At 37.4% G+C, this 72,089-nt stretch overlaps 1 protein-coding gene across 5 annotated transcripts; it reads right to left on the bottom strand.

Annotated features, from left to right (window-relative positions):
- Positions 1 to 10,160: 10,160 nt before the first annotated feature.
- TANK (TRAF family member associated NFKB activator) lies at positions 10,161 to 37,841 on the bottom strand. 5 transcript variants are annotated; one of them, XM_017838419.1, is made up of 11 exons: positions 37,629 to 37,735; positions 36,943 to 37,083; positions 35,158 to 35,257; positions 32,984 to 33,130; positions 29,674 to 29,782; positions 28,734 to 28,846; positions 21,790 to 21,969; positions 20,410 to 20,486; positions 18,176 to 18,294; positions 15,991 to 16,571; positions 10,161 to 11,658 (listed from the first exon to the last, which is right to left on the bottom strand). In XM_017838419.1, exons 4-11 carry the CDS (start codon positions 33,080 to 33,082, stop codon positions 11,491 to 11,493), a joined length of 1,446 nt encoding a protein of 481 aa, XP_017693908.1. In that variant the 5' UTR covers positions 33,083 to 33,130; positions 35,158 to 35,257; positions 36,943 to 37,083; positions 37,629 to 37,735; the 3' UTR covers positions 10,161 to 11,490. The 5 variants fall into 5 exon arrangements, with proteins under 5 accessions (XP_017693908.1, XP_017693909.1, XP_017693907.1 ...); XM_017838420.1 differs by having other exon boundaries at positions 35,158 to 35,260; XM_017838418.1 differs by lacking the exon at positions 35,158 to 35,257.
- Positions 37,842 to 72,089: the final 34,248 nt, after the last annotated feature.

Below are 72,089 nucleotides of genomic sequence, written 5' to 3' on the forward strand. Positions count from 1 at the left end.
TGCTGGGCTAAATAAAGCAAGCTGGTTTGCTGCGGCAGGCTGGGGAAAATATATAAACCTAATTCTTTCAATTACTTTGTCGGTGATTAGAGTATCCATAACAAACGCGCGGTCCTAAGAGTCCTATTTAGCACGGAACATCTTTTCAGGGAACAGAACAAGAGTCCTAAACAAAAACCAAAATGACCTAATTCTTTTACTTTTTTTTTTTTTTTCATTTTGTGGGGGGCGGAGGGAAGCGCGAATTGCCACGATTCCTTGCTTTCGAGAGTTGCAGCTACAAGGCATCCCCCTTTTTTTTTAAGTCCCCTGAAGTTAACTTTCATGATGGAGACAAACTCGGCAGGAAAACAAAGCTTTGATCTTTGTGTGAAGGAAGATAGTAATAGAGTGAAAGTCTCTCCAGAGGGTAATTATTCTTTGGCCGCTCAGACAAGAAGTTCCCTGTCACTGTTGAGGTTAATATTAAGGTAGATCTGCTATACTTTCCCATATTAAAAAAAAAAAAAAAAAACAAAAAAACCAAAACAAAACCAAAACCAAACCAACTAACCAAATAAAAAACCAAAACACAAAAAACCAAAACAAAACCCAAACCAAGGGGGAAAAAAAACACCAACCCCCCCCTCCCCAAAACCACCCAAACAAAACAAACAAATAAACAAAAAACCAAAACACACAAAAAAACCCAAAACAAAACCCAAATCAAGGGGGAAAAAAAAAAACAAAAAAACCAAAAAACAAACAAAAACCAAAAAAACCCTCCCCAGAATGTTATACTATTAATTGCCAATTTGCATATGTGTGCAGCTGCTGTTTTGGCTCCGATCTTCCATCCGATAAGCTTGCTGGAGGTATCACAGAGCACTTGGCAGCTTTCCTATTTGAAAAGAAAGCCTTCCTAACTACAGAACAGCTGATAGTCTATCAGTGATAGACCCTGATGGCGTGAATTACAATTACACTACTTTTCACACTAAATCTGGGTGATAGCTACTTGGAAAGAAGTTTCATCATTTTTTACCACAAACTGGAAAAAGAATTACATGGTCATGCTGTGCTTTTAAAGGCAGTTTGGTTCACTTTTGTCTATTTAACACCTAATTCCGAGGAGTCCATAGGCATCTGGAGATCTGAACGTCGCGTAATGAATTCACTGTTTAGATGGGAGATTTTTTAAAACTACCTCAAATTACATTTATTAACAAGGCGAGCAGGAAGTGTTAGAGTTGTTAGACGCTTCATTTATTAAATAATTTGTGGATATTTTCAGTTGTCATATCCAGAGTCATGGGGGTTTACTTATTTTTTAATTAGCAATTCCAAAACAATGCTACTGCAATTTAACAATTCATCACATAATCTGGGGCTGTTCAGTTCAGCCACTAATGCTAGATAATTCAGATTGTTATTTTGATCTGTTGATAACTCATTTTGTTGTGATAAGAGAACTGCTGCCTTGAAATTAAATGGCATGATTTCCTATGGACCTTGTTGCGACCTAGAAGCTAACTATATCGTCTTCGTCTACAACTTTATACCTGGTGTAGCAAAGCAATAGCAATTTTAAAATATCACTTATTTGTTTTCTCACTTCATGATTGGTCCTTATTTTGCATTAGTGTGTTTTGATACACCACTGCGGAGGAGGAGGTGGGGAGAAATGCAAGTGTCAAAGTAAATTTAATTGTACGAGTAAGTCACCCACATTGCTGCCGAGGTCACAATGTCTAAACTTTTTCCCTTATATGTCAGAAAGTTAATTTAGCGAGATGCTGCCCTGATAGTTAAATGTAGCTGCTTAAATATCTTAAAAAGGCATGGTGGAAAGCCTGACTCCTGACGTAGCTAACCTAACAGAAAATAGACTTTGTTTTCCTTTTTTAGTTGCTTGCTTTATTAGATTTCTCACTCTCGCAGATTATCCAAAAACTACCCATTGATTGATCGCCCGTAGAGCTGCATTTGGTGTAAAGAAAAACTTCACAGCTTTATTGGCTCCCAGGAGACAAAACAAACATAACAAGATATTCGTATTAATACAAACAATGCAACAAATGAGAAAACCATCACATTTAAATAAGATGGTAAAGTCAGTCCAGTGTACATCCCAGCCTCTGATATAGCAGACATGGCAGTTCAACTACTCACCAGCGCTCTCAGGCATGGGTCCCCATGGGAGTTGCATTATTGCTCACAGCATCTCATCATTGTGAACAGTTAACCTAAGGAAATGCCACCGAATAAAACTTTAAGAACGCAGTTTAACGGTATTTTACTGCAGCTTTGCAACTGCAAATGTAAAGGTTGAGATTAGTCTGTTTCTTAAAATATATTTTGAATGGGATTTTTTCGTGTGTGTGCATGCTTGGACCTGGAAGGTGTTGCTCATTTTTTCAGGGCATCACACATGTGATCTTAATAAGTTGTTTCTTTTGTGAAGAGAAAACGAGAAGATTTGAACTTTCTGCCATTTCTTCTGAATACAAAAAAGGAGACGTGTCCCCTTAGTCTTCGTTAAAAAAAATCCAAGGAACAGTTTTATTTTTAAAGAAAGAAACTTTCCCTCCCATCACAAACACACCCAGGCACTCCACGAACATTTTGTTTAAAAGAAAGCTAATGCCCTCTTATCTTCATCTCAGAAATGTCACAAAAACAAAGGTACTGGTTTTGAGGACAGCCAGCTAGCAAGTCCACTCTGTTATTTCTTACAAAGTCTTTAGCAGAAGACACAACCAACCTGTTACATAGTAACATTTTCTTCACCAGCATTTTCGTATGATAACCATTTTCTTCACTCTTTAATGGAAAAGTCACTTAGGCCCAGTGGGAAATACAGACCTTCTGAAATGCTGTGAGAGTCTTATAATCCATATAATCTTTCTACCCTCACGCAAATGGCTAGGTAATTGCTCTTCTGCCATTCTGATGATACCTTTTTCTGGTGATCTCTGTGATAGACTGACTAAATCAAAGTGAAGCTGGATTTGGTGGCCATATGATTCCCTTAAATCCCCTAAGAGATCTGACAAGTCTGAGAATTGCATCACCTTCTAGGTCTTGCATCCATTTTCCACCGGATGGCAAGGTCAAAAAAACACTGAAGGGACTGCCTTTTCTTTCTGTGTTTGTAGTGTCAGCGGGCATTTCTTGGCATCTCCGCTGTTCTACATGAAAGAAGGAGCAAGCACACAACTAAGTAGTAATAATTTAAAAAGTAAAACTAAACTAACTTTATAAGAATTTGTAAAGCATACAGCATTTTCTTCTCTTAGAAGAGGCATTCACAGGTTACTACATATCTTCAAAGAGTTGCTCTTGCAATCATGACATATAATGCCAAGTTATCACTACACAAAGTAAATTTTAAAATGACAACTCTTAATACCTTGCTAAGGTGTAGGAAGATATTTCATAACTAACTGATATAACATTTCATATTACTTTCCAGCTATGTATTCTTTGCAAATTTTCTTGCCTGAAATGCATGTGTGTGTACACAAAATTATATGGAATAAAAACTTTGGAGAAATTCAGGGCGTAGTGTGGTCAAGGAGATTTCGGAAGTCATATATAAGAATGGTGGAAGTAAACCTGCTGTTCCTCTTCCCTGGGCAGAAGGGGGCTAAACCTGGTGGCTTTATGCTGGAAGACTTCTATCATTCTTTGAATACTTAGGGACACTAAACTCCCTGAATAAAGAAATCAGATGAATCTGTTCTAATTAGGGATATTCCTGTTGCTACTGTCTTGTATCACTTGAGGCAACTGGGAATCTATAAGTAACAAGCTTATTTGATCTGTATTAACTGCAGTTAAATGGACACATGGATGAGAACTCTATTAAAAAATCAGTGTATGTGATTTTGGCTGCTGAGCCTCCGTGGGCTTTCACATCTCTGATGGCATGGAGCCCGAGGTTTCTCTCCAGTGATCCTATTGAGCTTGGACGTGGCTTTTACTACGCCCCCACCCTTATGTCCAGAGTTATGTACATGTTTCCACATATTAAAAATGTAGTCTACACTGCACGGATTTACAACACTATCAAAGCCTTTTCAGAGGTATCCATCACCAGGTCTATGCGAGCTCTGAACGGTATCACTCCAACCAGCTGGTTCCACTGGACCGGTTCCGTGCTGGCAGAGAACTTGCATAAGTCTACAGTGATTTTTTTTCCTGCTCACTTCGCATTCTGTACCTCCTCCTACAATTACTGTAATCCCTTTAACCCCATAGAAACCTCCAGCACTCGACTGTTGATAAATTGGTAGGTCGGATGGCCTTTCACCTGGTTGTCACCGCTGGAAAAAGTGCTAATGGACATTTGTAGATTGGATTGTCACCCGACCAGAGGCTCAGTTTCTGCTGTGCAGGCACGGGCTTGTCACACAATGGCTCGACTCCACACCCCGTCTGTCCGTATACACTTTTGCATGCGCACTGACCCCAGGAGCAGTTGCTGTGTTTTTTCAGGGCAACTGTTATAAGCAGATGTTCTAACAGTCTCACAGCCCGCAATCTCAAGGACTTGTTTCGTTCCATTATCCCGTGTGCGTGGAGTAACCCGTGCACAGGAGGCTTGTGATGGCGAGAAGGGCAGTTGATTTATTAAAACAAACAAGCAAACAAAAAACCCAACAAATCACCCTCCTCCCCAAACAGAAAAAAAAAAACCCAAAACATCAAACCCCAACCATTATTTGTCACTCCTTTGCTAGTGGTCAATTATAAAGAGAAAACTTTCAATGACTGCATGTCAGGAGGGGCGGCAGTGCAGCTGTACCGGCTGCCTTGTTTCATCCGTCATTACCTAGCAAATGAGCCGACTAGCTTGTGGGCAGGTACAGAAGCACTGGCAGGCAAGCAAGAGAAGAGATTATTTTTGCATATCTTCTGTGAATCCCCAGGGAATTCAGTGGCGTTCCTTATCTCAAGTGCTCGTAATTAAGAGGATGGCATCTTAGGGCTGGAGAATTCCGGAGAAAATCATTTTCACAGCACCTAGAGGGCTTGATGTCGCGCTTGATGACAGATGGGAAACCTTTATGAAGGCTCCGTAACCTTTTGCCCTGAGAGACTGTACTTTTGACACTGCAGAATTGGGAGGATATAGATGTTTTTACTCGGGCTATAGTAGGGTGATTTTTTAAAACAACGAGCCATTTATTAAAGTATTTTAATGAACTATACAAACAGCGAAAACCTAACAAAGCTTATGTCACTGCTGAAAGCGAAAACATAACTATTAACTGCAGAGTGTTTTGCTTATGGACACTTATATTGCACAGAAATAAGATATAGGAAAAGACTAGCAGATAAGATTTCATGTTTCATCTTTTCAACTCGTAACCTCACGAATGTCATGCCCCTTCCATTAATCCTTTTCTCAACTTAAAGATCCCTGTGAATATGAATAAAGTTGTATTTTAAAAACGAAAGAAAGAGAGAAAGAGAAAACAAGACTCATTCACATTCCGAGTCTGCTTTCTGTCTCACACGTATTACATTTCACAAAACAGATAGAAACAATAGAGCTTATTAAGAAAACTTGTTTTGAATGGCAAATTAAGCATAATGAAAATACACACGTTTTTACAAGTAGTTATTTTTTCACCAATTGAATATTTTAAACCTTTCTAAACTATATACTTGTCTCTGCAAAACGTTTTTCTTTTAGCTTGTTTTCACCATATCACCTTGCTATATGTGTCTATTTAAAATCTTTAATTTGGTCAGCTCAGAGACCTCTATAAGCACAGCACCTTTTCTGTGGCCGGGCAGTAACCAATAGGGGTGGTCTACCTGCCCCGGCTATTTATGAGCAATATCAGTGTTGGTTTCCAGGCTGAACAGGCTGATGCACAGATCAGTCCACACTAGGGCTTCTTGGGCAGGAAGAAAAGTTATTATATGCGAGAAGATATCTCGGCATTCATCTTTGATGGAAATACCTTTGCAGTGCAGCATAAATCATCAAAATAGATATAATACTTTGTGGTCAGTTTGGAAAATTATGTGAAAACAATAAATAATCCAAGAATCTTTTAATGAAAAGTAAACATGACCTAATGAAAACTCACTTCCTCCTTTCATCCTTATGTACAGTTAAAAAAAAATACAGATAACAGCAAATGCAAGTTTTTATCTCCTTTCCCCATCTCTCTGAATTCAGAAGCACATAAAAAGGGCACAGAGTTTTTCCTCGAATTTTGCTTTATACTGTAAATCCATTAAATCAGTCTTCCTGATATGCACCAACTTGTGTATCCAGTATATAAATCTCTTTAAACATAAAGCACTCAAATTTCAAGCATTAAGGTGGACTACATTTTTCTATTTCTTAGGTATTGCAGCGATCTGGGAATTTATTTTTACAGCCTGAGATGTCAGTATGCCACAGAAGCATGAAAATCTCACCATCTGTATGCTCATGGACAATCTCATCAAGTACACTCAACGACAGACTTAGAATAACAAAATTTAAATGCTATTACTACCGCCTAGCCGTACATGCACTCAAATCTATTTTAAATAACATTCAACCTGAGTTATCATGCTGCCTACCTCAGGCCTCAATCAGTTTATTTCCTTTCAGTTTGCTCATCCCTGTGAATCCTGCTATAAACCAGGCACATGCTATTTGAAATAACATTTGTTAAATTAAATGTGGGGTTACACACAGATGCATATAATTTAATTTGGCCCAGTGCTGATCCACAACCCAGTGAAGGTTCAAGAGCTGAGCAATGGCTTCACCTGGCACCTTACCTAATGTGCTGGGCAATGTCCTTCTGGATATGTGTTACTTGTCAGTGCCAGGAAACAAGGATATGTTTCAGTTGGAACTCTGTTATAGCAGACACTACATAGTTTAGATTAACTCCTTTCAGTACTACAGCATCAATGTGTTATTGCCTTAACATAAAACATACAGATTATGTAAATCTGTAATAAATACTATTTTGAAGTGTATAGTAATCAAAAATCTTTCAGGGCAGGATGGAATGGAAACTGAGAAATATTGGAGAGTAAACATTCCAACGCTCATTCCTCTGCTTCTTCCTGGTAGAGTGGAACACTCGCTGTAGCTGGGCTAATGCTCCAGCCCTAGGGTTTGCCCTGTGAGTCCTGCGAAGCATAGACTTTCTGGGAAAACTAGGGCCAAAATCATCCCACACAAAGCATTTCTACTGTCCCTGCAGACCTTGTTGCACTGTTTGTGAAAGGGAATGATTTTTCCTGGTCTGAGGGAAGGCTAGCCCTTTTTGTACCTCCTCACAAGGTGCACGCTGTGTACGTGAAGGCATTCGGGCTTACAAGGCCAAGCAATCCAAGAGGCAAAAGGCAGTGGCGGAAGAGAGGCCGTACCACTTGCTTACTACGTGTTTAGCATTTTGGACTCAAGTGCCTGTGCAGAGCTAAGACGGCAACGGAGCCCCTGGACTCCATCAGTAACTGGCACAGCTCTGCATTTCCCTCACCTTTGTGAGCCTGGTCTGGGGTGCGGCAATAGATTGTCTCTTACCGGGCAACCTGCTGCGCTGCCGGCTATCGTCTGTCCTCTGGCGGGGATCAGGGCGCCAGGAGGGCAGCCCGAAGAACCCGCAAGACTTGTACAAAATGCTCCTCGCATCTGCCCGTTGCGGGGACTCAAACTGACGGGCTCCTGGCAGCCTGGGCGCCGAGGGCGAGGTCGGAAATCTGCCACTGATACCCAGCAGCCTGCCAGGTCCCCCGGGTGCCGCCAGCCCCGCTGAGCGGTCCCGCTGGAACTCTCTCTGGGTTACCACCCATGCCGGGTGCGGTGCCGCCTGCTGCGGAGGGGCCGGATCGCGTAGGGCTTGCCACGCGGCCAGCGAGAAGGAGGGATCGCGGCAGGCAGGCAGGCGGAGGGAAGGAAGGAAGGAGGCCGGGCTGATTAGCATGCAGCAGCGCTCGCAAGCCCGGCTCCATTGTTTTAACACCTCCCCTCTCCTCCGCGCCAATCTGTCACCGTTCAGCAGGCGAACGCTGCTGCCTCGAATGCTGCTCTTCTCAAATGAGACGGATAATTAGCTGCCCCGCACGAATGGCGCACTCTTCTCACCCCTGATTGCTATCACCTTCTTGCTCCTGGCAGTTTTGACACCTCGTAATCAGCCTGCTGCTTTTTCTCTTTTCTTTCCCTATTTCTGATTTTTTCTCCCCCTTCCTTTTTTTTTTTTTTTTTTTTTTTTTTTTTTTTAAATGCAATCCCAGTTGCCATTTGGATTGAGACTCCTCTGTTGAGTTAACCTTGTATGATTGCGGGGGAAAGGGGAATGTACGGTAGGGAGGGAAAGAAATCGCCTCCTCTGAGTCTCATCTGCTGAGTGAACCATGGGTGGGGGGAGAAGCATCTCAGCTTGATCCTCCAGTGCTTTTGTTCGTAAGGGGGAACGGCCTCTCCTGAGCATCCTCTGAATTAATATTATCTCGGATGGGGAAAGACCGTGTGTTGAGCGACTCCTCCACTCAGGCTGGAGAAAAGACTGCATTTCTGTTATCTGGTTAAATACAGCCATATGAGGAAGAAGAGATTTTAGAAGTAGGTTCACAGGCCAGGAAGTTCCCTCTTCCTCCCGGTTAGGCAGGGAAGGAAGGTAACTTCTTGAGCCTCTTAGAGTGAATTCACTGTTTCATGGGAGTTGGAAGAGAGATCTGATTGGAGTGCGAGATGGCAGAGGGAACTTCTTCTCTTTTGATTCTAGAGAAATGAGAGATCTCAATTAATGCCCTGGTGATTTCTGCGAGATCTTACAAAACAGAGGACTCGTGGAATCTGTCATAGGAGCGTTTTCCTCTCCTCTAACAAGCACTGACAGTCTAATTACTGGAGCTACGAGCAGCTGTCGAGTTAGCCGGAGAGACAGAGGAGCTACATGTGTTCTACCCGGCCGCCGGCACTGAGCCCTCGCAGCAGGCTGAGGCAGCCGTACTGCCGCAGCATCCCTCAGAGACTTCCCGATAGGAAACGGGAGCGGTTTTTCCTCGCCAGCGCTCGCGCGAACGCTGGCTGTAAGCAGGGGGGGTTCACGCGTTGCGCACCGTCAGCGCGGGGCGGGGTGACAAGTCAACTCGTACGGGAGCCCTGAAACTGCTCCAGCCCCGGGGCTGCCCCGATAGGGGCTCCGCTGGTCCCGAGAGAGGAGGCATTCGGTAGTACACCTTGGCACGAGTTTCCTGCTCTTCCTTTCCTCTCAAGCTCCTTCCACCATATTTAATATTTTTAATGAAATTCTACTTTCCCTTTGGATTCAACCTCCTCTTGTGTGGAAGAGGGAGCGGAGGGGAGGAATACTGAGCCTCCTCTGGTGAACGTAATAAAGCAGATGTCCGTGCTGGCAGCAACAGCCTCCTCCAGGAAAGCTGTATAAATGGGGCCCACTCAGGGACGGCACTTGCCTCCCACTTCGAGTCGCTCACAACTGCTTAGCGTGAGATTTATTTATTTATTTATTTAAAAACTAGACTGGTGCCCCTCGCAGTGGTCTGATCGGTGAGCCTATCTGGATGCCCTCAGGCAGCAACAGTTTTACGCACGCAGGATTAAACAGCTTCCTAAGACGCCGCACTAGGCAGGAGCTCTCACAGTGGGAGATGGATTGAGTTCTGCTGGTTGTCGAGACTTTGGTCAACCGTGTTCCCCCCACTTCCTCCCGCCCTCTCCGCTCTGTCCCGGGCTGCAGGGGACCCCAGGCTGCCTCCAGCAACAAAAGCCGTGGCCCCACGCGGGGACTCGGGCTCGGCGCAGGGCTCTCTGCTCTGCCAGCACAAGGGCTCTTGGGGAAAACGCATCCACGCTTGGAGGGCGGGGGAGAAAAATAGATGACTTTATTTTCTTCAAAGGTGATTCGCAGTTTGATCATCTCTTAATAACGTGAGCTTCTGAGCTCGAATTTCACGGTTGAGAGGACGAGTCAGTGTTGTGTGTCGGGCTGGATGGAGATGTGCGAATCCCCTTCTCTCCTCCCAAGCCTGGAACTTCTGCCTCTCCCGGGAACCACCCCCAGCCGTGCTCTCTGGGGAGGAATTTCACACGCCGTGCGGCGAGTCCAGGTCCGAACATCGCCTCTTCACCGCTGGCGACCGGCGGGGGTGTACAGCTCTGAACAGTAACAAACTCTTTCTCCAGGTCATGTAGCAGGCATGCACTGTTTATTACAGCACACTCTGTTGACAGCCCATCACAAACATGACATGTTTAAAATAGAGAAAATAATTGCAGAAAAATCCATTTCTAAAAATTATGCAGGTGTTAATTCTTCCAGAAATTTGTCACCTGCGAACGAACCTTTAAAAAGAGAAAATGTTGTGCTTTGCTGCTAGGAAAATCCTAATGCTAATTATCAAATATCAGGACTAAACCCTATATTCAGTTCAAATGCAAAAAGCAAGCACCCTTTAATTTAAAATACTTAGTACTCCCCCTTCTTTTTAATTTGATATCAAGAAATCCAGAAAATGTGCAAACTTTATCAGACTGCAATGTTTCAACTAAACACAAATTTTAATTGCATTGAGAAAGCTGCTAAGCATATTCAGGTTAAAAATGAAGTAACTGAGATTTGGGTGATTAGGTTTTTGCCTTTGCTTTCTAGTCTGTACCAGACTTGAGCGATTCTTTGTAGCAGACCAGAAGAAAAGGCAAATAATCTTTGGTACTATTAATTTTAGGGAAAGTTTAACCTTTTCTATCCTTCATACTAATATAATCTTTTTCCTGAAAGCATTTTTAGTAATTATTAATGCTAGAAAGGTACACAAACAAGTATTTTTTTTAATAACATGTAACAGATATCCATAAAATCATTACTGTTACATTTTGGCAAAAGGATCATTTATGTGCTGTTTTTGATTACTCTCTCTAGTAAAGAGTTGTTCTGGGAAAGTCAACCATTCATTTAGGTTACCAGTGAACAAGCCTATTCTAATTTTGGCACACCTGGCATTAGGTTACCGTGATAATTTTATAAGAATCTGAATTAAGAAGTTTGCTATTTTAAGTTAAATTTGGAAATTTTATAATAGAAATGAAAAATGAGAGCCTGCTTCTCTTCCTGTTTACTTCAAGGAGAATATAATCACATCCTTGGATACTGTGAAAAAAATCCTAGCATTACATCAATTTTGCCAGTCATATTAAGGCATTAATCCTGCAAGTCTACACTCATAAATATAATCATGACTTTGGGCCTATCAGGCAAAGATTAATTGGGAAAAAAAAGTGTTTGACATCACTCTTGAAGTTAATGGTGAGGCGTAACAAGCAATAATGTGAATTACAGTACTGAGTGACTTAGTTTCATTTTACCTTGTCAAAAGACAACTAAAAATGTGCTTATCTGACAAACAATTTCAGTCATGAGTTCTTGTTACAAGAAGTCTTAATTCTTAAATTCTTAGCGTATCTATTGAATAAAAAAAAAAGTATGCAAAACCAGTGAACCATTGAATTCTCATACATTAAGACTGTACTTTAAAGTGGGAATTCAGATGACGAAGAAAATCTTCCTTAGATGTTGGAGATGGTGGGAAAACTTCTCGACAGAATTCACATATTCTACACTGATTCAGTTCAGAGTCTGCATATGCTTGTGCCAGCAAATCATTGTCTTGAGGCTGCCAAATGATCTAAAAGAAACAGAAAATTATTATTGCTGTAGTTTACAATGTGGTTTACAATATGCTGTAGCTTATATTTATATAAAAAAAAATACCTGTCTCTTTAAACTGGGTATTCTTTACACCTGCCTCACCAGAGACGTTTACTAGAGAGTTCTCATTTAAAAAAAACAAGGCAGAACTTAGGTTTTTTTAAGTTCTGTAAACACACTGTCCTTGCAAATACTTAAAATACCTTGGTATCTATTAATAATAAATACTGCTATAAGCAATAGTCTGTAATACCAGTTTGATACATATTAAAGCTTTTCTTTAACTCTGCATTTCAGTATTTTACTCTAGAAGTCATAGTACAAAATAGCCATTCAACAGAAATAAGAAAATACATTTTTTACCTTAGAATAAACTGTTTCTTGTACAGAGTTAATATCTCCATTCTTATTGGCACGTAACTAGCTTTCAGTTTACTTACAAAATTATTAGAGCAATGTCATGTGGCTTAAGGTACTTATTTGCTCTGACTGTCTCAAATAATCTGGTTTGGGATTCCTTCGGCCATGACAGCATCAAACTTGCTGGGACCATCTGAATACACACCCATGCATTCAGGCAATTCTGTGAACTATGCTGTATTGGGTTCAGCAGCTGCATTGCTCTTGGTCCTTGAGCTAGTTAGCTTAAAGCTAACTCTGTTTATCCGACATTGGAATTCAAGGCACTTAAGTCTGGAGACTACGTGTGCACTATTTAGAATCATACCAACTAGGAACCAAAAGTCTTCTATCAGTTTTCAAAGTAAAGTTAAAAATTCAGTTTCATTACTTTAATATTAGCAACACAAGATCAAATAAATAGTTCTGTTATATGGCCAGGACAATCAGGTTTTGAGTAAATTGAAAACCAAATGCATACTGCTGTGACTGCAAAGTAGACAGAATGGCAGCAAGCTGGTATGAGCTCTATGTGGGGATGGAATCTAGAAGAGAAGAGCACCCTACAGGGTTTTTTTTGGCTCAGTTTTCTTCCCTCTTGCTTCACTAGCACATGGAAAGGCAAGCAAGAATACTTTAGGAAGTAGTTTCTTTAGAAGTTTTAAATTTCTTGCTACTGATACTTACCCAAGATTTTTAATTTTCAGCTCTTCCAATTTCATCATGTCAAATAGTTAGAATCTATTGTTTATTCCTGCCATGGTAACCCACTGTACAACTAACGTGGCTTTCACTGCGGTTAAACCTTCTTTTTAAACAACCCTAAACTTCTTGGGAGTCAATTTCCTGCCTATTTGGTATTTAAACAGTGTTTAGCTTATCACATAGCAATAGCAGATTTACTGTCTTTCATTATGGTCAGCAATCCATATAATTAAATTGACTAATTAGTAATTAAGTGCAATCACACCACTTCTTTTCAGCTCGAAGAGTCTACTTATTGTATATTGCTGGTGTAAATTGCATATTAAATCTATCTAGACACTGACACACTTAAACATAAGTTAACACACTTAAGCACACCACATAAATGTGTTTAGAATTACTTGTTTCTGATACCTTATGATGTAAAGCATAATTTGAAAAAGAGATAAAATAATATTGTAAAAATACTATATCTCATCTTGGAAGCACAACAAGGGGAGGTACTCATCCAGCAACCCACAGATGCAGGCACTTAACTTCCATTTCTTTGAGTGCTAAGCATGTACTTAATATCGTTTTCAGAATAGGAGAACTATTTAAGCAGGTGTTCCATTTCAAAAACATCAGTATTCAGATTAAGATTAATAGACTGTTGATTTGCTTTTAAAATCATGAACATACTTAGAAATATTTTTGGTGGAAACAACCCCCTCAAACTGCAGATAAATACAGATAAACACGTGCATCTATATGAAAGTCTCAGTTAAATGTAGTCTGTAAAATCCTAGGTTCACTAATATCCATGTTTATTTTAATCTGCTGCTCTTTTCAGTCACGTTTTTTTTTTTTTAAATTACATCTAAAGAAAACAGTACTGAGTTTTAGATTTAGTATCCACATAGAAGGAAAGAGCTAAATTTATTACACCAACTGAGAGCAGTTCCAAGAACTTACTGTTGCCAAATCTACTGCATTTATGGGGTTTTCCATTTTATAAGTTAACATATGTAGTAAATACTTGAAAGTTTTAACTACGCTAGGGAAAAATTTGAGATATGTTATTCCTTCCTATTGGAGCTTCACCACTGGAAGGGATGATAGAAGCTGTATGCAGGATAACTACCCTTAGAAAGGTGGTAAAAATACTAAGAACAAGTTTTTACATAAATTTCCTAAGGTTAACACAACGGAAAGGGCATGTATACAACTAACTTCTAAAAAAACATAAGTGTTTTAATCTACATATATATTATCTGTGAATCAACTCATTAGCACAATTAACAGTCAGAAAAAATCTCTAGAGCTGAGTCCAATTCACTGGGAAAAATATTTAAAAACCTATTTTGAATGCTGCTGAATAAAGGTGATGGATCTTTAAAAACTGATATATACAGATGTACATTTAATGGATTCTAAAGTAATATTGGCTTGTTTCAAACAAGCTTGTAGATAAGATGTAACATTTTAATCAATGCAGTGCTATTGTAGATATGACTTAGAAATACTGAAACAGTTCACCATTAGCTTTCTTTTTCTCTGAGTGTTAGCATTAGTACATTTTTCTCCACAAAGTAGATCCTTCACATTTTAAATGATAGCTCCAAATTAATTTCCTAATTTTGCAGAAATACCAATGATCAAAGGCTTATTGCTATTCAACCACTGTTCTGTACTTTTTAAGCTGCACACTCTCCTATCAATTTATAACCACACACCAGCTGTTTCCCTTGCTGTAATGTACAATGCAGGGTGCCATCTATTGAAAAATGAATACACATACTAACTACTAAAAGAACAAACTGGAGAGGGAATACAGGAAAAGAGGATAGTAACAAGCAATGGAGTGAATGCTTCATAGCTCCACAGCAATTCTGCTGGCAATAAAATAAATGTTTTAATTTGTTTAGCTCAGTCGCAACTTGAACTGAGGACCCAAAGAAAAATAAAGAACAATAAAAGTTGTGATTAATAAGTTAGTATAGAATTGAGATCTCCTATATTACAAATAGATATTTAAAATACTTTTTGAAAAATCAGGCTTATAGTTTAAAATACAATGATGAAGAACAGCAAACTTTCCATGCTTTAAAATTTTCATGCAAAACTTGTTTATGATAGAAAATTAAACTAGACTGGGTAAATTTTAGGAGAAGAAAACATCAAAGCTATCACGTCCTACAGACACTTTCCACATGCTAGTTTTGCATGTCATGCAGTGGCCAAATGGAGATGTAAAGCTCTTCTGCTGCACGTACCTTGTCATTAGAAAAGAACACAAAACTACATCAATGTAAATAGTAAAAATATATGAAATTTAGGCTCAGAGAATTCCTAAATATCACTACTTGTTTATTCTTGAAAATCTGTTCTTTCACAAGGTGCGAGCAAAGCCACAGAAAAAACCAACCAACCAACCAACCAACCAGATCAGTCTATAAAGCTCCATAATTTTGCCATCTTTCAGATGAGACAGGATGTTACACAAAAGAAGCAAAGTATTCAAGAGTTGTGAGTGTCAGAACCTGCCAAAATACTTTTCTGCATTACAGCAACTGGGCCCTGTTTTCAGAAGCTCCCATGGACTTCAAGCTACAACTGAAATTCAAGCCACAACTGAAATTCAAGCCCAAATTACCTACATAAACCTAAAATAAAGTATTTTAGTGAACTTTCCTTCATTTGAAAAAATGCTTTCCTCCTACGATGAAATAATTTAAGTTTCCTTAGAGGGGAGGAATAGGGTGTTGTTTATACTTCAGATTGAGATAAAAAGTAGCATAGTGGAAGTATTTATCTGTTCAGTTTTTTAATTAGTCCATTTTTCATATTTTCTGCTGTACATGAAAAACAATTAAAACAAATTTGTGCCCTATTCAACTGAGATCAAGGGTAGAAGGAAAGCAATCTAGGGGGCAACTTACGATTAATGACAGCTTTGAAATAGATATAGAAGCAATTAATATCGAGATGAACTGAAATTTGTACAAGCATCCAGTGCCTGTGTCTGCTTAAATTCCTGCCCTTTCACTGGAAAAGTGACTTGTATACATGCACCAGTATTAGGAAGAAGAACTGACAAGAGATATTGTCTTAAAAAAAACACTGATGAATATAGAATATATTAATCCTGTCTCAAAGCTCTTTGCAAAGTTTGTGTCTGAATCATTACCATTTTTTGAAATGTACACTATTTATAGATAGATACCTGATGAGGACCTCTGACTGTTGTTCCAGCAGTTTCTAAAGAAAAAATTGCTTCAGGTACACCCTGGTTTGTGTGCTTAGGTACAAATGTGAAACCACTGTCTGCTGTTTTTAAACACGGTTTGTCATGGATATTTTCTATAGGCACGTTTGCATGATCTGAGGGGTTTGTTTTGTCAACAGTAGTTAAGCTTTGTAAAGCTGAGGTCATGAGATCAATGCCACGAGCTTCAAATGAGTTAGGTTCCAATTTACTGAGGTTAGCAGCACGGTCTCTGTGCTCCAGGTTAAAATGATGATCTTGAAGCATGTTTTCAGCTATACCGGTACAAGAAACTGTTGGTTTTTCCTGAGTGCTCTGCAAGAAAGCAGAGTCATTGTCTGTAGGTGGAAACTTGACATTAAATTTAGAAAGTGATTCTACAGAGTTGTTGTCCTCATCTTGGCCCACTCCTCTTGGTGTGATAGATGTGATGCATGATGCACCTCTATTTATATCCTTTATAACCCGAGGCTTAAAAAGCTCTTCTGCTTGTTCATCAGTTTTATCAGTACACTGTATCGGCATGGAAAACTGTATTTCTGTGAAGAAAGAATGAAGAAAACATTAAATAGTCCATTGAAGTACAATTATTAAAGATAATGGTGTTGGGAGTCTTTTTCCTGTGGGGTTTTTGATCTTCTTTCTTGGCTTTTTTTAATTGTTACTTTTTTCTCTTTAAAATCAGATTGAATTCTCTTTCACAAACATGAGATCTGACACAAAAACTATCAGAACAGAATAAAAGGAAATAATTATGTTCTAGTAATTCTATTTCTGTTTGATTTATGGCTATAAACATTTTCATTTTATTGAAAATTATGTTGTCCCATACTCTTAACACATACTTGCATATATTTACTGAAGTGGCAGAAATAGAAGCTGGAACCCAAACCATTTCACACAGTGCCAAGAACATGCTAGGCACCATGAGCACGATTTTAGAAGGTATTCAGGTACCAAACTCCCACTGGTTTCCAAATTAGTTAAATATTTAAACTGAATAACTGTTCAGAAATGGGACCATATTTTCACTTGTTTTGAGAATTCCCCCTTCATTTTCAGCACTTTATTAACAAAAATGATAATAATGTACACGGTTAATCCTAATCAGGTAAGATAATAACTTCAGTACACATTGATTGTACAGCACCCTTCTGACATCACTCAGATATTGGAATAAAGTGGAACACAGAAGCAACAGAAATCAAACAGATTAAATCTATATCATGTATAGCTTTTCACACCGTTGAGTTAGGCACTTCTTTAGGGAAACCAAAACCATTCTGAAGTAAGTTGCCAAACACACATCCTCCAAAATTTCCACCCTCAAATAAGAAAGTTATTAACATATATAGCAATACAGTTCAGACATAGCAATTTGAAACCACAAGATACACATTAGCACTTCAGTAATGGATGACCTAAATTAAAAGAAAGAGCTGAAATCAGCATATTTTGCATCAGCTGTGTGAGTTTGGCAGGTGTTTATTAAAATCACTTAAGAGTCTGATCCTACTATTTGAAAAACTAGTAGAGAATATCCACAGTAGCTTACGTTATATTAAACTTAAGCATTAGGAGAACTGGATATCCAGGATCTCTTACGGCTGCAACAAAATTCAAGCCTTTCTTTTGTTTTCAGGAAGTGTTCGATGAAGCTCTTGTCCCATATAACAAAACAGTATTCAAGAGTCTGCACAAGGAAGTCTAGAAAATAAGTTCTCTGACTGTCCTCAGTCCAGCAGTTTTCCTCTAACAGATATGGGGCCAGAGACATTCATAGCAGACATCTTTTGAACTGACAGCTAAATTAAAAGCAAGCAAGTGCTGTCATTCACACAGTATGATGGGATATCACATGTAGTAAGTGCCTGCCTCTCACTCCAAGGGGCAAAACAATTACAAGAGCCATTGATGTGATGACTGTCTTTTATAGCATGTGATTTGGAGCATTCCTCATAGAATGCCAAAACTGGCGGTGCTTTTTCTTGGTGAAATACTGAGCACCATGTGAACAGACTTGAAAAAGGCAGATGGTAAACAGTAGAAATACTTCTATGTATGTGTAATTTGCAGTATTTTCAAATATAAAGCAAAGCTTTCAAACAGTTGAATCACAATAAGAGCTTAAGTATGATATTACCAGTTTCAGGTTCTGGCTTTATCTTAAATTTAATCAGTTGGTCTGTTTGTTCTTCGGCTAGCATACATATTCGATGACACTCTTCTTTCATGTCCTGGAAAATAGTCTCCAGATTCTCTCTGGAAGATCAAATTGTAAATTAAAGAGTCAACCAATTCAGCTGGTTGTGACCTTTAATCTAGTCACACCCAGAAACCAGAGAAAAGCAATACTATAAGCCACTTTTCTTGGAGATCTTGTTCCTCAACATATGTATACATATTTTTGTTCTCCTCATAAAAGCAAGCAGAAAAAGGAAAAGAAAATGTTATCAAAGAGCTGTTTAGTCATATCATACACACATATATTTGAACTTAAGAACTGACTCTGCAAGGACTGCCCCCAGAAATCCAGCCTTTATATTTCTTTCAGTTCCCTCAGGTATTTTGTGGAACAGTTTATCTTTCCCATGGGTACTGTTTCCACTTCATTCTTGGGAAAATAAGATTCTGCCACTATGAACATTGTTTTCTGTTGTTGTCCGCGCATTTCAGGCTTTGCAGAAGAAGGAACACATAAGCCTTTGTTACTGTTCTTTCCATTTCTGTCTACTTCGCATTTTGGAGAGGGGCTTGTGAACTCATTCCCTCTCTGTTTCATACAACATCATATGAATTTTCCTTTTATTTCGAGGGATTTATTTTATTATACATGGGCATCTGATATTTAGTTACTACACCGAGAATGGTAAAAACAGTTCATGCTGGAGTGAGTTTATTTGCCCAAAGGCATTATGTTATTCAGTTATTGATGCATCCATAAAATTCCATTGTGAAATTTTGATAAACTTGCTGAGTAATTTACATTTCTAAGCAAAACATAATGGATTTTATAAAATTAACTTCAAGGATGAAAAAGTGAAGTTCGATTCGTGTTCTCTTTTGCATCTTTGTATCAAAAGACCTCAAAAGGGATTTTGCTTTAATCCACTGAATTGTTTTCCTTTTTTATTGCTTATTCGTATAGCAATCGGGCTGTGTTCCTACTTCTGCCGTGCTTCTCTTTTTGAAGAGAATGTCTTACAAATGTCTATTTGTATCTCTTTTGAAAAAAAGATTAGCAGAAGGAGTTAAAGTTGCTACTTTTAACATTCTCATTCTGACAATTTGTTCAGATGTTTTAATACATAACAAATTATAAAAGACTCAAGTCTGTAATCAGAGCTTTAAAATATACATAGTATTAGATGAAGCAATCTTAATTTGCTAGACATTTGTGATACTATAATCTTACTAGTGTAAGATTACCAGTAATCTTACCAATCACATACCTCTTTCCAAGAAAACAGTAAAGTAAGCGAGCTATTTGAGAGCAGGGAGACAGAAGACAAGTAAAGGTTTTTCATTTTTTAGATATAAATCAATAAAGACAAACAAGTCTTTCTCACATCACAGTCTTATTTCCTTTCCTACTTATTCTAAAGGAGTAGTGAGCCAGACTAAAGACCCATGCACTTCACCTAGCCTATGTCTGGGAGTGGTCAAGAGAATGTCGGGGCAAGAGAATAAGGAGACAGCAAGAATTCACCATACTTTCCCTTAACACTCCCCTAACCTCACCTTACAGAATCTTCTACCTAACTTCAGTAAAATTGTTAAAAGTGGCATTACTGCCTATCCTGTGAAAAATGCAAACCTAAGACTTTGGTCAATACTCTTCTGAAATCACTGGCAGAAGAGGGAATACTTGCTTAGGAAATCTACTGCTTTTGGTCCCTTGGTTATAGCAGGGGCTGACTGGCTTCACTTAACAGATAAACCTGGTTTCAATCTCTCTCATTTAGGATGGATCAGGCCATGAATTATTTCTTCATACTGACTATCAGACTCCCTCCTGATCAGTTAATCCATTATGGTTGTACATTCCTGTCCTGAAGAGAGTTAATGCAAGGGAGTCAATGCTTATCCAAACTCTAGCATTAACATCCACTGCTGATTCCCAGAGTTTAACCTCCTGCTGAACCAAGTGGCTATTTTTCTTCCTCCCAACTTACCCCTACATACTTGTAAAGCCCCAGTTATGATTCCACATAGTTGCTGGCTTTATTACCTTCCCACATGAGCTCTTTGACCTCTGATGCTCCCCACTTCCCACTTCTCCCCATCCTTTTGTTAAGGTACTGTGTAGAAAAGAGGGCCTTATTTAAAGACAGAAAAGACAAAAGCAAATTTTAGAAATGCTGCAAAAGTATTTACCTTTCAGCCATAGGTGAAATACCAGAGATCCCTAGAGATAATTCAGGGTTATCTGGAACAACTTTCCTACTTTTCACCTTGAAGTAAAATATGAAAATATTGAGCACATGTTAGCATATTAATTTTGCGCTTCACCTTGATATGAATAAAAATGTCATGGGGTCCTTCACCTAAGTCCTGCTGGAAGCTATCAAAATATTCACAAAATGACAAAACCAGTTTTTTAATGTTTGTGTGAAATTCCTAATTTTAGTTTAACAGTTTTTAGTTTAATGCAGTATAGCATTCCTCTGCTCATACTCCCTTGAAAGGGAACTCATCCTAAGAATATTGCTTGACTGTAATTCTTTTTCAGTCATGTATAAGGTAAGATTATGTATTTTGTATAAGCTTGTTAGTGAAGTGTCCAGCTATTTTAGCTCTTAAAAATCAATTTATTCACTGAACACATCACAAGCTAATATGTCAGAAGTTCTAGCAGGTTTTTAAATAAGTTATTAACTTTGACTACCACCGTGTGGTTCACTCCAGTATTACATAGTTTTAAATCTGCCAGGCATTAAGGAAAGTTTTTGTAACAACCAGTCATTAAGCTGGAGTTCCACTAGAGCTGCATTACCAGATGGCCTGGGTAGTTCATATGTGCTCCAAAACAGACATGAACTCGATCACACCTCCCAAATCAGCTGATTTCTAAACTGTATAAGATTAGAAATCTGTATAAGCTGATACAGTGCTTATAACCACAGATCCATGGCCTACAGGTGTGTCTCACCTTGCACTGAAGCAATTGCAGCTCCTGTAGACACATTTGAGCTGCCTTATACTTAGTAACATGTTTTACAAGTGCTTGCCATAGTAAGTTAAGCAATGCTTGGGAAGTCTAATAGCAACAACTTATGTGTTGCTGTGCTCCCACCCTTACCTGCATTCACTTTAAATTAGCTAGGTAAAATATGTATACATGGTTAGATTCACATCAATGACTGCACTCTAACTATCCCACAATACCACTCTGGATGCTATTCTGTTACAAAATTAGGGTGGCAAAAAAAATGAAAAAAATCAACTCGGTCTTGGTGAAAACTTCCTACTGAAATTTATAAACCAGAAATTATAATCTGGAGTTTCCACAAATATGAACATTTTAAAGACATAACATAAAATAATTAACATACAAACCAACTAATATGTATTTAATGGTATTCCCTGTGTGCTTTATATACTTTGACAATTTCCTAGTAATTATACAATGCTGAAATTTAAAATGTGCTTAGTAGAATAATTAGTATAAATTCCAAACATTTCCTGTTTGAAAGAAGTAATAATTTACAAATGTTTGTCTTTTTCATTTTATCTCTACTTGGTTTCTTATCTTACCTCCCTTTTATATATTGGCATCTGTATACTCTTTTGTGCTTCATTTAATTCTTTCAATTTGCTTTTCAGATTTCTTATTTTATCTTCTTGGTTGGAAATAACAGATAAAAGCTTCCTTTCCTTTTGATTGCTTTTGTCCTCAAGTTGCTTCAATTTCATGCTCTCACTTTCTAACTGTTCCTAAAAAATAATTTTAGAAACACCAGTACAATTAATAGAACTGAGACTTGTGGACTATCACTATTCAGCAGTCTGGAATAAGCTAAATTAAGGTTCTGCAATATAAGTAAGGATCAGTCTTATTTATTACATTATTACTTTGAAGGTAAAAACCTTCTACCACTACACATAGATGTAACTTATCATAGATTATTATTCAAAGAACTGTATCTTCTGGATTTCTGAAAGTCATATTAGTGTTTATAAAAAATAAAGACACTTTGTTCAATTACTGTATAATTTACATTAAAAAATTATATCTTTTGCATGTACAATACATAAAATAATGTTTCATGAATTTCAATCTTAAACCATTTTGAAGATGGTGATAATTCTGCAGCCACCTTAATTTTTGAGCAAACCCAAGAACTCAATAAGAGAATCACAGAATATCTCAAATTGGAAGGGACTCATAAGGATCAAGTCCAACTCCCAGCTCTTTGCAGGACTACCTAAAACTAAACCATATGACTAAGAGTGTTGTCCAGACACTCTTTGAACTTTGACAGGCTTGGTGCCATGACTGGCTTCCATGGAGAGCCTGTTCCAACAATCAACAATCCTCTCAGTGAAGAACCTTTTCCTGATGTCCAACCTGAACTTACCCTGATGTAACTTCATTCCGTTTCCTCGTGTCCTATTACTGGTCACCAGAAAGAGGAGATCAGCACCTCCCCCATCTGTGGAAGTTGTAGTCTGGGGTGAGGTCACCCCTCAGGTTCTCTTTTCCAAGCTCAACAAACAAGTGACATCAGCTGCTCCTTGTAAGTCTTGCCCTTTAAACCTTTCACCATCTTGGTCACCCTCCTCTGGACACACTCTGATAGTTTGATGTCCTTCTTGTTTTGTGGAGCCCAAAACTCACCACAGTGCTCAAGGTGAGGCCGCACCAGTGCAGAGCAGAGCAGGACAAACACCTCCCTTGACCAGCTGGCGATGCTTTGTCTGATGCACCCCAGGACACAGCTCACCCTTTTGGCTGCCAGGGCACATTGTTGACTCATATCAACCTGCCCTCAACCAAATCTCAGATCTCTTTCTGCATGGCTGCTCTCCAGCCTCTCATCCTTCACAAGGATTGTATTGCAAATATTTCAGTCCCATAAAGATTTGTGAAATAAAAAGCACTGGCTGTCCTGACTTTAATGATCCATCTAGTAATTAATGGAATTTTTATGTATGTGGGTTTTTTGGTCGAATAACAAAAAATTTTTTTAATATGCTCAATTTTTTAATATGCTTGAAAATTGCAAAAATTTTCAAGAGCAACCAACAGTTAAAAACTGCTGCTATGAACACCTTATAGTTGTCAGTTTATGAAATCTACAGAAACACTAATCTTGAGCTGTATCAAGTGTCACAAAAACTGTCCTAAAGCCCCATGATTGTCTCTGTGAGAGAAGTACGCCCAAAAGTTAACTTTTCCAGAAGAATGTCAGTGAAATGCAGTGAGATAGTCTGTAGGCAAGTTGGGCAAGGTTAAGAGGAAAGAAGCAGCTAAGTGCTTTTCCAAGACCATGTTTTATTTTCAAATGGAACCTAAATAGGGTGAGGTTGTGCTTTTGGAGATTAGGTAGGTAGGTAGGGCTACTCTACTTGACAATGACAGCCGTGCAAGGGTGGGTCCAGAGCTGCTTCACCAAGACACCAGCTTGTTAAGCATGGATGTGTGTACATGTAGCTGACACAAGTGTTTAGCCTCAAAAGGTAATACTATCTGGAATAAAGAAAAAACACACCACAAACAAAAACCTGCAGAAAAATAGCTTTGAATCATCGGTTTTTAGTCTCAATTGTGACTCTGAATAGTAAACCTACAGTAAGAGGTAGGTCTTACTGCAACTCCAGACTTGGGTGGTATCTCAGAGATCCAGATTAAGCCTCTTCTGCTCAGTGACTTCAAAACATTACCTAAAAATGGCATGTTTCTATCACAGCAAAACTCCTTAATTCTAGCCTTTCTTCCACCCTTTACATTTCTGGAAATTCCATTTCTCATTTAGAAAAAGCCAGGGGACACAGTTTCTCCTGTGTTTTCTTTTGATATTAATGTAAAATCCAAACATGTAGGAAAAAGCTTTCATCAAAGATAATGCCCTTGAAGAACAAATGTATCTTAAGGACAGTAAAAGATCTTTTTCACTGAGCATGTGATACAGCATAATTTATGTTTGAGACTATTACAGCTCTAATTCCCATGTGGGCTTTCAAAAGCCTTTGGATAACTGGAACCACTGCAGCAACGGTCAGTAGTTCTCTTCCATTTCTCCTGTATCTCCTGCAGGAAGTGAGGACAAGATTTAAGTAAGCAGAGAGAAAAGCCACACGAGAACCATTGCAACATGTTGCAATGAGGACATATCAGTACATACTGACGGAAATCATCCTTGTGCCCCATCAGGATACCAGGAAAAGCACTGGAGAAACCTTTTGGGATCTTTCAATAATACAACTGTTCATAGCTTGATAATGTTACAGTTTCCAATACTGAGTTTGGTGGTTTGCAATGATTTGGTAACACTTATAAACTGGCGGAAGTTTTATAAACTTTATAAGTATGTCACACAGGTCATACCTGCTCAGTTAAGTACTTTGCAACACATTGGATCTTTTAAGCATGCTAGTATTAGCTGCCAGCAAAGTAGTTACATATGTATTGTGAACAGATCAGTATATTTTCTTTTGGAGAGGCTTTATAGGATCGGAGGATAATTGAACTTGGAAGGGATCTCAAGGGTTCTCTAGCTTCTAATCAAATCAGGGTCAGTTACGATGTTTGATCGGGTTACTCAGTTTGGTCTTGAATTCCCCAAAGACGGAGACTGCACAACCTCTCTGGGCAACCTTTTCCATTGTCTGGCTGTCCTCATGGTGAAATATTTTCTCTTATGTCCAGTCTGAACCTTTACTGTTTTAACTACCCATTGTCTCTTATCCTCTTGCCATGCACCATTGTTAAGAGCCTGGGTCCATCTGCCTGCTAACCTCAATATAGGTATTGGAAAACTATTGGCTTTCCGTCTCTTCTCCAGGCTGGACAAGTTCAGTTTCCACAGCTTCTTCTCATGGGATATGTACTCAAGCCTCCAGTTATCTCAGTGGAGCCTCTGCTGAACTCTAGTTTGTCCATGTCTTTGTGGTACTAGAGGTCCCCAAACTGGATGTAGTGTTCTAGATGCAGTCCATGAACAATGAATAGAGGGAGGATACTCACTTCCCTGGGTGTGTTAGCTGTGCTCCTGTTAATACAACCCAGGAAGCTGCTGCCCTTTTCTGTCAGGTTATGCTGCTGGCTCATGCTCAGCTTGCTGTTTAACAAGATCCCAGCTCCTTTTCAGCAGAGCTGCTTCACAACCACTCAGTCACCAGTACTGCAGTAAAGGCAGGTCCTTTTATTTTTCCCTGAAGTGTGTTATAATGGCCTACTTCAGTGGCTTCCTACAACAAACAAATGGTCATACGGTTTCAAGGGAAACCACTATTCAACTGATGTGAACTGTAAGTGGTCTAAGGGAATATTAAGTGAAACTTTTAACAGTTTATCCACAAACTCTTTGTTATTATTGGGTAGAGATAGATTAAACAGATGAAGGAATAGTAGAAAAGGCTACCGATACCAGAATTTTTTATGTCTGGTCGTAGGCTGCTGATACCAGAATTTTTTATGTCTGGTCACAGGGCCTAATCCTACTGCATACATCATAGCAGCAGCAGACAACAGTTAAATGTATAAAATTATCAGCTAGCACAAAATCAAGTACAGCTTTCTTTGCATTAAAGATAGGAAACAAACTGACACCAGAGAAGCTGGTATTAGCTGGAACATGCAACTCTGCAAGACTGCTGCAATAGCTGCTCTTAGTTATGTAAGTCATTTTAGGACCCTAATTTAGAGCATAAAGATGACTACCATACATCTGCCATTCCTCTGTTTACGTCCCGCACAAAAAAGAAGACCTAAACATTTATTGCAGGACGAACAATTTTGTAAAACTATGCATTATTCATTCCTGACACACAGTTTCCTCCTCTTTTTCATGGCACAAAACACTCTGATGAACAAATTCCACACAGCATTTAATACTGAAATTCTTGAACCAGGAAAATGTGATCATGAGCATGTTGTCTTGTCACAGGTGTTGACTTCAGCTTCATGTTTTATTGAATTTATAAGAATTCTGATGTCTGACTGTTCTAAAAAGTAGAAGCTTGACATTGTCTCATCTCTAACGTTTTCTGTTTGCTGGGCAGCTTTGGCTCTGAGAGAGTAACTGGATCCAAATTCTTCCTGCTGAACAAAGTCTAGCCAGGGTCTCAAAACCAGGCAGCAATATAGGGCCCCTTAGTCTTCTCAGGCAGGTGACTGAAAAAATCTCTTAATCTTGTATATATTTGGTACTGACCAACAAGCTAATCTGGTCCACTCACCTCTTTCAGTGAAGAAAAATGTGAGCAAAAAAATCCTAAAACATTTTATGACATGCAGGCAACAGAACTTGACAACAGTATATAAAATACATAAGTATGACCAACTACTAGAAAACACAGAAAAGACAGCCCCTCCCTCATTTTAAACATCTGAAATTTAAGATCTAATCATGCACCTATTACAATCAATTCAGGATTCCTATTCATTTTACTGCAGGGCAGAATACAATCCACTGAAAAATCCCACTGAACTTAGCAAAAGACAGTTTCAGAAGGTATATATAAATCCAGGCACCTCCAGCCATGGGAGAGACTCTGAGGAGGCTGTAAAGGATTATGCTGTAGGCATAATTTATTTGGTTTAGAGCATAATGTGGATGGAGTATGACTAGAAAAATACAGACTTTCAAACAGAATATTTGAACTTCCAAATTTCAATACCTGAAAAAGCCAGTACTTTTTATTGAGTTAGGTATAAGACAACCATATTGGGCCAGTGAGAGCATGATGGATTTTTGAGCTAACAGACGTCAAAATACGATGTCTAGGGGAGAAAAAAGTACAACAAAACAGGAGACATTCATGATACATCCTTTAATAAATTCCCAAATCTTCTTAGTAATAGTGTCTTTGTATTTACTAACTCTCAAGAGATTTTTTGTGCATGAAGTTGTCCAATTTTCCCTTGAAGCACAAACTTCCACTGGCTGACTACCTGTTCTGTTTTTTTTACTTTTACTTCATTTATTGAGAAAGACAGAGAAATGGGAACTTTTGGGTTTTCCCCAACTTGTCTCACACATTCATTCCATGCAGTTTATCCATCATACATCAAAAGTTCTACATTTAAAAAGCACAAAAGTTGGCAGCTGCCACAAAGGCATATAAACAACACAATTAATTTTCCATCATCTTCAACAGGAAGTTGGGGTTATATGGTTCTTCTCCCCTGAGTTTATTCAATAAAATGAGAACTTGTGTAGAGAGACTGCTGTGTATCTTACTTGTAGCCAGTTCATGAATGGCATGGCCAAGACACAGCCAGAGCCAGTAAGTTACTTAAAACTACTGTTCTTTAGCAAGCATTCAGAAACAAGAGTATGAAATATTAGACTTGATCAGGTCTTCATGCGCAAGCATAAGGCATAACTTTTATCCAACTCAAGACAGCAAAATGCAAAAATATGCAAAGATGTTCCATCAAAGAATTAACCCTTCAGCTGTGTTCTAATCCAAATAAATGCAAAGATTAGGAAAGAAATGATTACAGAATCTGATTACAGATTCTAGTGCAGAAAAATGATATAGAGATTTTTTTAAATAGAAAAGGATTGTATATATAAATATTTTCTAACAGTACATTTAAAATGTTTGTAAAGGCTTAGTCTCAAATGAGATTCCTTCAGGATAATTAAGCAAGCATCAGCAATCCAATGAAATCATTTTTCAATTAACATTTCTGATAAAAAATGCATTTCTGTGAATTTAGCATAATTAATTGGTATCTAGCTCAGGTTTAGGAAATAAATCCTGAAATAGATTCTTTTTAAATATAATGCCTGATTTCACACAAGGGTCTTTTTACGACCCTTACAGGGTCCTGTTATGGAGCTATGGAGATTCATATTCAAAAATAAGAGATTTTATGCTACAAGACTGTTCCCAAAAATATGAGATGACAGGATAAGAACAACGCAACTTTGTGCATCTCTGTCACTGTCTTTTATTAATATATAAAATTAAGTCATATTCTGCACTATTGCTTTACTCTTATTTCTGTTACTCTCAATAGGCTGTAGTAAAAATCTCAGTGTTACTTCAGTGAAGAGAGGCAGAAGAGACATTGTCTTAAACCTGGCTATTTAGAAAATCCAAACAAATCAGCAGCATATCCAGAGCAATGTATAGTTCACTTTCTACTCCACCACTTTTTGAGTGCAGATTCTCCATTTCTTGCAAAAATACAAAGACTGGTTGCAATGTGAAATAATGTTGTAAGAAAGAAAAAGCCCTTTTCTGACCACTGATTTTGGCAAATTAAGAAATAAATAAGCAAGTAAGTTCCTACTTTATGATCAAAAGTATTCTAGGGAGCTTGATGGCCAAACAGAAATTTCATTGGGAAGGATCAAAGGTAGATGTTTAGTTCATCTAAACAGACCTCAGTGTCACAACACTCGTGCACTTCAGGTGTAGCTCAAATGAACCAGTAAAAATCTCACTTACCTCTTAGGGTCTCATAGTATAATCACAGCACAAATGTGAACTTATGTTAAATATACTGCAGGTGACTGTACCTTTAAGAGTTTTTCTCTTTGCTTTGCTATGTTCAGTTTTTCAGAGAGCTGGCTGAAAGGTAAGTTGAATGTTTCAATGTCTTCATGCATCATAATGTAGGGATGTGCACTACCTTAAATTAAAAAAAAAAGGCGACTATCACTGCATTTTTCACAGTCAGTTTATAAATACAAGCAAAATTACATGAAGCATTAACTCCTTTATTTTATTTCAGCAAGCTTTCATATTAAACAAGCAAGAGAAGGCAAATTCAGTGCTTGCAGACAATGCAAGACAAATCAGCAATAAAGGATGTACATGTACCCTAAAAATAAAAGTCAGCCACTTTGCTAGTATTTATGAAAACCAGGAGTGTTAGGCTAGTGTGAATAAATATTTAATGAGCATGGCAGATTAACACATGGTTACTTTGACTCTTTTCTCTTATTTGTGTAATACAGTCAAACAGTGAAAAATTATCCATCAATGACTATTTGATTTGAAAGAGAATTACCTGCTTATAAAATCTGGTTATCCAATAAGATTAGCATCACAAGAGCCATCTAACATAAAAGACATATAGACATAGCACTCACATCTAGAAGAACCTGAGATAAGCTTATTAACAGATAAGTGTAAAATTAATATGTAACATATTTTTGTAATTCTAGTGAATGATTTGAACCATATTTTCCTAACTTTTATTGGCTTCAGTGTAAGCAGGTTCTACCTCTAAAGAAAATCTCACCATTTCTTGAGGAGGATAAAGAGAGACCCCAGAAGTGTTGCATTTTATAAATAGATCTTGAAATGGCACATTTGTGTTAACTCTCACATTCACAGAAAAGTATGATACTCATTTGAGATATGTATATTGTAAAAACTGAAGAAACAAAGTCAGAACTATTCATCAGAGCAACACAGCATGAAAAGCAATAACGTGCAAACTGGAGTACATACCTCTATTAGCATTCAGAGCAGCCAACTGTGATTTCAGTTTTGCAATAATGCTGTTTTGAAGCTCTATCTTTTCCTGCTGTTCACGTATTTGCTGCATGTAGTTTTCTGTCTGCAAATACAATATAATTAGCATTAATCTTATACTGTTTTGACTAGGGGTCTCCTACTTGGCATATAAAAAGCAGCTCTGATTTTTAAAGATAAGTGTAGTTGTGGTCCTCTGCATGAGAACCTTTGGCAAGTCAATATTTTTTGGGACTGCACTGATTAGAAAAGGTATTATAGGAAATAAATCCTGAGCTTTAGTAACTGTTTCAACCGTGGTAGTGGTAAAGGGTACCTTTTAAGTTAGGATTCTTAAGTCAGGCTTAAAATTAAAATTTTAGTACGCTTCAGAATGCTGGTCAGTTAGTTTAACTATAGAACAGAGTAATTTTCTTCCTCCATATTTGCTAACAAATTAAACAAAAAAAAGGCTTTTAAAGGATAGATTTTAAATGCAAAACATCAACATTGCTTATTCCATACAACAGATATTCTGTAAATCATTTTGAATGTTAATGAACAGTTTTGTCCATTTCTTTAAAAATAGTGGACTTGTTTTTCTACCCTACATGAATGGGACAGGGAGAGAAGGCAAGCAAACAGTCCCATCCTGTATCTCCTATACTCCATCTCCTGCTATAAACAGGTCATACAGCCTCTAATAATACTGCTCATATTTCACCAAAGTGTATAAATATTGCTAGACAGTCCATTAATCGAACAACTGGCCAGGTAGTAGAAAGATGCTAATATTCAAAACTATTCTTTTATTAGCACATGCCTAATGCTGAAGTTAAAGCAATGCTAAAAACAAGCAAGAAAACTTGCAAAATCCCAACAAGAAAACACTCAGGAATGCACTGATTTTTTTCTGAAATTAAGAATGTGTCAATTACTGAACAGGTCAGCACCTGTCACCGCCTGGGAGAAGACGGGGCATTATTCTCATGTCTTTCATAGTTTATTCATATTGCTATCTAATTCTCAAATCTCAGCCACATTTAAATTCCATACTCTCCTACTGTCCAGTGTGTTTGTCTGTAAAGCAGGCAGGAAAAAAATCTAAAAGCAAAATTTATTTTAAAAGGCCAGGTAGTAGTTGTACTATGAGAGTTTATTAAAAGAAAAAAAAAAAGTGATCAAAGAGCAGTACACTCCAGCAGCTAGAAGAGACCTCATGAAGCAGAAAAATCACTGAGAACCAAATTGAAAATGTACAACAGCAATGTCTTGTCAACACTTCTGTACAGAGCACAGACATGACAGCTAAAACAGACAGAAGAGAAGATGCTTTTGACAGCCAGTGTGCACAAATTATTCCTTGAGTCAGATGGCAGCAACAAGTTACCAACTAGAAGATCTGCATGACAACCAACCATCCATCTGTATCAAACACCATCTGGCCGAGATGACTCTGGCTTCTGTGTGCTTGACATGGCTCCCAGCTCTAGAGACTGGCAAAACAAGTGGCCTATCGGTAACTTAAGTAGTAAACTGTTAACAACAGCATGGTGGACAATCCAACACTGTGTGGAGGCCACACAATGAACAGACGAAGTTGCTAGAGTAAAGCACTGTACAAAGGTCATTCAAAAGCCAGGAGTTTTGCTAAAAAAAACCCAAAACAACACAAACAAAAAAACCTCAAGTAATTACAGTACCAACTCTTCTTAAAAAAATACTTTTGTTCTTTTCTGAAGTCACAAAATTCATCTCTTGAAAGTTCGATTAGGACAAAGATTTAAACTGGTAGCAATCCTTTATCAAAGGCTTTAATTTTTAATTTGTGAATGAGCAAAAGTGCAGAGAGAAATCTTGCAAGCATTTAGTTCACTTAACACTTATGATCCCACACTTCTCTGGTTTTCTTGCAAAGACTTTAGAAGGGCTATCACATCTCGTACTCGATGTCTTGTTTCTCGAGCAGAAGTTTCTTTCATGTATTGTAGTTGACTCAGTCATCTACAGTTTTGGAGATAGTTAATTATCTTGAATAGTTTTAATTAATGGTTTTAATTAATAGTTTTTCTTAAAATAGTTAATTGTTCATCATATGAGACAGAACTTAAAAGATCCCTTAACATTCTAAAATGTCTTGCCTTTTGTTAAGTTAGTTTGCAATTTCAGCACAAAAATCACACTACTTGTGACTGTTATGTATAGAAATCTCTACAGATTTACAGCAGCACTGCTGCAAGACTATGAATAGAGACAGACTGCACAGTGGATGATTGCACACATGACTGACTTGTTATGTGTTCTGCAATGCCTTGGCTAGTTTATTTTGTCATGCAAGGAGATGGCAAGATTGGGCCCAGATATCAGAATATTCTCTAGCAGACCTTTCCCTGTTCCCAGTTCTACTACTGCTTCCATAACTTGACACTGAATATGGTTCATCTGCCCCTGAACAAAGTTCCAGCCTACCAGTTCTACAAAGTATCAGAAAGTCCTGTAGCACTAAAACAATTCAAGGCTCCCTGTAACAGAGGTTCCATTGCTGGGAAGAATATGAATGATAAAACTACTATGACAAAGCCAACCCCGATAGCTTTGCAATATGTTGTCCTACTTGATGAGAAGTTCAAGAGGAGTTTTGACTGAACTAATGTTTTCTGCAATAGACTAAGTAAAAATTCAAAAGGTGCTCCTTACTGGTCAGAATGCCTCCAGAATACGTTACTTCATAACTACAGAATAATTGTAGAGATTATTATTTTTAAAAAAAGAATACTTATTCTAGCAACTTTCAGATACGTTTGCTGTACACATTGCAACACAAAAACTCTGTTGTCCTAATAGCTTGCACAGTGCTTAAAATATTACAGTATTTGACCTTTACACCTAGTAATTCATATGGCCTATCTTCCTATTAACAAAAAGTGGTTTAATTTGAGCTATTTACATTAATAATTTAAAAATTAATTTTTAAGAATGCAAATTAAATTTCAAAAAGGTAGGTAAATTTTATATATATCTTTGCTGTTTACATTAGAAGACTTCATTAATCCTCCAAAACAGACAACAATTTTCCCACCTTTAAAAAAATTAAATTAATTCAAGGTCAAAACCCAGAACCCACCTACTAAATTCACAGCTTAATGAGTTACTCTGCAGTGTACTGGCCTGGTTTCATAATGGCAATTTCCAACTTTAACAGATGCACTAAAGTGTACATAGCTACAGTGAAACTGAAATCTACATGTACTACCATCCTCCGCGGGAAGGATGGCTGTAAAGATAGAATTCAGAAACCGACACATACTTTTTGCTGTAGTTCTTTCACAGCATGGTCCCTATCCATGCATGCTTGTCGATAGGCTTCATAAGCTTTGTTAAGCTGCTCTCCAATGTTTTTGTCCATAATTCCCAACGTTGTTTCATCACTGGAAAGATGGTGGAGTTAACAGACCTGAAAAGTAATCAGAAGGAAAAAGAGAGAATACTAAGAAACAGAAGTATATCACTAAAAACATAGATAGTGTGACTTGTACTAATATCATATTCAAGTAATATGCGCAGTATGTTTGACCATTAACTCACATAATAGCTTAAATTATAGCTCTGCTCACCTCAACAGTTAATTTTATGTCCACAGATAGTTTTAAACAAAAGCCAAACAAAAGCAGGTTAACTCTGGATCAAATTCTGGATGTACAGAATGTGGAAATATATGTGTAGTTACAGTGTTTAGGACTGAGATATAAAACTGGTGCAGATCACCAGTTACCTGATTTTATGTGATCTCCAAAAATTTAAGGCTTACATAATTGTGAAATAACAGACAGTATTGATAAACAAAACTAAACTCAGCTTTTGGCATTAAGCAATAGAATGATAAAAGCTCAGTAACATTAGATTACATAAACCTATCCTATTCTATGCAATATTTGAAAATGGCAACACAAGCTACACTACAAGGTGAATTAAAACATCTTTTATCTAAAAATCAGCTATACCAACCAGTAAGAATTAGCAAGACTTGGACCCTGTCACACAATATTATAAACTTTTTACACATTGTGTACAACTTTAGTAAAACTCCCGAAACTACAGCTCATGAACTTCAACACATAAGACTGCAACACTAGTGAACGTCACAGACTCCGATTTCAAGAACTTTGCAAACACAGGTCCTTTGCTTCTATAGTATTATATGACATTAATTTTAAGATCAAAATTTATCATAACATAAGCACAGTAGAGAATAAGTTAGTGAATTCTCAAAAAAACCCCCCCAAAAAAACAAGGTACTAGCATTAAGAAAAAAAAATTAATAATTTCATCCCTCCTGGTATTTAAAGCACGGTTATCTCATAGTAAATGGTGTGCCACTACCATCTCTCACTATCTTCTGGGATTATGCATAAACCACAGATACTGTTAAGGAAAGTGGTGCAGTCAGATGAGGATAAGCCAAGCAAGAAGGGTATGAGGATAATTTGTCTTGGACCCTGGTCTAAATTCTGAGGATTGCAGCTTGAAGATTTTGTTCATGTTTTCTGGCTTTGAATATCTTCCCTATCATAGGGCTTGAATACAGAAATGTGGTTTGACTTTCCTAGAAGGTGCAACAGATTACTGTAGAGATATTGCACTTTTTCATCCTGCAAATTTTAGTTTAATAGTGTACTGCAAAAGTAATTGTATCTCCACTCTGGCATGGCTGTCCTATAATAGTGGCAAAATGAATTCTTTAACAACTTGGAATCATTTAGGGATCCTTTGATGTAACAAGCCTTACTGAAATCCAAACTGGTAAGTTTCACTAAAACACCTACATTGTTTCATATGAAAGTTCTGTTTGTTTTGACTTGTTGGGTTTTTTCTTTGTTTGTTTTCCTGAACACTAGTACAGTAGTTTATAATCTTGGGTCCCTGCATACTGTCTCAGAGTGTTTTCAGTAACACAGGCTACTTCATCCACCCCCTTCCTCCCCCGAAGGGTATCCCTTCACTAAATAGAATATTCATTCTAATACCTGGGGTACATCTTTAACTAAATAGGTAGGCTTTCTTTCAATTTCAAATGAAGGACTGTTTTATGTAGTTCAGTGAATAAAATCAGATATTACATCTGCTTTCAAGGACAGGTGCTAACCTGCAGAGGGCATTGTTATGGCTGACAGTGACTGAAAGCGTGCTCTCACTTTCTTTAAAAGCTTGCAAAGTTTGCATCAACGTTGACTTTGTACTTTTCTGAAATTCTCCACTGACACTTGTAACAATTTACCTAGTAAATGGCATGTCTTGTACATATAAAACATAACTTCAAAAAATGAGTCCAATGGGATTGAAAACACTGTTCAGATACTAAGAGAGAGAACAGGGCTCAAAGTTCATAGAAAATGAAGGTATTAATTTCATTCATGCAAATTCAAATATTCATCTGAAAAACAGTATTTAAAATTTATACCTAATTTCCAGTCTTATACTTACTCACTGATTGAGAGTGGGAGCATTGACAAAGAATTCTGCTGTCAGCTGGACTGTTGGTAATTGATCCAACAGGCAGAATTGTAGCACTGCACCTGATTTTCTACTTGGTAGGGAAAAATAAGGAGAATGGTAGCTACTTTACTGGTAGCTCCCTAAAATTCAGACTCCATGCAGTAAGAAAGAGTCAATGAAAGTCATTACTAGCAACACTTTAAGACAGAACTGTAACTAGAAGAATTGGTCCAATATTTGCTCCATACCCCCTAGACACTCATTTCTGCTTCTACCTCACCCTTCCCTTTCTTCCAGCATAAGCAACCTTACAGGAAACCATATCAGCAAACCGATCCAGTTTAAAACTAAATACTAAAAGTGTTTCTGCTGTGTTAGTTTTAACCAGATCAGATCCACAGACCACTTCAAATGACATGATAACATAAGGAATCCTGCACAGGAGCAGAAAACATCAGCAAAAGGCAGACAGAACCCGTGTTCAGCAGCAGCATTGGCTTTGAAACTGTAACATGAGGTCACAGTTATGTAACAGTGATGTAAGTCTGTCCTGCCACAGAGAAGAATACCTGGACCTTACCCAATCTCTGGCCATGTATTTTTGCCACTTACTTGTACCAGTATTAGCACTTCTATGCTACACAGCTGAGTATGCCAAAGTAGCTCCCTACTTCCTCAAAAAAGCAACAACAACCCCCCTAAAAAAACCAACTTTGAAATTAAAACTGGAGCTAGCTCACTGCAAGGCTGCTGGAGCACTACTACCAGCACAAGAAGGCAGTGGGAACATGAGACTAGCCGTGGGCAGGACTGCCGCAGTCTAGATTTAGACTGGATTAAACTACTCTGTAGTCACACCCTGGATTGCCTGTTGCTGGAATAAATAACTGCTTCTTATGTTATATATCTCATATCCAGAACTCCTTGCAGTTAGAAAAGCTGGCTCCTTTTCCTGCTTCTCCTCCATAGGCATCAATATTTATCAGGGAATTTGCCAACTGTTCCTTGTCATTTACCCTTCTCCCTACATCCAACTAAGAGGAAAAAACCCCTCCCAACAACCCTAAAATAAAAAAAAACCAAAACAACCCCCAACCCAAATATCCCCCTATTTTAACCAGCCTTAGTTATGCTATGTTCCAGTCGCTATATTCCATACATAATTCAGCCCAAAACTGACAACCCTGATCTTTAGCAACTGACATTCTAGATATTCATTAGATCCTAAAGACTTCCACAATCATTAACAGCAATATGTAGTCAGTGGAGATGCAGCAATACAAATTGCTGAATTTATTCTAACAGGGTCAGAATTAGAGGAAGAGATTAGCTCCAAAGCTCAGCCTGCAAATGTGAATACCTGTGAGTGCTGTGTTGCTGAAGCTATGGCAATGAGAACTCAAATTTCGTATTTAAGTAAAGACTTGAACACCAGAAAACAACTGGGTATAGTAAACATTGTAAGGCAAACTTTTAAGTAAACAAACCAAATAAAACCTGCAGATTATCTTAAAATACTTGCCTCAAATGAGAAACATTTTGCTGATATAGGTGGGAAAAAAAAGAAACAGCAATATGAATATTCTGAGTCAAATGCCAAAAAAGCTCCAACACAAAGATTAGCAGCATATTGCTGCTGCAGTCTCAGCTCCACAGCTCACTAGAGAGGCATATGACTTTTCTTAGTACGTCAGAAAACACCTTTAATTCTGAAAAAATATTTTAGCTAATCATGTGTATATATACACATTAATTCGTAATACACATGCCTACCTCTCATAGGTTCATATGAGAGATGAGAACATAGGTGCCATCCAGCAACAAGTAATTCTTTACATAATTCTGCCTTCAAAACAGCTTTTACAATGGAAATATTTTGTAAGTTACACTGCCATCATCTTGGGAACTGGAAACCTGTTGAGGTAATCATCTGTGAGAGAATGCGAGCTCACTGCACTTTCGTTCGATTTTTTTTTCTTTTTATCCCCCTTTTTTTTTTTCTTAGTGGACACAGTTCCTGCTTTGCCCGACTGCGGAATGCGTCGGGAACACGACAGAAGCCCCTCCTGCCACACCAGCGCTACAGCTGGGCCGCCCCTCAGCGCTCAGGGAGCGGGACGGTGATTCCCGGAGCGCGGGGGTTCTCTCCCCCCGCCGCGCCGCCGCTGCCCGCGGGGACAGCGAGCGCCTCTTCCTGCTCCTGCCATCGCCGCCCGGGCCACGCCGCCCGACACTGATCCCGCTGACCCCGCTACCGCCGCTCCGGGAGCGCCTCCTCGCGCCAGCGCTGCGCCCCCGGCCCCGCTCTCTGAGCCGGGCCGAGGGGGACCCGGCGCCCCCGGGAGCGGGGGGCGGAAGCGCGGCCTGGGAGCGCCCGGCCCGCACCGCGTTCCCGGGCCGAGCGGCCGCCGCCCCCCGCGGGACAGCGAGCGGCGCTTCCCAAAGCGACTCAGACTTACGAGCGCCTCGCGGAGCCCGCGGCCGCTCCCGGCACAGGGCGCTCGCTCCTGCCCGAGCGCCTTAACCCAGGAACCAGAACCGACTTCCTGCCGTGCCTCTCCCCGCCCTGTGACGGGGCGCTGCCCGTCGGGTCGGGGCAGGGCAGCGGCTGCCGGAGTTCGCCACCGTGGGAGCGCTCAGCTGCCCTCACCTCAAAGATGGGAGTATTTCTGCTTCCCTCTGCCTTGCAGTGCCTCCTCTGCCTGGCCGCAGCCAAGCACCCGCCTCAAGCAGGGTCCGTGGTGCTCCCGACTTCCACAGTCCTTCCCTATTTCTGTCTTTCCGTGTTTCAGGGTGATTTGTAAATAACAATACTTAGGTTTGTAATATACTTTTCATGCTCAGAGCAGTTTCTGTCTGAAGTGGTTTTTTTTAGGTTACTACGCTGGCATTTTCCCCCTCTGCACTTATTTCATGCAGACTATGAATTTTATACATAAGAATATAATGGAAACATACAGTTTTAATTTTGTTACTGCTACAAGCCCTTCTCTCTTTAGGTCACATGTATAAGTACAACTTTTTTCCCAGAAGGTGTGTAGAAGGGTGGGAGCTGATGGGAAAACTTGAGGCGTTTGTTACATACTTGCCCGGGATAGTCACGGAGCCAGCAGCAGAGAAGCATTACAGATTTTGAATTAATCTCGGCCGGCTCTGAACCCCAGTGAACATATCCACGCAATTTCTTCTGCTAGAGCAGAAGTTTCCTCTTTGGCCCATCACAGATCAGAACCTGTGTTCCAGCTATTGCAACCTTACCTTCCCTGGGTGCATGCCCTTGGAAGCCTGAGGACTGAGTTCAAACATAGCCACAGGAAAAGTGGCCAGGTGTTCTTCTCTGTGCTCCTCTGAAGGCTGTTTCTATTGTAATTTACCTTTTCTGATAGATCTGTAATAACTCTTTTATTCTGTTTTGGCCTGTGCTAAAGCTAAAGAGACTTATAGGCAGATGGCTTAATAAGCCTATAAATATACTTCCTATTTGGCCACTTTTAGTAACTTCAGGTGAAGTTCTAATGAACTATTAAGGTGCAGAGAGGGTTTGCTCTGTTAACATATTTCTGGGAAATGGGAATGAAATCTCTTTCAGAGACAGTGTTGGAGATGTCCTAGTTAAGGTTTCTTTCAACCAGGTCTTAGGAAAAAAAAAAAAGTGGGTGGGTGGGCAAAAAAGATTATGTCTTTTTTTTTTTTTTTAATTTAATTTCTACATGTTAAATTTTTATTCAGTTTTGGCAAGTAGTTATACACTTAAAATTGTAATGGGTATCTTGGTAACTGAAATAAAACATGGAATTTTTAAATTCAGATCAATGTATGTAAATATAATTTCACAGACACTATATTTAAACAAGGATAATGTGCAGAAAAGTAAAAGTGGGTGTTATCTGATGATAAACATGTATCAACTAAGTTTATGACTACCTGAATTCAGATAGAACCATAACATATACACCATCATAGCATGTTAGTTGTTACAGGGAAAAAAATTGTAAATTCTAGAAATGTGCTTAATTTGTTGTGAAGGTCTCAAACTCAGCAAAGCAAAAGTGACAACCATCTACAAACATCACTTTTTGAATCACACGCATTAATCTCTTAGTTCTTTATCAGTAATATTCTTTCACAGTAAAGCACGAGAGAAGGTGGTCTTTCCTCTGTCTTCATTATTTAGTGTCTTCTTTCCTTACGTTTCCTCCCCAAATACAATAAGATGTATGTAACAAGCTTTACAGTAACCCATCTTGATACTCCTAGAGACTTCCAACATTTCAATAAATTGTTAAATAGAAGTAAAGAAAAATACCCATGAAAATAATACAGCACCTCTAATGCATAGCTAACTTGATCTCTAATTTTGATCTTTTAGTGATTTCTGCTTTACAGTCAACTAGTTTTTTCCTTTTCTTCCTCACCTTGCTTTCTTTGTTTTTCTGCTTCGTCCTCTTCTGTCTCTGTATTTCCTTCTCTACAGTTATTCCAGAAACAACTTTCTATATTTTTGTCCCACATCAATATTTCACACTTTTATGTCATTGTCAAGACAGAATTGCTTTCCTATATGTAGTCTTCACGAGATAGCTGGAAAGAACAAGCATATATCAGTGTATTTAAAAATGATTTAGGATTTTAGGAATCTACTAATCTTAAAACCAGTTGCAAAACACCCATCTGGAGTTCAGGAGTGGTGGTGAAGAAGTTCTTGTCTTTATTATTTTTGTCTTTGTCTTTAGACTCAGAGGAAGTAATATTTTGACTACTTACACTTAGAAACTTTTTTTATTTTTGGGAGGGGGGGGAAACAAGTTGATACTTTTTTCATAGTGAAAATTCGAATTTGCTCTGAGTGGGTCAAGCAGCCTATTTAAGTACCTCACATCATCTATATGCAGTTTGCTGTTTGACATTACTTCCGAAATGGTATTTTAGCAGGAATTTTACATAGTCTGTGCTGGTGTGTTAACAATGTTGGTTACACTGTGCTGAGGTCTTGGAAGGAACTGACTGCTCTCAGCAGAGGCTGGTGCTGCAGCAGCTGACAAAAGGCTGTAGTTCATCGAGGGTTTCATCTGATTGCTTTATACAACTCTATAAGCTTATAAATACAAATTGGCTACTACCAGAAAGAGGTTAAAATGTTTCTTGCAAGTTGTTAATGTAGCCATTTGTTCAGACACTAGATGGCTCACGTCAGATGTTAAACCTTTTCCAGAATTTATAAACTGTGGTCCCAAAGGAGTGTGCTGGGTGCTGAAGGAGTCTCTGCTACTCTATGGTGTTTCTCCATTCTTGCAATCGGTTGTTGTTGTTTTAACAAAATAAAAAGTGTGTTTTGAACTTGAAATGCCTTTCCTGGTCAGAAAAAGAGAATTGTGGCTTAATTTAGACCAAATGTTGTCGTATCATAGTATGATAGAAGATTGAGGCTGATTTTTTTTCCCCAGCATCAAAAGTTGATGAGCCTGTGGAAACCCTAGTATGTATTTTGCCAATAGGTGGTAACAGACAAAAGCCTGAGTTCCAGAAACTAACTAAATTATATTGGTCAAAGTGCAGACATACAGATTTGGTGAATTATAAGCAACATAAACATAATGCTTTATACTTTTTCTATGCATCCCAATACTGAAGTTGCTAAGTATAATTTACTCATTGTCTTTATGAAGTGTAGGAACCAAAGGTTTGCATTTTCTTTTCTAATCTCTTTGGTAAGAGTACAGAAAATTTTTATGTTGCCTAGGAGTGTCAGCAGGATTATGAAATGTGGTTTTGTACTTCAGTACTGCTTATGACTAATATTAGCTGGGAACTTCCACTGAGAAATACCCAACTGAAGAACTTCCTTAAACGTAACTGCAAGCAGTCATTCTCTAAAACGGAGACTTTAGCAGAAACAACCTGCAAACTGGCTTTGGATCCAGTGCAACATTCCTGATTTCCATAATTAAGGTCAGTGGGTTCTGGAGGCTCACTACCTTGGAATAAGTTTAGCCTTCATGAAAAGGGAACAGTGCATGAACAGGCAACTCTGCATGCGTGGGAACAGTTAACATACATAGCAACTGTTGTACCAAATATAATACATGTTTTTTAATGTATTGTGAAGAAAAAGCCAGTGATGATAATGACACCAAAAGAAAGTAGCAACAGCTTTGTAAGACAAATGCTATTCCTCTATACAGAATATTACCTGTGTTACAAATACAGAGAGTACAAGATGGAAAGTGAAATACTTCTCTGAGAAGACTAGCCAACGCACTGATTCTTAGTTAAGATCCAAAGAAACTTAATTACGTAAACCCTTGAGTTCTCTTTTAGTTTTATCATAGAATCATAGAATCAGCTGGATTGGAAGGGACCTCCGAGATCATCAAGTCCAACCCTTGATCCACTACCGCTGCGATTACTAGACCATGGCACTAAGTGCCACATCCAGTCTCTTCTTAAAAACCTCCAGGGATGGAGAATCCACCACTTCCCTGGGCAACCCATTCCAATGCCTGATTACCCTCTCTGTAAAGAAATTCTTTCTAATATCTAACCTAAACTTCCCCTGGCACAACTTGAGACCCTGCCCTCTTGTCTTGCTGATAGTTGCCTGGGAAAAGAGACCAAACCCCACCTGGCTACAACCTCCTGTCAGGGAGTTGTAGAGAGTGATGAGCTCTCCCCTGAGCCTCCTCCAGGCTGAACAGCTCCAGCTCCCTCAACCTCTCCCTCATAGGACTTGTGCTTGAGTCCCTTCACCAGCCTCTTTGCTCTCCTCCGGATCTGCTCCAGGACCTCAATATCCTTCCTGAACTGAGGGGCCCAGAACTGGACACAGCACTCCAGGTGTGGCCTCACCAGTGCTGAGTCCAGGGGAAGAATCACTTCCTTGGACCTGTTGGCCATGCTGTTCCTGATACAGGTCAGGATGCCATTGGCCTTCTTGGCCACCTGGGCACACTGCTGGCTCATGTTCAGCTTCTTGTCATAGTTGTGTCTTTCCTCCCCTTCCCCCTCGAACCACGGTACAGCGAAACTGAGTTCTGTAGAACAGTGTAGGGAAAACATTTAGCTTGGAAAATTTGTTTTCTCTAGCACGAGTGCCTTTTTGCCAGAGAAACAAATATTCAGAAAATTTAACATATAAACATTAATTCCTTAGGTCTGTCAATGTGAAAAAGTGAGATATTTTGATATCAACTACATTACATAGGCCTTCTCCCTCTGTTCCTTGTTAAAATTTCATAAATCTTGGTACCTGATTTAGATAGAACTACAGTATATTCAGTATCTAATTTAAGAAAATAGTTGATATATGGAGCCTTTGCACTATTTATTGAATGTTATTTGATCCCGAACCTCTGTTCAGGTTATCAGTGTGGAGTAAGAGTGGAAGAAGTCAAGGAAGATGTATTTGAAATACCACATTCCATTTCTGGAATCTCTTTTCCTCTTGCTGCAAAATGTCGTGCAGCAAGATCACAGATTCTATGGTATTATTTTTGTTTCTGTGGTGTCATAAAATTCCAAAGTTTGGGGAAAAGGAAGAGACAGGTGTTGATGCAAAGTCACTAAGTTAATGGACCTGCTTTAGTATACCTATGAAACTTCTTGTCAAAACTGTTCAGGATGTGAAAATTTTGGATGTGTTCAAGGGGAGATTGGACAAGTAAATTCTTGAGAGATTCACTGTGGGAAACTAAAGAGACAGGCAGCATCAGTCTCAGGAAGTTCTCTGACCTGAAAATAGCTGGCAGCTGGGAGAAGACTCTGAGGAAGTATTACATATGCTTGCCCTGTTCTTATTCTTCCCAGGGCATTGATTTCTAGCCACTGCTGAAGAGAAGATGGGTCTGAACCAATGTGACGTATGTTCTTATGTTAATGACTTCATGCCAATACAAATGTGTAGGAATTTCTCTACATTAAACAATCTCCTGTAAAAGATAGGATTCTCTAGAAGGATGGGGAACATTACAATTGCAGAAGCTCCAAGAGATATTGGAATCCATTCAGAATTATTTTTTATTATTATAAAATATCCATTTGAAATATAAAACCTTTGAGCAGGTTTATTAAAGATAACCAGTGAGGTTTATCTGGTTTCTCAAAGATGCTGTTTATAGTTTGACTACATTTCTAGTTCAATTGTGATGACCAACAGATCAAGTGCATAATATCATTCTAACTGCTCACAAAGCTTAACAGGAGGTACGCCTATGTAAATACACAGCAAGGTGACCTTCTTGATTGGTGGATTGAAAACAGATCTTGAGAAAAAGGCCTCACAAAGAGTAGTAGTTAGAGATATTTTTTCCCATTCTTTAAGTGGAGGCAGCGTCTAACCATTTAATGCAGTTTATTTAGTGCAGGGGGTTTGTGTCTCCATATACATCAGTTAATGTTGTCCTAGTTAAAACTGTACAATGGAATAAACTTCCCAGGTTTCCTCCTAAAGTAAAATTTATAGGAACAGGTAGTAAAATGGTTCAATCATGTTTAATCTTTTAACAAAACCACAAGTGCTCCTTAAGTATTTTTACAAGATAGAGCAACTGAAACTATATCTATAATATCCCTGATACATGGAACTGGTATAAATTTCCACATTTTTCTTTCAACATTATTTGATTGTATGTTATAGCAGCATTTGAAAATAAATAGTTCTGTTTATCTGCATAGCAAAAAAGTATTTTGGAATTATTCATCTATGTCTTGTAATACAGTTGTTCCAACTCCTCATGTTAATTTTTAAATAATTTTATAAATGAAAAGATGGTTTTGTGACTTCAATAAAGTGCTTTTCTTGATTTTTACTCCTAGTAAAAATCCTATGAGAGTTTGGTGGGTCTAAGCTTGACTAATTAGAGTGGGCAAGACAAAATAAGATGGTCAAATGAGTGTTTCTATAAATCTTAAAATGTATCATTGCAGTGAAGTTCTATAACCAAGTAAACCAAAAAGATCTGAGTAGTCAGGTTGCTCAGGTTTTAACGAAATTTCTTGATATCTGCATACACCAAAGATAAATCAGCAGCTGTGCCTGCTGAATTTTATGGTAAATCTTTCCCAACTTTAAGCAAAGAAAGCTTGAAGCCATGTGCTGTGTAGTGGCTCACCGTGTGTTGACACTGTCCTTGGTTGAATACAGCCTCACTGTCTGTGAAGATAAGTGGAGTAAATGACAATAAAAATTCAGACCAGCTTCTTGCAAATTACATTTGTTCTTACCATGCAGTAAACAGGAACATGTGCACAAAGCATAAAGAAAAAAAAAGGATGATTCATTGTATGTTCTCAGTTCTAATACAGAAAATGCATCACTGGTAATAACTCCGACTTTCTGAAAGAGCTGTCACACTTCAAGATTTATTCCTGGTGAAGTAGGGAGAGAAACACATGATCAATGGGTTTGGGCCTTTTTGCATAATTAGTGGCAAAACACGCGTGCACACACACACACATGCACACACACTCGCTTACTTCGTCTGGCACAGCTTCAGTCTTCTCATTCACCAGCTGCTAAGACATTTTCATATCTATGGCTGCTTCCTCTAAGTGAAAACACACCTGCTCTTCCAGCATTGTATCCATTTATTGTTGGCTTTCTGGAAGAAAAAGATGCAAGAGAATTTTGGCTTGTATCAGAGATCTGAATAAGAATGGGATAACTCAAAACAATCTTGTAAAAGCTATTATACATTAACTTCTCTGTATTAATTAGCAGTTTACATCAGCAGATACACACCCAGGGTCTAGAATGAAATGTTCTAAGTGACATTTTGCTCTTATTTTCTGCCTCTATGACATTTGGAAATAGTCTTATTTGACCAGGTTCTGACTATTGCTATAGTGTCATCATATAACTGCAATTAAGCGCTCCTTGATTGCACTGCATATGTATCAAATCAAATGGTAGAATTTTAGACAGAACCGAAAAATCATTCCCTGCAACAGTGAGTATCAACTGCATTTTAGATCACAAAAGGAGGTCAGGCAAAAAGAACATCAAAGAAAGGCAACTCTTAATATGAGGAGGAAAACCAGGAAAGATAAAGTCATAGATGTCAGGTTAGTTGGGAGTAAGCAAATGAAGTACCAAAGGCCCTCCTTCCCTAGTACTCGGCTTTACCTTTCCATTTGTACCCTGAAGTATGACTAAATTGACATCTGTCTCTAAACCCCTGTTTTAAAGTATTTGATCTAAACTATGGCCTGGAACTAACCGAGGTGATCTTAAATTTTTTCTCCAAATTCTTCAGAGGTAATAGACTAATAAAGTACTGTTCTATCAGTCCAATCCCTGACACACTTGTATCTTCCAGCCTTTCTCTTCCTACTTTGTTGACAGATGATAGAGTAGCTAAAGACAAGAATCACAAAAGGCATTTAGGGTTATGGTACCAGTGTCTTCATGGAGGCTGCTACAACCTCTGGTACAAAACTTTGCTGCACAGAGTAATGAGGCTTGCTGAAAAGCAATGTTTTAAGCATAGCTGCTGTCTCTGGGTAATACTCTCTAGTCCTCAATCCTTTCTAGTCACATCTCCTGGAGATGAAAATTAGATTTTACATGGACTGATTGGGGCAGATAACAGAGATTACAGTCCTCCAGTCTCATTGCTAATACAATCTTTGTGTTCCAGTCTCCTTCTAACAATATTTACATGTTTTGTGGCATGGTAGGCAGTAGGTCATTCCCACTTTGCTGCTTTTGACAATCAGTTTTACTGATTGGTTTTCTACTTTACTGGTGCCTAGAACAGCCCTCTGAAGATACCATCCTTGCCAAAGGCAGCATCAGCTTTACCTAAACCATTTCGAACATATGTTTGCCTGTTTTGAAGATCTATATTGGTGATAAAGATTTCACAGCCTCCCGAGGGACCTTCTGTTCTTTCTTACAGATTTTTTTTCTAAATCTCTAATTATTCTTCAGTTGAACCACATTTTCCACAAGGTATACTGAACAAACTGGACAATATGATCCAGCTGACACTTTCCACTGTAGTTTTCAACAAACACATGCCGGCTGTTTTATGTCCTTAAAACAGAACAAAAACTTAAGCTTTTAAGCAAACTTGTTCAATTATTTGCTCCAGTATTTTTTTCAGAATGAAAATAAAGAAGAACAGTATGTTATTTCCTGATTTCCTCTGTTCTCTGCTCTTAAAGATAAACATGACATCTGTCCTTTTTCTTTCTTATAGAAGCTCATCTGTTCTTGAAGATTGTTGCTAATGGCTCCAAAACATCTTTATTCTGTTCTCTAAGTACTCCGAGAGGAATTTTTTCAAGCTCATCTGGTTTGAAAGCATTTTATCTAAGACTATATTCTATCCCCTTGTCTCTGATACTAATGATTTTAGCCAGCTGATTGAGGCTGACCCTTCTAGTGAAGAAAAGTAAAAAAGGTATCAGCTTTTTTGATACCATCTCTAATCATACTTTTTCTCCACTGACTAGCAGATCTCTCTTTCCTTTGTCTTTGTCTTGCTACAGATGTATTACCAGAGTAGATATTTATCCCATTTTGACTTTTCTGATTTTGGCATCTTTTTTACATTGTTGCATTATTCTTTTACTCCTCAGTGACTTTGTTGAGCTTAAGGTAGCTAAAAAGGCCTTCCCACTGTTATTTAGCATTTTGGGATTTTTTAAAGCAAATTTCTTATTTTGTCACTAGCAGTGGGGTGGTTTGTGTTATCTCCTCTTTTTCTAAAGGAGATGAAAAATCTCAAAAACTCCATTTTTTTGAGGATCAAAATGATGCCTGCACACTGGATTTAGAACCTAAAATGTCTGTCTAGATCTAGTCCTGACTGACTCATCAGAAGTCAAACTGTATGTTTCTGTTAGAGATGGGTCTGAAGCATAGAAATGTCTTGCTTACATCAGTGGCTTCTGATTCCTGCTTAATTTTTGATCTGATTAAAGCAGGATTATTTGGTTACTATCTGATTGGTATTTTATGATAGCAAATTTCCTTACTTACCAGTTCTTCTTTGTGTGCCCTTCGTTGTCCCTGATTATTTCTGCATTGTCTTGTGGGAATAAAAAAAGAAGTAACAAATTAAAAAAAAGTTTCAGTATGTATTTTTCCCATCTGGTTAGTCCAGCACTCTTCTTAATTAGTAAAATGCCATCCTGTCAGATTCTCTCCTGCCAGGAAGTCATTCAGCTACGAAATCACTTCTTCACCTCCATTGTATATTTTAACATTTGAAAACAGCAAAACTCTAAGATATTGTATTCTTTCTTACAACAGAAAAAGCAAAATCAACTACAGCATTGCTAATTAAGTGTAGGTTAGGATTAATTTGTATTTAAACAAGGCCTCATGGGATTTCAGAACATGTACCCAGAGTGTCATAAAATGTGTAACAACACTTCTCAATTAATGTTCATTCATTTGGGAACAATGCAAAGCAGTCAAATAACTACAACCTCTTCCTTACTCTTTCCATGAAGTTTATGTGATGTCCAGATTGCTTTCCCAAGTCCAAAGGTCAGCTCCTTCTTATTTTTGGGCAATACCACTCTATTTCCTTTCTTGAGTATTAAGCCTCTTTTTCCACTATAAAGATACTTAAAGATGACGTATTGTCTTTTAAATCATAAGTCTACTTTTTGAATACATCAATTGTGTTGCAAAAACATAATTATTGTGTTTCTTTTCCATTGTGCCAAATGGAATGCCAGCCATTTAAAAATTAGTGTATGGTTTAACTATTTTATTTTTCAAATTGTCATATCAATAAAAATATTTAGATCAGTTCAATACCATCTTACTGATTACAGATAAGAAGCTTAATAAATATTAAAATTAAATGTTCTTTCAATAAAAAGAGGACAATCTCAAGGAGAAACCTAAACTACATTTGTATTCAGAAAAATTAAACATATAACTAATCATATTTGAACAGTTTGTAAGCAATTAGGACACATAGGAAAAACAGAGTTACAAACCTTCATGTACAATTTTACATAGAATTTACTGTAAAGGAATTAAATAGGAGAGAATTCTGTATATTCATTTACTTTCAAGGTAGGTTTTTTTCTTTCTTTGTTAATTTTTTGGTAACTGCTACAGAATATATAACAGAAATCTGTTTCTTTTAAGATCTGTAGGAATTTTTGCTTTTACATGGAAGTAGTCTGAAAATAATTATTATCAATAATTACACTAACTTTATATTTCTACCAAAATATTCTGACTCCTCTGTGGTGTGGGCTTTTTTCTATTTTCTGGATGGCTAGACGGTGTGCTGAGTGAGTTTTAAATAAAATGGAGCAGAAGTAGGAAAGGTGAAGTACACTACTGAGAGAATCTTCTGTACATAGAATTCACTTCCCTAGGCATCCATTCCTAGTTACTGTTGGGGTCTCTGAATCAATAAGGGCATTCTTATGCGGGAACTTGTACTTCCATGGAAGAAAACAAGGGAAGTCTGTATGACTGTGGCTTAATAAAAGGTACCATCGCTTCTCCAGATGTGACTGGTCCAAGGTGTGAGAAAGCTGGGTGGGATCCTTGTATAGACATATCAGGTTTTAGGTTTTAACACTAGTATCCCAGCAAAGAATGAGAGAAATTATGGTTTTTGTTCTGCAGTGTAGCTTGTGAAAAGTGGTGCTAATCAAATGATACAAATTCTCTTCGAGTAAAAGTCATGTCCATTGTGTGGAGCCAGTTGGCCTGGCTCCACACCATGTTATATGAACGAAATGCAAAATCTAATGCTAGTTCAACATAATGCTTATTTTTGCTTCAACCCCAGCTAAAGAAACTGAAGATGCCCAGGCACCACTTTAGTAACTAAGCAAATCTTTCTTCTTGTTTCCAGCAACAGAGCCATGTAAGATACTGGCATTTCAGCCAGTAGGCAGAGACCCAGTGATTATTCCTTGGTTTCCTGAAGCTCTCCCTAGCACACTTACACTGTTTCCTCATACTGGATTCACCCCAAAAAATAAGTATAGCAAAGCCAGTATTTTAGAACATGGAAACGATCCCCCCCAACAGGTCTTTATTAATCACTGCCTCTTTGGACAGCATTTTGCTTCCCTAAGTGTTTGTCAGATTTGTGCCCCAGGCATGCATACTCAAGAAATGGTGTTTTATTTGGGTACTAAATAACATAATACACCTCATTAGTAATAAGCTGCTTTTTTCTGACAGAACATAAGACTTATTAAACATGACTGTTGGGTTCATTCAATGTCTAAACAGGACCTTGCTGCAAATCCTAATCTACTTGAGTAGACATACAGTAAAACGCCAGGGGTAATATCATATCATTAGAAATAATGATAATAAACAGCGATAATGAATCTCTTGGCCTCTTTTATATTAAAAGAAATGAGTGTAATATCTCATACTACAGGAAAAAACCCAGCAGTTGATGAGAGGTTAAGATGGGTATACAGTATAATGAAAAAGGTTAATTATAGAGAGATGTCAGACAGCAATTATTTCATCTATAGTAGTAGTGTTCAGTTACATTATAAATATAGCTTTCACTCCTATTCCCACCTTAGGTGACCAACTAATGTTTAAAGCATCCTAGAAATTGTCCTCCATATTTGGAATTTTTTGCCAACAAAGCTGAGCAATGCTAGGTAAAGCTTCTTTTCTTTCAGTATGCATTGATATTTCTGTTTGGTCTTTTTTCATTCCTTCTAGGTCCTCCCGTCTTCATCTTCTGCTGCTTATGGGTAAGAGTTTCTCAGTTTTTGCTCTGCTTTTGCCCAGACTCCACCAACCCTCTCTAACTCAGCTACTCCTTCCTATTCTGCTTCTTATACCTTAGAAACCTCCTAGCCTTTTAATTCTGTGGCCACCACTACTTTTCCTGGCTAAATACTTCACAATGGCTTGTGTATGTTTCTAGCACATGTACTCTTTCATGACAAACACCAGCCCCATAGACTGGAAGCATTAAGAAACTTCCACGGTGCTTGAGATGAGGAGACAAGAAGATTTTCTTCTTTTGCTGACTGAATAGTTTAGTAGAAAAATACATGGAAAAAATACATGGTGGAAAAGTAATATGTAAAACAGGAATTTACCTGCCCTTAAAGAGATGACCAAAGAGGAAGAAAAATAATGAGATGAAGAAAACTTCATTGTAACAAGGGATTCACAGGTACAGACTGGAGTATATGTGGCAAGATCAACCTATATGATTATGCTGGTTTAAAGGTAAATCGGCAGGAGAAAAGAACCCAACTCAAAGGAGATTATAAGTCACAGTTACAATTTAATAAAAATAATACAATAATACAATTATATGGACAAACAATTGGTTTTAACCCACAAAACCCCAATGTATAACCCAGCACCCTGGGGCACGAACAGTTTGTTGGCCCCTGTGCTGAGCCCCACGTGGTCCCCCTGAGTCCAAAGTAAAGGGAAAGGAAAAACCTCTTGGTGAGAGTGCTGGTCACAGTCTGGTCGAGGTTCTGGTCCTCCTCTGGATCTGATAAGTGGGCCCAGAAGTCCCAAGACCCAAAGATTATATACACTCAGGTTCGAGTGGGAATGCCCAGTACTTCCCCCATGGCAGGGAGTTCCACAGTGGGTGATTGTGAGTTGTTAGATATTTTTGGAATCCTTGGTGGCCCTTAGCAAACATGACCCCTCAGGCTGGGTGTGGAGGTGCTAATGACTCCCTGGAGGGGAGTTATCACGCCTGAGTCACTGGTGTGAGGATAGGAACATCCTCCTATCTCACAGGCTCCTTAGCACCCATCTTATAGCCTGAGGGGTCAGGTGTGCTCTGGGCAGCTACTGCAAATGGTCTATTGTGAACAGTTCCTGGGAAATCACAAAGAGGATGTAGAATACACAGTTTGGATTACACCCACACAATAATGAACTGGTCCCAGCTGCTCTAACTAGGACAATAATGAATCTGATTTTTCAACCAGGAACCTGAAGGAGCCATGACTGTTGCCAGCTTTAAGTCCTTTCCAAAGAGTGGCTGCGGTTGTAAAAAGACAAATCCCATTTCCAAGATGCATGCTTGCTCTTGACTGCAAGAGTAACAAAGGACACCGAAATGCGGAAGATTAAAAACGAAGAGTCTTGAAGCAGATTTTAGCAGTGATAGAAGGTAAAGAAAGGACTTCTTGGGTTCTAAGCTGCATAGTGCTTGTTACCTCTCTGGCCATCCTTACCTTTCCCTGTCATGCAAATTTTTCACTATCCTGTTTCTTCCCCACCACAACATTCAGGGTAATGTTCAGACTAAATCTTTAAATCCACTCAGCATCTTGAATATATGAGATGGGTTTTTTAGCCAAATTATTGTTGTTTAAACCTGTAAGTTTTCAAAATAAATTGACTTGAAAGCAAACTTCTATTTACACTGTTTGGATGTCTGACAGCCCTAGAAATGTCAGCTTGGCAACCAGGGTAATGAATATACAATTACTATATTACCAGACTTATTTATTTTACCAGATTTATTTCTCTTCCTTATCTCTACCCCTATTTCATTCTGACTTCTAAATGTATTTGGCATTAGGGTAATGTTAAAAATAACCCTAAAACCACCTTGGCTAAGATTGATTGAACGGCTTCTGAGTAAACAAGATCTGACTTGAAGTTTGGGGGAGATTTTGATTTTAAAAAAATACCACTTACCTTAAGCTTATCCAGTTCTTTTGGGATTTTTCCTCTGTGCTGCAGGTCCCATTTCCCTATTATTTTTAACTTTTTCTTGCTAATGCTTGGAGATGAGCATGCACACATTGCTAGCAAGCATGTCTTAGCTTACGTCTACATGAATAATACAAAAGGTAAAAATAGGTTATTGGAAAATACAAAAGCACTAAAAGATTTGAAATGCTGTCAAATACAAAAGGTATTTTTGGAAATTATTAAAAATGCTGCCCTCTTATGACATTCATTTTCATATTTTTATATGTGTATAATAAAACAACATGATTCATTAGATACATAATTTGTCATTTGGGCTCACCATAAGTTTTTGAGTATCAAAAAGATAGAGGTACCACCTCAAAAGTTTTTTTAGAACATGCATTGAACAAAACATTACAGATGGTGCTTATTTATTGCTCACAATATTTCAGGTTTGTAGTTTTCACAATAATGCTCTTAAGTTATCTAATTGATTTCAAGACTTTGTAGGTCAATGGGCAGGGATTAAACCCAGAGTTATTTAAGTGTAAGGAATAATATAGAGCACTGTAAATTTCATATGTGGAAAATATTCTCAGGTTAATCAGATTTTGCATCAACACTGTCTTGTAACTTGGTCTGTCTCTTGCCCATTCATAATTTCCTAATTACCAATTGACAATCCCATAACTTCCTTTTGGCAACTCAAGCACAAAAAGACAGTGTATAGGAGACATAAGCATGGACAGGGTATCAAGGAGGAATATGGAAACATTGCTTGGGTTTGCAAGGATGGAATTAGGAAGACCAGAGCTAGATCTGGAGCTGAAACCAAAAGGAATATGAGCAGCAAAAAAAAAAAAAACAAACAAAAAAAACCAAACAAACTTGTGTGGGTACACTGGCAGCAGATGGAACACCCGGGAAGATGTTGCCACCTGAAGAACAGGGCAAACAATCTAATAATGAGGATGAAAGCTGACATCAATGATGTCTTTTTTTGTCTTCATTGACAAGGTCTGCCCTCAGGCCTTGCAAGTCTCTTTCCAGAAGCAAAGTTCATGGCAGAAAGTTACTATCCACGATAGGCAACTGAGTCAGAATCAGTTTGAGTAGACTGGGCATATGTAAATCCATGGAACAGATGGGATTTATCCGGTGTTGCTAATGGGCTTAGTTGTTGTCATCAGTGTGAGGCCTCCCAAAATCTTTTAAAAAGTTGTGATGATTAGGGAAAGTTCCTGCTAACTAGCAAAAGGACAAATACTACCTCTATCCTCTGAAAAGGCAAGGAGGAGAATCTGGTGAACTACAGACCTGTATTCCTATCCAAAATATAGGAACAAGGTATTTACAAACATGTAATTTCTAAAGCGATAGGATGGTATGTTCTAAACAATAAATGTTCGTAAGTCTTTCTTATTGCATTTGCATAAATAGATTTGGGCTCTTGATTTGCCTTCTGTCATAGTTCTTCCTGCAAAAATTCCTTTGAAAATATCTCCACATGACAGCTGGGTTTCACACTGAGTCTTTTCCACAGAATATTGATGGCCAAGGACTACAAACTGAAGACTCGTAGGTGGACATCAGCTTGGATATAACTTACCCTTGGAACTATGGATTCATCTCCTGGCATTGTTCAGTAATCACTTGCCTGGTCTAGAAGAAAGTCAAACAATTTAATTTTAGTGTTTGGCTTAATACTAACAAAGCAGTGCTAGCAAGGAGAGAGAGTGGGTTCTATTTCATTTTTAAATGAGCTACAGTTTACCTTCTGCTTAAGAGATGACAGGCTCTTGTCTCCTTTATCTCCTTTTCTGCATTCCTCTTTTTCAGCAATGATGGATGGATAGAGCAGCACTTGCAACCTCAGTTTATCTTTCCTTTCTTTTGGCAATAGTCTGTGTGGTTTTTCTTAAGAGCTAAGACAGCCTCAGGCTTGCTAGGGTGCTTTATGGTGAGCTTCACATTATTGAGCTTGATAGTGTCTTAAATTAACATTTTCTATTAAATTTCTTGTACTGGTATTCTAGACTTCTCAAAATCAGGTAGTTCTTACCAAAAGGCTATATACTATTGCTCCCTGACTGAAGTAGTGAGCCAGCATTTGAGACCTTGTGTGACTGGTTGTTACATGAAGGTATTAATTAATGTTTGAGAATGTTTTGGAGTTCTTTGTTTTGTTTTCTGGTCAGGTCTTTTTTTTAGTGAATATGAATAAACAAAAACAGACAGTTTGCTAACAGCTTCTGCATCTGACTTCTCAGTTACTCCTGCTCCCCTTTGAGTCTCTTCTAAGGTCTAGCACATGACTGTTCCACACTTTGCTGACCCTTTTTTTCCCTGTTTAAAAATTGTGACCAGTCCAAAGAGGAACCTTGGCTTATAGCATCACTGTTTATCTGACCTGTGTACGATCTAGTGCAATTTGTTTCCGTGATAGCTTCTAGCTGCCTCATTAAAATGCTTCTTCCAATTAGGATAACCAAGAAACACCTGACTCTAATTACGTTTCTGTTTGCTTGCAGATCAAACACAGGTTTGATGGCTTTATGATTTCCAGTATAAATATATGCTAAACATTTCTAGCTCCCAGAAATGTGCATAGATTCCACTTCCTCACAACTAAAACAGAATTTCTCGATTCCTCTTCACTTTTTCTGGCTTCTTTTTTTCTACTCCTGTAACTTAATATGCAACTTTAGATGGGTATAATCGCTGTTTCATACCAGACTCTCTCTTGATGCTTGCTACACTCTCTGGTCTCTTTGCCTATACCCAGTGTGCCAGTATTGATGATGATAACTTCTTTTCTTGGGCACACTGTGAAAGGAAGATCTGTAGTTTATTCACAAGGGAATAACAACATTCTGAACATTCTGTTCACTATGTGTCATGAAATTTTTGGTCATCTCAAAAATAGGTATTTTTGCCAAGTTCCCCCATCATCACCGTCATCTGACCTGCACCTTTTGTACTAGCAGGGAAACCTTCAGGCAGATCACCAAATCAGGCTATCTGATTTGCTCACATCTTTTCCCCCTGTACTGGTGAAGCTGCTCAAAAGGTTCCATCAGTCTCCAAGCTCGAATGATTGACTTCACAAGATATCTGAGAAATGTGTAGTAAATTTATTCTATGATAGGTTTGCCTGCTATGTGCAAACTCTTGGTAACTAAGGGGCCTTCTTTGAAAATCTTTCCTTTGCACTCATCAAGCCTCACATTCATCTATTAAATATGAATTTTACTGTAGAAAGAATTCTACATGTCAATTTATAATTTCCCCTCAGTACAGCAACTCATCATATAATTTTATATTTTGACATTTAGAGAACTGCTTTGTTTTTTGCAAATACCTTTCTATGTACATCACAATACAGGCTCTTACTGATACTCCATGACATACCCCTGGATACCGCTATTATTTCTGCTACTTACACTTGAAGCCAAATAAGTTATTTAGAAGCCATGGGATTCTAAATTAGTTAAAATATTTAACTTGTTCTGTCAAAGTGCTTGATCCTGTTATCTTTTCCAGGTAAGTAATTTTTATTTACATGGTTAAGCTAAATGTAAAAAAAGGATACTACCTTTACAAATCTGTGATCAATACACACGTATATTTCTTTTAAAAGAGAAAAACACATTGATCACAAAACATATGGTACTCTTTCCTCATCTGCTATTCACTAGATTGTGCTTGTAATGTTAAACATTTTGTACCAGTTTTTCTTCAGCTTCAATGAACTAGAGATTTTTAGGGTCCTCTGTATTAGAGTAGTCATGAAGCATGTGTTACAACTACCTTTGCGTGTTCTAACTCAGAGAACTCTGACGTGTATCAGTATTTGAAAGACTGAAGATCTCCTGTCTTGTTTGAAGTCACACTGTTTCCATGAATCTTACTTTTCTGAAGCTTCTGTCCAGCTGTAGCAATATCCATTTTTCAGGTGCGAAAGTGTTATTAGAAAATACTGTTGAGATTTGAGTTGTCTTTCTATATTATGGCCTGAAGTTGTGTCGGGGAGGTTTAGGTGAAATATTAGAAAATATTTAGGTTAAATCCTAAATCTTTGTTTGTGAAGCCTAGCCATGAATTTAGATTAAATATTAGAAAACCACTCAGAGGGTGGTTGGGCACTGGAACAAGCTACCCAGAGAAGTGGTCACAGCACCAAGCCTGACAGAGTTCAAGATGCATTTGAACAATACTCTTGGGCACATGGTGTGACTCTTGGGGACGGTCCTGTGCAGGTCTGAGGGTTGGAGTTGATCCTTTTGGGTCCCTCCCAGCTAGGCATATTCCGTGATTCTATGAACATCATTAGCATTGCAAAATTATCTTTTTTTCAGCACAAGTAACACAGAGGATGGGTGAGTACACTGGGAAGTCAGGGTTGAAGGTATATGCTGAAAAGAACTTCTGCAGGAAGAGATGTGATAGAAAGAAAGCCTATAATCCAAATGTATTTACAAAAAGTTAATAATTAATAGAGAAAGACTCTATTATGAACCATGGATTTTCATAAGAAGCTGACCTGTTCCTTTAGAAGTGACATGTCTCTAAGTGCCTTTGTTTCTAAACATTGAATGGAAAAAGAAAGCTAAATCTTGAATACATAAACCCCAAACAAACAAACAAACAAAAAACCAAACCAAACAAAAAACCCCAAAACAACAAAAAAACCCAACAAAAAAACCCCCAACCCAACAACCAACCAACTAAACAAACAAACAAAAAAAACCCAAAAAGCCTCAGAAAGAGCAAAAAGAACTGCAGTCTCATAAGATATAAGAAAGAAAAGAATCCATGTCTGACAAAAGGAGTGAAGAATAAAAAGTGATACATGCTTTGGTGAAAATCAAGTTTCATATGGTCAGGGTCCCTTTTTTCCCAGTGATGTGTTCAGGTCATGCCAAAATAGCTACATTTTCTGGCATTTCACTTGGGATAATAAAACATTACAGGTTCTCCCCCCATTTCTCCTATAGCACACTTACTAGATTAGTCAAAACTCCTTTACTCAAATCTGGTAGTTCTGGCATATGGGCTGCCAGCTGCCCATAAAACAGTGGTTATCTTCATTTTACAACAGGAAGAAAGACTTTTTAGTGAAGCATTATGCATATATATACATATATATATGTATATAATCAACGTGCCTATTTGTATTTGAGTTTCTGTCTTATTGCTCAAAATATCTAGATTTTAGATCATGAGTTTCGAATTGTTTTCAACTAAGCAAAATCAAAATATCTTTTCAGCAGTGTGCTTCAGCTTAAGATATCGTCTTCTGACCTATGAGAGACAAAGGAGAGCATCATACCTATCCCATAGCATTCATCTCAGGCAACCAAGGGATGTTTCTCAAATACTGAGTGAGGAGGGGTAAATTCAGGAAAAGCTGTCTGACCAGAAGTATTGTCAGAAGCTGAAGAATATTGGTTACTGCTACTATTTGCACAATGTTTTAAAGCCAGGTAGCCAGGAGAGATTTAAAATTCCAATGTTTTTGCTATTTCTGGCTAATGTGGTTCTTCTCTGACTTCTTCAGTAGACCATCCACGGAGTCACTCAGAAGACTGTAACATTTCTAGAATATACCAAAAATAATGAATAATTCTAATACATTTTCTTTCTTCTGCGACTGCAGAAATCACTGACTGTGGATATAAAACTGTAGAGCTTTGTTTTCTTTGGTACTGTGATGCTATCATTTGTGCTACTGGATATAAAACTTTTGTTACATTTCTTGTTCAGAGACTGTTAGAAGTTTCAGAATGGCAGATGGGTAGTTTTTTAGCCTACAATGAGAAGTAAAAAGCAGCAGTACAGCACTCACAGGTTTCTGTATTGTTTTACTGATATAGCAACTATTGAAATATCAGTATCTATTAATTAGATTTATTAATCTGTACCTCCACAGGTCATGGATGTCCTTGGCCTCTTTATTTTTTTTATCAGATGGCAGTCTCAACTGCTTTTTCATCTACTTGTTCTGTATTTATATATTTTAATCAGATTTTTAAATGGATGTCATGGCCTAGTGTGATCATTCAAAACATTTATATCAAAAACATTTTCCCCCCATATGTTAAGAAAGTAGAAATAAAAGATTCTTCCTTAGCTGTTGCATTCTTATTTTTTTTTCTCTGAAATTCTGTGAGATAGACTTTGCAGGAAATTATTCTCTGGATATCATATCTTTAGAGATACATGGTTTGAAAATCAAGAACAGAAATGAGCAAATTAACTCTCAGGCTCATATTTTCTTCCCTGGGGGTGGGAATATTAACAAAGCAGACCTAGGCAAAAAGATGAGATATGATGAAGAAAAACTATGCACCTCTGTAGCATTATACTTACGGTCACAGAATTTTTTTAAGTTGGAAGAGACCTCTGAAGGTCATTTAGCACAACCTCACACTGAAAACTGAGTCAACTTCGAAGTTAGATTGAGTTTGCAAGGAACTCATCCATTTGAGTTTCAAATGTGTCTAAGAAGTGGCAATTCCACAGCTTCTTCCAGCAGACTACACTACTTTTTTTTCTTCCAGTGCTACACTACTTTTCTAAATGTCCTAGCTATGCCCTTGCTAACACAGGCTTTGTCACCACAAATGCACAACTGATGATTCATGTTGAACTTGCTCAGCAGGATCCCAGGTCCTTTTCTGCATGGATGCTGTCTAGCCGATTGTCTCCCATCCTTTTCTCCCCTGCACTCCTGACTTCTCCCTTCCTTTCCCAACAACATTTCACTCATTTGCTTTGTTTTTGCTGTTGTTGTTTTTGTTTTGGTAAGGTCTACTGGTTCTGTAAATATAAACTTATCATGCGTGCCTTTTTTTGTTATAAAACTTCCTGTTCAGCCTGCGGGGTTGTGAAGGATTGTAAGGGCTACGCATTTAGTTTTCTCTTTGTGAATCTTCCAAAAGCTGCTGATCTGAAGGATCTCAACCACCTCCCTGGAGATGAAATGAAGGCCTCATGTCCTCATGAAGAAATACATAAAAGTTCTGCAGGTGTAAAAATTATTTTTGATTTGAGATGCAAAAACTAATTAATTAGATTCTAGAAATAGTCCTTGGTTTCATCTTGCACAATTCATCATGTATGTATTTTGTATAGTCAACTTCTAGAGGTGTTTAGGCGATTCATCTTAGAAACTATGCAGGAAATACATTCAGTATAACCACTAAAACTTTCAAAATAGATTTACTTATGGATAGTATAATGTGGACAGTGAAAACATTATAGGAATAAGAACGTTTCATGTGCAGTAGTAGCAAAGGAGCAGAAAAGCTATTGAACTAATTGTATAATAAGTTATTAAAAGAACTGCTATGGTGACAGATGGAAATAAACACTGCTGCATGAATAATAATCATGTTTTTTCCTAACCAAAGATCAACTCTAGACATTCTGTCTGAATTAATTTTGCTTTAAATTAAGAGAAAAAAACAAACAGAAAACAAAAGAATGAATTAAATCCCTGCATATGTCTCCTCTGTAATACAGTGTATTAACTATGCTTCAAAAACGGAAGCTACCCTTGTGGACAAGATATTTAGAAATATACATGTATATGACATGAAAAGCAGTGAGCAATAACATATCTCATTACGTCAATAAGAATTCAGACAATAATTGCAGCTAAAAACCCCCAAACTGTAGCAAAACCACCCAAACAAAAAACAACCCCAAAACTGGTCCAAAAAGTATATTAAACACAAGAAATAATTACAAGAAACAGAAGTACACTCTGTATAGAAATTATGGTCATAGGAAAATAGAGGACCCATACCTTTATGTATACTAGTACTTCCCCTCTCTCTGTATAAATAAATGACCCTCACCTTCTTATTCTCTTCCTCTCTTCATATTTTCTTTAAATCAAATTAAATGTTTTATGACACTCAGTATTGTTTTCTGTGTATTTGTACTGTATATGAACTCTCAAAGTCTGAGACCTCTAGTGTGCTGTCATAACAGAGATAAGAATTGAAGTAGTAATCATGTAACAGAGCAGGGGGATAATTATGTAATTTTTATGTAAGTGTAATTCACATTGAATTTGAAATAAGTTCTGCCAAAACATTACGAATACAGGATTAGATGAGTGGTACTTCAAATCTTTTCTGTGTGAGTTCTGTTTTCCAGCAGCCAAGGTTTATGTGTTACCTGTTTCAAAGTAGGAATTCTTTTATTTTCCATTTTGTAAATCACTAAGCATATTCTTTGGCATAAATAAATAATGAGTCCTAAAATAGATATGTCCCCCAGACCCTGGCTCTCAGAAGTATGTACTGGTCTTGCTTTTACTGTCAGATGGTTCAACTCTGATTTGTTGTATTGTTAGGTCTTTAAGTGTCTGGGGTTAAACACCTGAAACTGTTTTAGTTTCTGAATCTTGCAAAGCTAGTCCTATTGCAAAGAACAGGTATTTTTTTATACCTAGAGGTCTGAAAAAATTCTATGTCTTTGCAAAGTAATTAGCACGATTTTCCCTAAATGTAGCATATGGCAGGTGTACTTGTAAACATAACTTAAGATGCCCTTTTTATTGCTGAATTCTGAACTGAGCTGTTATTCCTTATACTTATATTATTTTTATATGATAGTCATTACAATTACATTAATATTTTAATATTACTTATGACAACACCAGCTCTTTTCTCTAAAAGTTTTGTCACAACTATAACTTGCATTCAGCTGTAGGTTCTGAAAGCATAGCAAGTACAAGGCTTCCCTGGTCGGTCTGTCCTGGGGTAAAGATTCACATGGGCTCCACTTTCAGGGTCAGTATAGAAAGTGAGTGAGGATCTTTCAGAGATATGGCTGAATAACAGTCATGTATTAAAGCATGAGAATAGCTCTGGGGACAGACTAAATGAGAACTGAATCCAGTATGTGTAACTGACCCTCAGGAGAAATTTAGCGCTGTGCTGAATCCCAGCTGGGACCAGGGCATGAAACTGTGTAAATTAGGTACTGAATAAATATAAGTTGCTTACTCATCTTGCACAAGTCTCCCTCTCTAATGCATGTTTCACTCAGAAAGCAGTAGAGAAGTCTCATACTGCTTTTTTTCGTTGCAGGGTTCAAATGCTGTGTTTGTTCCTTGGTAGCTCTTACTTCAGTGAGATTTTTGGAAGAAAAAAGCGGGCTGTCTGTAACAAGATTCAGTTAGGTAGTCCAACAGAGTTTTATTTAGACATGCTAGAGATATAATTTTGAGAAACCAAGAATTTAGATAGTCATACTGTCACCACAGGCTATAAATTATCTCCTTTTTTTTTAATAGGAAAAGTCTTCATTGCTGTCTAACACCAGAATAAACTTTTCACATGACCCTGTAAAAACTCTTTTTTTCCTCTTGATATTCTCCTTCTCCTGGTTTTCCTCTGGCTGATGCTTCATGCTTAAGCTCTTAATTTAATTTAGATAGACAATTCTTCAGTACTAAAGAATTGACTCTGTACTGTAATGTTCTTTATACATTTACAGCACATAAAAATGATGAATAATACCATAATCTTTCAATGAATATCAGACTTCTAGTTTGTACACATAGAACAATTAAGCTTTTATCTAGATTTTATGTTAAAATCAAAGGGGAGAAATAGACTTTTACATACCTACTTTATACAGTAAAGAGAGAAACCTCTTGCACCTGCATTAACTCTAATACAGAAAATGTTCTGGCTTGGCTCCAACTACTGTAAGCAAACCCTTGACTACAACTTTGAATGATGGGAGACTAGTTTACTTCAGAACTGATGTACTTTGTCTCTCCCTTTGGAAAACCTCAAATCACAATCTTCCTTCAAAATATAATTTAAGAAAAGCGTGTATTTCAAACGTAGTTCTGATAATCTCCAGACACATAGAAACTCAAGAGAAGGTTGAACTTAAAGCAACTAGTCAATTTGTTGGGGTTATTTTGTTTGTTTTATTTTAAGTGTCTGTGAGAGTAAACTCCGTGGGGGAAGAAATCCAGCAGAACAGAACAATTTAATGACCACCATGATTTCTGTTAAAAAATTATAATCCCTTGTCATCATGTAGACACACTTGACACCCACCCATTTTAGGATTATCCCACATTTAGCACTGCTAGCTTCTGCAGTTTCTTAAGCCTCCAATTGCTATTTTCTGCACAATAAAAAATTGTGTATCTGTAAAGGCACCGTGACTTGAATGATCCATTTGCAATTAAAGTAGAACTATAATGCAATTTCCCCACCTCCCACATACCTATTTTTACCACTTTCCTTGTTCTGACTCACAGAAGATGTGAAGAGAAGTGCTGAGGCCTTGCCTAACATTCAGTGTCCCAGGAAACCACTGCCCTCCCACTCTGTTTGCCTCTGCACAGGAGGTACTGTGAGAGCAAGCTACTGCCATCGCGTGCTGAGTGCCAGAGTGTGTCTTCACCCAGCATCCAGCTCCTAATAGCAATATTGAGTTCTCAGGACTCAGTATATTACTACTAATTCAGAAATTTATGCTAGTGTATAGTATCTACTAGGTACCTCAATTCTTAGAGAACTCTAGGAATTGGAAACTGGGAGAAACTGTTTTTACTGTATACAGATCCCACAATTGCAATCACAATAGATGGGACACTGTATATTTAGTGAGTAAAATAATGAAGAAAGGGTCAGTACATCCACATCAGTGTTAAAGGAGAAAGGTTTTTAAAAATTTGCATGTCTTTACATTTGAGGTGTTTCCCTCCCACACCATGTTAGAAGTTTAGATACTCAAAATTCCTAAATTTCAAAGTTTCTCAGAGAAATCTTTCTTTCTACCATTCCTTGCCCATCCCAAGAACTTATGCTCTATTTCGGTGTTTTACTGTGCAAACAATGAAAACAGAAGCAGTCCTGTAGATTAGGGACCTATATGCATGTCTCCCTTCTCTGAGAGAAATACTCTTGTCCCTAGTCTCAAGTCAGGTTCCTGCTCATAAGTTTCTTTCCTGGCTCCTAGAAACCAGCAGTCAGCAGGAACCGTGCAGTACCTCCAGTGTCTGTGCTCAAACCTCACAGCTATTCAGTGGAAATGAAAGTGGTCTGAAGAAAAACTCCTGGAGAGGAAGACTCACCATATTGGTCCATTTCTGGCTTTATATTTGTCCTTAACCATTCTTGGCTTTGAATCGTTGTGTGTGGTTTGTGTCTACATATCAAATCCAGCCCAGCCCTAACCATGGATATATTCTGAGACTCCACAGCCTGTAACAGGCTAAGCAGACAGGTTATATAGTGCTGAAGTAGTTCTGTGGACATGGGCAAAAAGTGTTTTGTATTCACATACCAAGATAGCAAAGACATATGTTCAGGTATATATTTTTGTAACATTGTTATTGAGTCTTACAAATGCATAAGTCGCTCTTATCAAGCCAATATATAGTCACATTACAATAATTTCAGCCAACTTGAAAAGCATATAAAAAAAATATTAACCACTTCAAGCTCATAACACTTTTGAAAACCAACTTCATGGAAATGGAGTGAACTATATCCAAAATATGATTTAAATTGAACCATGAAATAAAAATTGCCATTTCTTTAGCTTAACAGTTAATGTACTGACCTTTCTTTCTAACTGTGATATATCATTAATTCTAATTTAAGTATTTCTTCTCATTTACTGATGTTCATATATAACGTATGACTATTGACGTGATTTTGGACAAGAGAATTTAACTGATTTTCAGATGAGGTGAAGAAGACCACAATGTTGCTTGCATATTAAATGTAATATATGCAAAATACAAAAAACCCCAAACCTAAGAATGTCCTGTATTAGACAATGTCTTTGATCAGCTAAACTATATTATATTTATAATGTGGAAATTTTTTATAAAAATAATTGAAATTAAATGTATTTGCTGATATGTTGCATAAATACTGAACTTCAGTGTATTTATTTTTTTAGCTTTTCTTAATTTTTCAATTAAATCTCTTTGATGAAATGTCCATCTTCTGTACTTACAGAGCATAAAATGTACCAAGTATGCAATGTTTTTATCTCACTGAATGACAAATACTATCACCCGCATTAAGGTGCAAATCTATTCTGCTACTCGACAAAGTAAACCAGGATCACTGTGTCCCAGTAGTTTCCACTGAAGACTGGAAAAGTCCATATTTTTGCAAGTTGAAGCTGGAAAATGATGTGCACTTTTTGGCATAAGGGAATAATATCCTGGAAATAGCTGGTGCAGTAGAGGACTATGTCAACTTATCAGGGCAGATTTTGAAATATATAATTGAGATGTGAAATGAATTATGAATTAGGGCAAGGACTGAGAATTTGACTGAAACTATACTTTTTGGCATAGATTTTGCCATCCCTCTGAAATTTCTTCTGATTCTGGTTTGGTTGTAAGCATTCTGGCAGGTTTAAATATTTGAATACACCTTAATCTAGAAATTAAATTGGTTAATTTAGAAATTGTGCTGGTTTAAAGGTAAACTGGCAGGGGAAATGAACCCAACTGAAAAAGAGAGATTATAAGTCAGAATAACAATTTAATAAAATAATACAATAAGTACGATTATACAGACAACAATTGGTTTTAACCCACAAAACCCAAATGTATAACCCAGCACCCTGGGGCATGAACAGAGTGGTGTTCTTTGGGCCCCCTGAGTCCAAAGTAAAGGAAGAAGGGAAAACCTGTTGGTGAGAGTGCTGGTGCAGTCTGGTCAAGAGTGGTGACTGCAGTCCGGTCGAGAGTGATGGTTGCAGTCTGGTTGAAAAGTGGTGGTTGCAGTCCAGTCGAGAGTCGTAGTTGAAGTAGTGATCTGCAGTCTTCCTCTGGATACCACGAGTGGTTAAAAAAGTTCCAAGACTCCAAGATTATATATTCTCCAGTTCAGACAGGAATGCTCAGTACCTCCCTCAGGGCAGGGAGTTCCACAATGGGTGTGAGGACGAGAGCACCCTTCTATCTCACAGGCCTCTTAACACCCAGTTTATAGCCTGAAGAGTCAGGCTGCTCTGGGCAGAGGGTGTAAATGATCTATTAACAACAGTTTCTGGGAAATGGCATGGAAGGCTATAGAATACACAGTTTTGGGTTATACCCATACGTTGATGAACTGGTCCCAGCTGTTCTAACTAGGACAGAAATCAACTAAATCAACTGATTCTGGCATGATGTCTCTTTGTGATGACTGGGCTACCGTCCCACACAAAATGACTGTTTATGTTGTAACCCAGTGCACTCAGCCTGCGATGAGCCCGCTTTGTTTGTATTTAGTGCAGTCATCTTCCTCTTATGATGTTTTTGGTTCAGATATAACACCTACTATCCTTGTGAATATTAGGGAAGAAAATACTGGATGAAAAATTGAATGAAAAAGGAAGCAACAGCTGGAGTAAGTGGGAGAATTGTGGACTGGAGAAGGAAATTTAATGATATTAGCAGAAAAGGAAAGCTGAGAGTACTGGATGGGGTGGGAAGTGATTCACAGCAAAGTTGTACACTCAATACTGTGTTTCTTAATGGATATAATGTTCTGTCAAAATTTTTAATCGCAAATCACTTGATTTTCTTCTTTGGGTTTACTTGAGGGGTGAAGGTAACACTGCTTCCACTTTCTGGTTTTGATGTTCACATGCATTGATCAAATTCTGTATGAAGTGTTGAAGAGAAGTTCAGAGCTTCCTTATAGTAAATGCAAGTGGCTGTCTTGTTATGGTGATTGTATAGTTATTGATATCATACGTTCCTTGAAATTTTTGAGATTGCTGAGGTTCAAATAAACTTTTCTTCTCTGGAATATCAAAGAAATTGGACTGAAATGCTGTTCTAACTTACAAGATTGAAATCCTAATTATTAGTGGACATTTAATTTGTGTAAATTACAACATACACATTAAAAATGAAATATTTCAAATAATGCAATTTGCTTATATCTGTCAGGAATTCATGTCCCATGTGCTCATCCCTAGAATTAATGATTCGAGAGCTTTATGTACAGTAAAGCACAAAGAGAAATACAATCATACTTGCACATATTCCTGGCCATTAGAGCCTAAACTTCTTAAAGTTAGTTTTATATTAAGAACATGAATCTTATCTTTCCTCAAGGACTTGTTCAGAATTGGAGAACTGTTGAAATGTATATATCACAGGAGAGTGATGTTAGAACATTAAATGAAAGAATTTTAGTTACATGTTCTTTTTGACCAGAAGGAAAGGATGTCATTTGAATAGTGTAGAGAGTAAGCAGATTTTCTAAGAATTCTTCCAGCAAAATCAAAAACCAGAAGGTAGAAACACAAGAATTTTTTTTCTCCATGTTTTGTCTTTGACACACACACACACACACAAAAAAAAAAAAAAGAAAGAAAGAAAAGAGAAAGGGAAAAGAACAAGAATAATTTAAAATGGAGATTATAGTTAGAAAAAATCTGTTCTTGTTTTGTATATTAACAGCCTTTTAAGACTTAGCAAGAGTGACCCTGAGCTTTGAAGTCAGGTTTTAGCAGAAAAATAAATAAATGTAAAATATCCACAAGCACCTAATTTTTCAAAACAGTATGAGGGATATAGCTTTAACATTTCAATACTTTAAATTGCTTCAATCTGAAATGGTTCAAATCCATGACTTCCAAGTCAATACAAGAAATTACAGAGTGCCTTTCTCTTAATTCCCCTCAATTTTGAAGTCTAGTTGTCTAGCTTTATCAATGTAAAGTACATAAGGCAAGGAGAATTTACTGCTCATACTGAAAAAAATTATAAGCACAGAGCCCATCTCTTCATTTGCCAACAGACTGACCTGAGTTTTGCAAAGCTGTCCTACTTGCCTCTGGAATTCAACAAAAATAACTGCATATAATATTTTTTCTGCCATATGCCATCTTACAGTAGCAGACTATTTTATTATTACCTTGTTTAAAATTAGGTTTTTCAATTGATGAACTTTTATAAAATAAAAGCATTGTTCATGGCTGGCAGGAGGTGTATAAACAAATGTATGAAGACCAGTTGCATTCAATTTTAAGACTTGGTAAATCATATAATTATGCAGAACTAATTAATTCAAAATCTGTTTATCAACAGTAGTCTGTAGCTGCAGCATTTCATCCCAGAGGCATTAACAAAGGCTTGTCACCTGTTTTCTTGATGCATTTTATCTCAAAGGCAAATCAATAGGCAGAGTATGGAAAAAATGCCATTCCCACAACTAACAGTTTACAAAACTTGCAAGAACTTTTAATATCTGTTACCAATTAGTTTTCTAAGCTTAAATTAAGATAAATTCTAAATGGAAATGGGATGTGCTAAAATAACATTTCTGCTTCTAATACATAGAAAAGATATGTGAAAATGAAATTTGAAATACAAAGAAATATTTAAAGAATTTAAAGAATTGTTTAAGTATTAGTCAATTGCTCTTGGCAAAATATTCACCATGCACTTTTAAATGTTGCAAGTGAATTAAATATACCCATTGAAGAACTGTGTTGATTCTATTGGGTTTATGACTGTCATTTTTGCTTCACTTCTCTCATTTCACACAACGTTTTTTTTATATTGTGCTTTGTGGCCCAGGTTACATTCACTATTACTTGTACTCATGTAGAAACGTTAAACAACAAAAGTAGAGGTATACAAAGTGCTTCCCATGGGTGTTGTTTCACATTTTTGTCCAAATTTGTTGTATATCTTAATATGAAAATAATTTGATGTCTAGTATTTAGTGTGTGAGGTCTCAAACATTCATCTAAGAAAATGTAGTTCTGAAGTTGAGGTTTGTATTTCTGTTCATCAGTATATCTAAAGCATTCTGAAAAAAATACATAAATCCATATTTTTATAGATCTAAGCTGCAGAATAGCAAAGTAAGCTGGCTTCAAGGCCTGCTCATGGAGTCTCTTCAGCAAACTCGGTTTCCAGTGTCTTCCTAAATACTGAAGTCTGATTGACCCAATAGCTATGGTTACATAAATACCGTAGTTTCTTATAGAATCCATAGAAGAAATCCTGTTCCCAGTGAAATCAGTTACATAAAGTGGTTCCAGCATGACTCAGATACCTACTAAAGGTGACTCATGATTCTGCAGATACTCACATGCTCTATTTACATACATGTAAAATTAGTCATATACATAAATGTTGACAAAGTTTCAATCACTTTCAAAAGGCTATTGTGATAATGATTTTGTTTTAATAATCAAGTCTTTCTCTACTTTTTACACCTGTTGGTTACTATTTGTTAATAACGTCCCCCTTTTTGGAATATACCTCCATTCTAGAGAGATCAGGGCTTATACATGTTTATTAGCAAAATTGTCGGCTGAGGTACATTTTTATTAATATTGCCAAATCATATCTAAACAAAGTTTTGGAGTAAAATGTAGTTGTTTCATCAGTGTATTCTAGCCATTGATTAGTAGTGGAGAAGAAAGTCTGGTTCAGGAGACATAAATACATACTAACGGGATTTTACTGCAGGTGTGAAGCACATTCCCTTTTTCACATAAGCCATGTTTATTTATATAAGCTATATTTACTTATATACTAGTCAAAGCTCTAAGATTTATGGAACAAAGCATAGCAAGAACTATGCACTCTGCTCAGTGTAAGATAACATATAATAAATTCAGCAACAAAGAAATGAGACACTTCCAAAAGTACATTGTACTGCCTGCTCACAAGAAATTATAGGTAAAGAGAAGTGACAGTCAAGGGTTAAATTACGAAATTTTGCAATTTATTTCTCATAATTTATGAGATTGTTAAATGTCAGAAAGTGGACTTTTTTTTTACTATCAGTATAAAATTGAACATACTGTGAGACATAAGGTAGCAGGTGTCTTGGCTCTAAACTATCAAGTCTGTGGGCATTCTGTTATAACAGGTGCTCCAAAAATTTGAACAGATTTTAACAAGAGCTGTATGGGCTTTTTAATTAGCCTGGTTACTCAGCATGTGGAGAAAGCACTAGGTATGTGCTTAAAACACCATTGTATCTTGCAAACAAATGTTTCTCATACCCATAGTCATTCTTTTGGCTATCTTAAAATTCCTTTCTTTCTGAGCCTAGCATTTGATCCTTGTATTCATTTTGCTTATAATATATTTTACCTGAAAAGAATCATCATACCAAAAAAAAATATGTTGAACAGCATATAGTCTCCTCTTTGGAAGAAAGAATTTAGAAACTTGGATTTACCTGATACTTAGCTGTGATTTTACTTGGCATTATAGACCTATGAGAAGGCACACTGAAAAGGAATTCAGTGCTCTGAATCTCTTGGCTTTAACTACAAAATGTCTTCACTTGCAGTTAGGCTTTTCCCATTATTATTAAGTACATCACAAGATTTTTTACAAGAGATAATGCTACGAATCTTAAAATAAACACAATATAGTAAAAAATCTTTTGATTTTACAATCAATATGATTGATTAGATGTGATTTTATAGACACGATTTGAGAAATTACTATAAATGCATGACTATAACATGTAACATAAAAATAATGTCAGATAAATTAAATTATGCTATAATGTTGGTTTAAAAAGAATAAGCCAAAGAGTGTCACATTGCAGGGAGGAGAAAAAAGAAAAAAAGTGATGGCTTACACAACATTTTTGTGCAAACTGTCCTGTGGTGAAAATTAAGATTTTAGTCTATAGTTTTATTTTCATATAAAAATGATTTTAATAATTTTGTCTGTAATACTGACATTAGTGTCTGTTGCTTGTATTTATCTAGAGATCTTTACATCTTTTGTTGTTATAAAGTTTAGTATTGCATATCTTAAATTACAGAAATCAGGGGGTTTTTTTAACTCAAAAGAGATTGTTGAGAAATTGTGTGGAGGATTTCACACTTGAAACATTTGTGTCAAAATATCTTTAACCACTTGGCCTAAGATTAAAAATACCAAGACACGTTTTGATCCATGTAAAATGCACGCTTTTTAAAGTGTGCTTAATTTAAAAAATGCTTATATCTGCATTTTTAAAGGAACTTTTCTCTTACATAAATTAATGTAAGAAATGTACATTTTATGATTTCACTGTGAATTTAGTCTCTTTCCTTATGCTATTATTTATTTGCACAGTAGTAAGGAACACAAGTATAGCCAGTCATCGTTTATTGCCTGAAGTAATAATTAGTCTCTTAATATAGCGTGTTTTTAAAATTTAGAAATCTCATCGAATTTACAACCTTGATGGAAAACAAAGATGGGGATATATTTATGCTGTAAATGAAAGGAGTACTTATTACAGTGGGTACTAGTTTGCAGAGGTAACAACAGTGGTGAAAACAGCAGAAAAAGTGTTAGCATGGGTTAGCCATCCAAAATCCCTATAGACTTTATAATCTGTTTTGTGCTGGAGGATGGGACCCTTGCCATTGCATTTCTGTGAGGTAACAAGGATAAGAAATGCCAATAACAGTAGTGTATGTTACCATTGTAGCTGCGACTGACTTGAGTATTGGTTGCCTTGGGCACAAGACTGCCTTGGTTTCTGGCTCCTCCAGTTCCCATCACCAGCTCCTTCTTATGTTCCTGTGCTACATAACCTCCTCTCAGTTGTGCCAATGCAGTTGATTGTGGATTATAAGGCAAATTTCCCTTTTTTTAGAGAGTGGATATGTTAAGCCAATAATGCTGCTGTCTTTAATGTATTATCAAACCATGGTCTCATTTTGCTGTGAAAATATAACCTGCATGCAAATTAAGTTATTGGGACTCTAGAAAATCTGAAAAACATTATATGCATTCTGAAATGACAGATACAGATAAAAACTCTCTGTCAGGGAGACTTTGAAGGAGTAATAACTCAGAAAAGGTAGACTTCCTCTTTATTACCATATTTTTCCCTCAAATAAATGCCTTCCTTTCACTCTTTCAAGGGCTCAAGAACAGCAGCCACTTTAGCCTAGTTTTCTAGATTCATCATGTTTTACGAATAATCATGCAAATTAGGTTGATTAGAAGTATCACCCCTGCCGGAGGATGATTTGCGTTACTGAAGTGCCATGTAGGAAGTCTGTAATGAGATTCAGGTAGTACTGGGTGAAAAATACAACAAATTAAACTGAAGCAGGACAGCAATATACAGCTAGAAATAATATTAACTATTAGTAATTACTAAAAATAATAGTAACTAATGGGGACTATAAAATGAAATATTATGGAATTGCAGCAACCTATTTCTAAATTTGATAGGGCTAGTCACTCAATCAGAACTAGAATAAGTGATTTTTTTAGAAGAAGCCTCGTTTGTAAAAACTTAGCTATATCTTAATACAATATTTATCTCGCAAATGTGGGTTGACTGGATGTTACATTAATATAGATGCTAAGCACAAGTGATGAGTAAAATGTTGGAAGGTGATGATTACATTTTTTAAAATTCGTACTTGCTTTCTTATGTTAAGATTGATTTTGTATGAGACAGATGTTTGTATTAGGCATAAATACATAGGTTAAAGTAAATAACTTTAACTATAGGGAATATTAATACTATAGGGAATAGTAATATGTGTAGAATACCGCCAGTGTTAAGAATTTAGTCTGTAAGGCAAGATTTGAGAAAGGCTTCAGCTTTTATAAGTTATAAGGAATAGACATGGCAGATACAGTTATGTAATAAACCCCATGAAGCTGCATGCCCCATCTATGTAGCTAGAAATCTAGGTAATCTGTTTGCCAGTATAAATTCTGTGTATAGCAATTCCATTAATGATTATTAAAAATATTACAGCTGTAAAACCTTGTAAAGATTTAGGACCAAGTTGTGAAAATAATTACAATTCTTAGTGATAGTAATAGTTCTATCAGTTTATATGAGCACAGGAGAGCAATATGAAATTAAATTAAGGCATTCATTTAAATAATTGCAAGATTACAGTCTTTGGAGAAGCTTTTGAAAATATAACTAAAACTTAGATTGTTGGGTATTAGCATGCTGTTTTCAAAGAAAAGTAAGTAATTCCATAGATCCCTGGAAGAGATATTAAAGGATGTGCTTCAAAGTCATCACTGTTTATTTCCCACTGAATTTCACCATCTCACTGACTGCTCCTTTTCAGGGACACATAATATAGACTTGCTAGCATGTGCCCAGTTTTGGTACATTTCAGCCTGACAACGGCTCTTAAAGAAAAAGTTGTGATTGCGAAGAGCAGAAAAATTAAATGAAAAATGAAGAGGTAAGACATTAATTACTGTTAACTCTTTTAATATTTAATTTGGCAGTTCTCATTATCTCTTACTGTACAGTGT

Source organism: Lepidothrix coronata, unplaced genomic scaffold (genome assembly GCF_001604755.1).
Source record: "Lepidothrix coronata isolate B3197 unplaced genomic scaffold, Lepidothrix_coronata-1.0 Scaffold338, whole genome shotgun sequence".
NCBI lineage: Eukaryota > Metazoa > Chordata > Aves > Passeriformes > Pipridae > Lepidothrix > Lepidothrix coronata.

Excerpts from the sequence above, each read along its gene's own strand:
- TANK (XM_017838423.1), bottom strand. The coding sequence starts at position 33,082 with ATGGACAAAAACATTGGAGAGCAGCTTAACAAAGCTTATGAAGCCTAT. Across the intron at positions 29,783-32,983 it reads TGAAAGAACTACAGCAAAAA|ACAGAAAACTACATGCAGCA; the intron begins GTATGTGTCGGT and ends TTGTATTTGCAG. Across the intron at positions 20,487-21,789 it reads TGCCAATATATAAAAGGGAG|GTGAAAAGTAGGAAAGTTGT; the intron begins GTAAGATAAGAA and ends TTTTACTTCAAG.